This window comes from Nycticebus coucang, unplaced genomic scaffold (genome assembly GCF_027406575.1).
Source record: "Nycticebus coucang isolate mNycCou1 unplaced genomic scaffold, mNycCou1.pri scaffold_84, whole genome shotgun sequence".
NCBI lineage: Eukaryota > Metazoa > Chordata > Mammalia > Primates > Lorisidae > Nycticebus > Nycticebus coucang.
The window spans coordinates 231,198-303,286 of NW_026515596.1; the positions used below are offsets into that span (position 1 = coordinate 231,198).

Here is a 72,089-nt window from a genome sequence, read left to right on the forward strand (position 1 = left end):
TTGACTTTAGTTGCTTTAAATCCACATGTATCTGAAAATAATATTGCAACTCCTCTTTTCTTCTGAATTCCATTTGCCTGAAAAATTGTCTTCCAACCCTTGACTCGGAGCTTTAATTTGTCTTTTGAAGCCAGGTGTGTTTCTTGCAGGCAGAAAATGGATGGCTTGTGTTTTTTAATCCAGTCAGTCAATCTATGTCTCTTCAGTGGGGAATTCAAGCCATTAACATTTATTGAGATAATTGATAAGTGTGGTAGTATTCTATTCATCTTATTTGGTGAGAGTCCATTGTTTACTTTTATCTTTTGCATCAGTGTGGAGGTTAGGTTCTGTCCTTTGATTTCTGAGTTCTTACTTTGCTGCTGATCCATTGTGGTGGTCAGTGTGCAGAACAGGTTGAAGTATTTCCTGTAGAGATGGTCTTGTTGTGGCGAATTTTCTCAATGTTTGTATATCTGTAAATGATTTGATTTCTCCATCAATTTTGAAGCTTAGCTTTGCAGGGTACAGTATTCTGGGCTGGAAATTGTTCTGTTTAAGTAGATTAAAGGTAGATGACCATTGTCTTCTTGCTTGGAATGTTTCATTAAAGAAGTCTGCGGTCACTCTGATGGATTTGCCCCCGTAGGTCAACTGGCGCTTACTCCTGGCAGCTTGCAGAATCTTTTCTTTTGTCTTGACTTTGGACAGGTTCATCACAATGTGTCTTGGAGAAGCTCGGTTAGAGTTGAGGCGACCTGGGGTCCGATAGCCCTCTGAAAGCAGTGTGTCAGAATCTTTGGTGATGTTTGGGAAATTTTCTTTTATATTATTCTCTAGTATGGCTTCCATTCCTCTGGGGCATTCTTCTTCCCCTTCTGGAATTCCTATAACTCGTATGTTGGAACGCTTCATAAAGTCCCATAATTCTGACTGTGAACGTTCTGCTTTCTCTTCTTTTCTGCCTCTTTTACTATCTGAGTTATCTCAAAAACTTTGTCTTCTACCTCTGAAATTCTTTCTTCTGCATGGTCTAACCTGTTGCTGATACTTTCCAGTGCATCTTTAAGTTCCCTAATTGACTGTTTCAGTTCCTTCAGCTCTGCGCTATCCTTTTTATATTCTTCATATCATTCGTCTCTTATTTGATTCTGTTTTTGGATTTCCTTTTGGTTATTTTCCACTTTATTAGCAATTTCCTTCATTGTTTCCATCATTTCTTTCATTGTTTTCAAAATTTGTATTCTAAATTCCCTTTCTGTCATTCCTAACATTTCTGTGTAGGTGGAATCCTCTGCAGTAGCTACCTCATGGTCCCTTGGCAGGGTTGTTCTTGAGTGGTTCTTCATGTTGCCTGGAGTTTTCTGCTGATTCTTCCTCATGAGTGATTTCTTTTATTTGTTTCCTTGCCCTAATTTTCCTTTCACTTCCTCTTGCTCTTTAAGTTCTCGTGCCTGTGGACTAAGGGTTACAGGACCAGAAGGGTGAGAAGGTTGAAGAGCAAAAAAGGGATGAAAGAAAGGAGGACCGAGTGATAAGAAAAAAAAGAAAGATAGAGAAAGGAGAGGGGGTGGGTATAAGGAATATTGACAAAAAGAAAAGAGGCACAGAAAGAGGGAGACAGGGCAATATAAGTGTACAGTAGGATACTTTGACACAACCTTAAAAAAACCCACCTTCTGATGGTGCCCAGTTGGGTGGTTCCCTTGGGGTCAGCAGCTCTTTGCTAACCTGATCAGAAACAGTACCCCACCTCCATCAAGTAGAGAGGAAAGACAAAAATGCTATAAATCAAACCAAAACAAGCAAACAGAAAACTTTATGGGGATAAAATTGGGTGGAAAACCAAATGATAGCGGTAGAAACACTAGCAAAAATGAAGTTCTAGTTATTAAGAAAGGCAGCAATGGGAAATTATAATTAAACTAGAAAAATTGAGAAAGAAAAAGGGATCTGTATGGAAAAGATTGAAATTAAAAAACAAAAGCACATCAACGTCAAAATAAACAAACAAAAAAAAACAACCAAACAAAAAAAAAGAAAAAAATACACAACCAAAAACAAAGCAGTTTGTATATGTTATTGAATATTGTCTGGGCAACACGTGGTCTTCTGGGGTGTGAGATGTTAATCACAGTTCTGATACGACTGGAGGCTGCTAGTTTCTCAAACCCTAGCAGGTAGACACCCTGAATCTCTCTTCAGCCCACTTAAAAGGCACTTTGAACTTGTAAACTTGCTGAGCAGAAGCTTTCCCTGCTTTCTTGCTGGAATCACTGCTGAAGTGGCTATCCACTTACCCAGTGTGCCAAAACCGGTCTCACTCTGCCCCTGAGGGTTAGGGCTGCAAGGCGGCTCAGGCCCCACCCTTAGGCTACTTGGTTGCTGGGTTATCAGCTCCCACCCTTTCTAGGTCTGCGATCCTGAGGGCGGAGCTTGCCGGGGCAGATCACTGACAATGGTTCCGTGTGACCCACCGCCAAACGCTATTAGCTCCGTCTGGCTCAGCGGCTCAGACTGGGGCCCCAGACAACGGCCAAAGTTCTCCGCACTCCCGCTCAGGCTCTCCCCAAGGCAGTTCAGCTGAGTGCCAAGTCCAAAGACACCAAAACAGTTCACAGGTAAGGCCTTTCTGGTTTGCAGTCTCGCTGCTACTGAACTTACAGTTGTGGGTGGGTTTAGAGGGATTGAACACACGCTACCACTTGCCGGTTTTCCACTGTTTTAGTCCTCCTCTTGGGGTCCAGAAGTCTCTCGCTGACTCCCTGTATCCTCATAGGAGTGATGATAGGCAGTTCCCACCAGCCAGAGATGCCTGGAGTCCTATCTCCCCAGACTCACAGTGCACAGATGCAAGGAAGCTGTTACTCGGCTGCCATCTTGCTCCGCCTCCGTCCGCACAATAATTCTTAATTTTGATAAGGTTCTTTCATTTTCTTTCTTTTGTTGCATGTGTTTTTTGTGTCTTATAAACAAAATCATTCCCAAAACCATGTCATGATGATTTCTCCCAATGTTTCCTCCTAAGAGATTTTAGTTTTAGCTCTTTTAAAAAAAATAGGACGGGTAGAAGAAAAGAAATATCCAAAATCAAATCAGAGATCAATGAAATTGAAAACAAAAGCATCATTCAGAAAATTAATGAAACAAGGAATTGGTTTTTTGAAAAAATAAATAACATAGATAAAACTTTGGCCAGACTAACTAGAAATAGAAAAGTAAAATCTCTAGTAACCTCAATCAGAAATGATAAAGGGGAAATAAATGATCCCACAGAGATACAAGAGATCATCTCTGAATACTACCAGAAACTCTATGCCCAGAAATTTGACAATGTGAAAGAAGTGAATCAATATTCGGAATCACGCCCTCTCCCTAGACTTAGCCAGGAAGAAATAGAGCTCCTGAACAGACCAATTTCAAGCACTGAGATCAAAGAAACAATAAAAAAGCTTCCAACCAAAAAATGCCCTGGTCCAGATGGCGTCACACCAGAATTCTATCAAACCTTCAAGGAAGAGCTTATTCCTGTACTGCAGAAATTATTCCAAAAAATTGAGGAGGAAGGAATCTTCCCCAAACACGTTCTATGAAGCAAACATCACCCTGATACCAAAACCAGGAAAAGACCCAACTAAAAAGGAAAATTTCAGACCACTTTCACTCATAAATATAGATGCAAAAATTCTCAACAAAAACCTAGCCAATAGATTACAGCTTATTATCAAAAAAGTCATACATCATGATCAAGTAGGTTTCATCCCAGGGATGCAAGGCTGGTTTAACATATGCAAGTCCATAAATGTTATCCACCATATTAACAGAGGCAAAAATAAAGACCATATGATCCTCTCAAAAGATGCAGAAAAAGTGTTTGATAAAATCCAGCATCCTTTTCTAACTAGAACACTGAAGATTATAGGCATAGGTGGAACATTTCTGAAACTGACTGAAGCTATCTATGACAAACCCACAGCTAATATTTTACTGAATGGAGTAAAACTGAAAGCTTTTCATGGATTGCTTTTCTCCAAAGCCATTCTCTTCCTCCAGTACAAGTAGAAGACGGAAAGAAAACTAGAACACCTTTAAAATACTGTCAGCAATTTTTAAGAATACAACACATTCTTGTTAACTGAGGTCTCCTTGCTGGACAGTAGCTCCCCTGAATTTAATGTTCCCATCTAACTAAAATGTTGTACCTTTGGACCAAAAATCCCCCTAACCTCACTACCACTCTTACCCTGGTAACTACCATTCTGCTCTCAAAAGAAATTGAGTTTAATCCTTGTAGCTATCTGTCTGGATCTAGTCCTACAGTGCCTTTATCTTAGCACATCCCAGACTCTGGGGGCCAAAGAGGGCATGTACCTGTCCCCTTGTTCATGGAGATGAAGTGCCTTTTTTTTCTTTGCTTCCCCATAGGATGTTCTTTTTTTCCTCAATGCCAAGGGACCCCTGACGGCTGGCATCTTCTGGGTCCCTGGTGACAGTGACTCCTGCAAAGACATTATTGAAAAACTGGATGCAGGAGTTGAAATTGATCTTGGGCGTGAAAATCCCTATGTCTTAGCATGTGTGCTAAAGGTAGGAAAAATCCTCTGTTTGTCACCCCCCGTGTAGCTCTGAAGCAGCATATTTCTTTTCTTTGTTACCTTATGAAAATTATTCTTGTCTGTAAAGACCTATAGCAAACTGAAAATCAAATATGTATGAAAAAAAATTTATCATAAAGGAATCTTAGACCTTAAAAGCCACCACCAATGATACGACATATCAAATATGCTTTTTAAATTATCATCTCACAATAACCCATCTTTACTTCTGCTACTCCTACCCCATGTACAAAACACAATCTTATTCAAATCTAAAATAATCCAAACCCACTCACAGATGTTGCAAAAACCAACACCTTGCTTATGATGATGTCTCCACTATCGCACTCTCTTCCAGGTGAAGGTAAAGATTTCAAAGGGTGAAACTTTTTTTTTTTTTTTTGTAGAGACAGAGTCTCACTCTACCGCCCTGGGGTAGAGTGCCATGGCATCACACGGCTCGCAGCAACCTCTAACTCTTGGGCTTACCCGATTCTCAGCCTCCCCAGCAGCTGGGACTACAGGCGCCCGCCACAACGCCCGGCTATTTTTTTGTTGCAGTTTGGCCGGGGCTGGGTTTGAACCCGCCACCCTCGGCATATGGGGCCGGCGCCCTGCTCACTGAGCCACAGGCGCCGCCCTTGGGTGAAACTTTTGAAAACAGATACAGAATTGTACCTTAATACAGAAATATTCTTCTACCAACACAAGCCAAAAATTGCTGAGGTCACTGACAATTTCTTTCATGTACATAGTTATCATGCAAATATCTTCTTCATACTTTCTCCCCTGTTTCTTTTTCCCTTGAATGCTGAGTCAGAATGTTTTGAACATTTGAGTTTTCTTTTAATTTTATGACATTTCGTATTCTATACAGTTCTTTTGCTTCAATCATGATTAGTGAAAACTTTATAACCTCATAATTAGAGTTGGGACTTAATCATTCTGCCCCACAATCTCAGAAGTGCCATATATTTATTTTTTGGTTTATTTTTAATTTATTTTTATTTTTTATTGTTAAATCATAGCTGTGTACATTAATGTGATCATGGGACACCATATACATGTTTTCATGTATATGACATGTTTTCATGACACTGGTTACATAGTCTTCCTGGCATTTTCTTAGTTATTGTGTTAAAACATTTATATTCTTCATTTACTAAGTTTCAGATGTACCCTTGTAATAGGTGTAATCCCACCAATCACCCTCCGTCCACAAATCCTCCCCTTCCCATCCCTCTCTCTTCCCCTTCCCTATATTCTTAGTCTATAACTGGGTTATAGCTTTCATATGAAAGCCATAAATTAGTTTCATAGTAGGGCTAAGTACATTGGATACTTTTTCTTCCATTCTTGAGATACTTTATTAAGAAGAATATGTTCCAGCTCCATCCATGTTAACATGAAAAAGTTAAAGTCTCCATCTTTCTTTAAGGCTGCATAATATTCCATGGTGTACATATATCACAATTTATTAATCCATTCGTGGATCGATGGGCACTTGGGCTTTTTCCATGACTTAGCAATTATGAATTGGGCTGCAATAAACCTTCTGGTATAGATATCTTTGTTATGATGTGATTTTTGGTCTTCTGGGTATATGCCTGGTAGAGGAATTATAGGATTGAATGGCAGATCTATTTTTAGATTTCTAAGTGTTCTCCAAATATCTTTCCACAAGGAATGTATTAATTTGCACTCCCACCAGGAATGCAGAAGTGTTCCCTTTCTCCACATCCATGCCCACATCTCTGGTCTTGGGATTTTGTGATATGGGATAATCTTACTGGAGTTAGATGATATCTCAAAGTAGTTTTGATTTGCATTTTTCTGATGATTAAGGATGATAAGCATTTTTTCTTATGTCTGTAGGCTGTGTGCCTGTCTTCTTCAGAGAAGTTTCTCTTCAAGTCCCTTGCCAGGCCTGTGATGGGATCACTTGTTCTTTTCTTGCTTATACGTTTGAGTTCTCTGTGGATTCTGGTTATTAAACCTTTGTAGAAAACATAACAAGCAAATATCTTCTCCTATTCTGAGGGCTGTCTGCTTGCTTTACTTACTGTGTTCTTGGCTGTGCAGAAGCTTTTTAGTTTGATCAGGTCCCAGTAGTGTATTTCTGTATCTTCTTCAAATGCCTGGGGTGTCCTCCTCATAAAATACTCACCCAGACAGATTTCTTCAAACGTTTTCCCTGCACTCTCTCTTCTAGTATTTTTATAGTTTCATGTCTTAAGTTTTAATATTTAATCCAGTGAGAGTCTGTCTTAGTTAATGGTGAAAGGTGTGGGTCCACTTTCAGTCTTCTACAGGTTGCCAGCTAGTTCACCCAGCACCATTTGTTAAACAGGGAATCTTTTCCCCACTAAATTTTTTTAATTGGATTTTCAAAGATCAAATAATGCTAAGTAGCTGGGTTCATCTCTTGGTTCTCTATTCTGTTCCATACATTTACCTCTCTGTTTTTGTGCCAGTTCCATGCTGTTTTGATCACTATCGATTTATAGTATAGTCTGAGGTTCGGTAGCATGAGTCCTCATGCTTTGTTTTTATTTCTGATTAACGTCTTGGCTATTCGAGGTTTTTTTCTGATTCCATATAAAATTAAGTATTATTTTTTTCAAGGTCTTTAAAGTATGATAATGTAGCTTTAATAGGGATTGCATTAAAATTGTATATTGCTTTGGGTAGTATGGACATTTTAACAATGTTGATTCTTCCCAGCCAGGAGCCTGGTATGTTTTTCAATTTGTTAACATTTTCGGCTATATATTTTCTTAGAGTTTCATAGTTCTCTTTATAGAGATCTTTCACGTCCTTTGTTAGATAAACTCCCAAATATTTCATCTTCTTTGGCACTACTGTGAATGGAATAGGGAACTTAACTGTTTTTGCATCTTGACTATTGTTGGTATATATAAAGGCTACTGATTTATGAATGTTAATTTTGTAATCTGAGACACTCCTGTATTCCTTGATTATGTCTAAGAGTTTTGTAGTAGAATCCTGGTGTTTTCCATATAGACAATCATATCATCTGCAAAGAGAGAACGTTTGATCTCTTCTGACCCTATATGGATACCCTTGATTGCCTTTTCTTCCTTAATTGCAATGGTTAAACTTCCATTACAATGTTAAAGAGCAATGGAGACAATGGGTAGCCTTGTCTGGTTCCTGATCTGAGTGGAAATGATTTCAATTTAACACCATTCAATACGATATTGGCTGTGTGCATGCTGTAGATGGCCTCTATCAGTTTAAGAAATGTCCCTGCTATATTAATTTTCATTTATTTATGTATTTATTTATTTATTTATTTATTTATTTTTATTAAACTATAGCTGTGTACATTAGTGTGATCCTGGGGCACCATACACTTGGTTCATAGATCGTTTGACACATTTTCATCACATTAGTTAACATAGCTTTTGTAGCATTTTCTTAGTTATTTTGCTAAGAAAATGGATCTTTACATTCCACATTTACTAGGATTTACATATACCCCTGTAAGATGCACCGCAGGTGTAATCCCATTAATGCCCCTCCTTCCCCCTCCCTCCACCCTCCCTCCCCTCCCTTTCCCCTTTCTAATTTTCTTAAGTGTTCTGATCATGAAGGAATGCTGGATATTATCTAAAGGTTTTCTGCATCAATTGAGAGAATTATATGTTCTTTGTTTTTTAATTTGTTTAATGTGCTGAATTATACTTATAGTTTTACGTATATTGAACCATCCTTGAGACCCTGGGAGAAAAGCAAATTGATCATGATGTATAATTTGTTAGATGTGTTGCTGGATTCTGTTAGTTAGGATCTTATTGAATATTTTTGCATCTATATTTATTAGTGATATTGGTCTATAATTTTCTTTTCTTGTTGGGTCTTCTTCTGGCTTGGGGATCAGGGTGATGTTTGCTTCATAGAACGTGTTGGGTAGTCTTCATTCTTTTTCTATATTTTGGAACAGGATGAGTAATATAGATACTACTTCCTCTTTAAAGGTTTGGTAGAATTTTGATGTGAAGCCATCTGGTCCCGGGCTTTTCATTTTAGGGAGATGTTGTATGGTTGATAGTATTTCAGAACTTGATATAGGGCTGTTCAACATTTCCACTTCATTCTGGCTAAATTGTGCAAGGTGAGGTGCTTCCAAGTATTTTTCAATTTGCTTCAGATTTTCATATTTCTGAGAATAAAGTTTCTTGTAATATTCATTAAGGATTTTTTGAATTTCTGAGGAGTCTATGGTTATTTCCTCTTAGTCATTTCTGATTAATGAAATTAGAGATTTTACTCTTTTCTTCCTGATTTGGTTAGTCAAAGGTTTATCTGTTTATTGACATTTTCAAAAAAACAACTTTTTGATTTATTGATCTGTTGTATAATTCTTTTTTTTTTCAATTTCATTTAATTCTGCTCTAATTTTGGTTATTTCTTTTCTTCTACTGGGTCTTGGGTTGGAATGTTCTTCCTTTTCCAGTTACTTGAGATGTCTCATTAAGTTGTTAACTTCCTCTCTTTTCATTCTCTTGGGGAAAGCTCGCAGTGCTATAAATTTCCCTCTTAGGACTGCCTTTGCAGCATTCCAGAGGTTCTGATAATTTGTGTCTTCATTGTCGTTTGTTTTAAAAATTTCAGGTTATCCTTCTTAATCTCATCTATGACTCAGCTATCGTTCAGCATAAGGTTATTTAACTTCCATGTTTTTGTATGAATATGCAGATTCCTGCTGTTACTGAGTTCAACTGTTATTCCATGGTGGTCTGAGAAGATGCAAAGAATAATTTCTATTCCTTTAAATTTACTGAGGTTAGACTTGTGACCTAAGATGTGATCGATTTTGGAGTATGTCCCGTGGGCTGATGAGAAGTATGTGTATTCAGTTTTGTTGTGATGAAATATTCTGTAGATGTCTGCTAAATCCAAATGTTGGTTAGGTTTAATTTTAAAATTTCTTTGCTCAGCTTCTTATTGGAGGATCTATCCAACAATGTCAAAAGAGTGTTGAAATCTCCGACATTATGGAGCTGGAGGAAATCAAGTTGCTCTTGTCTGTTAGCGTTTCACTTATAAGTTGAGGCGCATTTTGGTTGGGTGCTTAAATATTAATAATTGAAATCTCATCATATTGAGTATTACCCTTAACAAATATGAAGTGACCATTCTTATCCTTTCTTACATTTGTTGGGTTAAAGCCTATTGTATCTGCTAATAGAATTGCAACACCTGCTTTTTTCTGATTACCATTTGCCTGAAATATGGACGACCATCATTTCACACTGAGTCTATATTTATCTTTGAAGTTAAGATGTGATTCTTGTATGCAGCAAATATCTGGCCTGAGTTTTTGTATCCAGTCAGCCAACCTTTGCCTCTTTAGAGGACAGTTTAAGCCATTCACATTAATGGAGAATATTGATAAGTCTGGTAAAATTTTGGGTATTGAGTTTTTCAAAAGTCCAGTAGACATTTTTAATCCTTTCATCACTGTGGAAGTTGGAGTTTGATCAAAAGTTTCTGAATGAGTTTACTTTTGTGGTACAGGATTTGGCTTATCATTATGGATGATAGTTCTGGGAATATCCTGAAGAGTTGCTTTGGTTATGGCAAATTTCTTCAACATGTGAATGTCATTAAAGTATTTATTTTAACCATCATAAATGAAACCCAGTTTACCTGGATATCGGATTTGGCATTGAAAGTTTGTTTGTTTTAGAAGATTAAAAGTCGATCATGTATTTATTTTTTGAAAACCTAGACATAAAATCAGCTTTTAGCACAGCTTCTGTCCCTGGCAATAGCTTCTACAAGACTTTCTTAGGCCTTCATCTCCCAAAGGATTGGATTCAACCAGAGCCAGTGGTAGAGACCAGCCCTCAGCCTGAATCTCAGGGAAACATGATGACAATGAATCTTGCCTACCTCTAGTTCAGCAGAGTGGCCCTCTTGTTAGACAATCTTACTTCATGACTTTATGATCAATCACATTTCTTCATACATGGGCCATGTCTCTTCTTCAACAAATCCTGATTTAGACATTTTCAAATAAATATCACTCAAAAAAATGGAGAACTTGATTTATTGTCATGTATTCAGTTTTGCAAAGGGTTTGTACTAATTCTTCCATCCTGGAATATAATACAGACATACATGGTCCTTTAAGCGAATTATATATGCCAAGGATATGTATATTGTGCATGTACATTGGCATAATAAATGTTCTTCATGAAATTAGGTTTTCTTCCATCTCTTTTTTTAAGAAAATCAGGCTGTCTCAAACTATCTTCTCAGCATACTGTTTTTCATAAAAATACACTTCTTAAAATGTACGAAATTGCTGAGTCTATTGCAAAGAACAATGGTATTTTAAGTGCTAAATTGTGATTCGAATGACAAGAATATTATTTTTTTTAAAAGGGCAAAAAAAAAAGAATCATAATGATTGAAGAATCTGGTTAAATGGATTTTGGGTAATTGAAGTTTTATTGTACAACTGCGTTTTACACCCATTTTCTCTAAGTGGTTGTGAAAAGGGACATATTTTTCACCACAACTTTGTAAACTTCTGTTTTCTTATTTTTAAGTCTGTTTTGAAATGGCACTTAAGTATTCTTTTAATATTTCACTCATGTTTTTTTTTCGTTAAGTCATTTGTACACAAATCATAAATACAATTTTGTCATGATGGGATTCAATGTCTTGATTATCTGTAGAAATTGGAGTGCTTACATGCGACTAATTAACATAGTCTTCTGGTTTTACTGAAATAGAAGTATAAGTCTTCCCAGTGTGATTGGACAAAAATTGCTTGAGATTTGCTAACTTGGATACATCTGACTTTTCAGGAGACATTTCTCTTTAGTTGTGAAATCTCAGCTCAAATGAATTGTGAAATTCTTCTGAGGCCTAGGTTCTGCTTTGAAAGACAAGAGATGTTTAGTCATGTGCTGGGGGTTCATGACTGCAATTCAGAACCTCTCCTAAGTTGTTATTCCAACTGTGGCAGAGTTAGTTAAGATGGTTCCAAGTTATTTTCATTCAAGGATAGTTGTAAGATTTAATGTTGTTCTTCAAGAGCAATCATGAGTATGTTTTCTATGGAGGTTTTTAAAAGAATTGCTCTATTTCGAAATCACAAATTTTCCTCTTCTCTATCTGACTTTTAAAATGGGTGCAATAGTTCAAATTAGTTTGGAATTAGAAAACTCAATAGCCTAACCCCCAAATGGTTAGGTTTTGTGACAATAAGCCTGAATGACAATCATCCAGGCACATGTCTAGTGGAAGATACGATAGAACAGGCAATGCCTTGGAATCGATCTATTTTTTTTCTTATTACTTCTCTGACAAGAATAAAAGTATAATAATAGAGTGACATGAGGACATTGATGTTTTTTGAAATACCTTAGATTCTCACTTGACGTTGAGTGGCCTTCTCTTGTCCTTTAATGGCACCTTTAATAGCAGGTGTCAATTAAAAGGAGTGGGCTTGTCTTTATAGGCAGTGAAAGGAATCAGAACTCCTTTTAATATGTCTGAATTTCTAATCAGTCATCATTGCCATTCCGGCAACAACCCTGTTGCCTGCATAAGAATGAAGGCTTACAGGAAATGTGATAGGCTGACAAAATACATGTACTAACAAGTCAACAGGATGGAAATTTTGGAGGCAACAGGGGATAATAATATTATAAAAACTACACAATTCCTTTCTCTTGACTGATGGGAACCAAGAGTACCACAATGGGGCAAATGCTGAGTGAGAATCCTGGAAGGAAAGACACTCTGAGTAATAACTCTGAATAGTGGGAGAATGGAACAGACAAGTCTCCAGGGTCTTTATGTAGTTCAACAGTGTCATCACTTCCTGCAATAGAGACCTCCCTAGACTAGGAAAAAGAGAGGGCCTCATGTCAAGAGCTACTGCTATGATGGAAGAGTCTTCCCCAGATGATGGAAAAAAGAGGGACCCAAAGTCTGGTGAGGATGAGGCATCAACGAGCTAGGGAGATGTAGAAGAATTAGAACTAGCTGGGAAAAATACACTGGGTGGGGACAGAAGTATGAACAAGGTCGCCACAAAGAGATAAAACAAGTAGTCAGAGCCACACACCATTTGGAGGAGTACTCTGGAGGGGCAGCACTACCAAGCCAAATAGCAATAATACGGATGAAGAGACCAGTGATTGCCAGGTCAAAGGCACACCAAGTGGTGAGCGTTGTAGGACACATAAGAGCAAGTAGGTAAAGAAGGAGATCTCAGAAGGAGCAAAGTCTTGAAGGATCCCTTGAATGAAAAGATCTGCAATCCACTCACAAATGTCTCCAAGACTGTTTGTTTCAGGCTGAGACCAATTTTCCCATGAACCCTGAACAAATGACATAAAATAACAAGACAGACAAGGGCCTGACATGAACTATGTCTATTAGTCCACACTTACTCTCACATTTCTATACGCTCAGAACCAATACACACACTCGTACACCACTCAACAGACTCAGAGGTTGATCAGACCCCCCACTTCCACCCAAATTGTGGGAACCCCAGATGGATCTTACCTTGTCTTAGACGTCTGCCTGTATAGGTGCCTGTTCCTGCATGCCAGTTCCTCCCTGTGTTTGACTCCCTGAAGACTCATCAAGGGGACCTGGAGGATTAGCAGAAACCACCAGGTGCATCTGAACTCTCCCTCCCAAGGTGGTCTCATCCATCTCCACCAGTCATCTTGACTAGATTCTCTGAGGCTGTTTTCTAAACTTGTTAGAGAAAAGGCTCAAAAGCACCTGTGAATGAATAGGGGGGCATCCCACATTAAAAGCTCATCACTCAAGTTCACAAAGGGTCCTAAGGTGTTCCTTGGAGAACTCTGTCTGTGGAAAAATATCCTTCAAATGTTTGAAAAGACAGCTTAGGGCTGAGTCTGGTTTTGGTGATGAAAACACTATGTTGTAAAAAAGCAAAAGTACAAACTAAAATATATTAACTAAATGCATAAGACATAAATGGAACAGGAATGAACTAAAATATGTAATTTTGTGTAACTGTGGTTAGGGGTCCCCATCAGCATCCCACTGTTGTGTGGGAGCCCCCAATGGGCCAATAGCTCAGTAACCCAGGGTTCCTGCTTCTGACAGGCCCAAAGCCCAGGAGTATGAGGTTACTGTCTCACAGGTTTACAGGACCAACCTCAGGCATCATTCTTGAGGATAGAAATCAAAGTCCCTTTTCACCTGCCCTCTGAACCCCAATTACCCCGTGGACTGAGGCCACAGCAACGATGTCTCAGCAGCAGAAATGTCTTGCTGTCTCTGGCTGTGCTAAAACTCACCATTGGTTTTTCTTCCAGCATTTTCAGGAGTGGGATGCTCTACTGACACATGCTTCTGACAGTCTCTGACTGGCCAATAGCCCAGCAACCTGGGGTTCCTGTCCACAGCTCCATCCCCTTTGGCTTTCCCTCAGAGGTTCCTAAAGGCCCTACACAACTCACAACAAACAAATACAACAAACAGTTATATATTATCACAGTGGTCTACAAGAACAAATAAGCACAACAAGAAATGTACACAACAAGTTGTTACACTCATGTTTGCAGACACTAGGCAGATATAGGTGTTTAAATTTCTTCCCTCCGGAGGTGGACTTTGGCAGAATTTATGAGTGATTGTCAGCTTTTCTCCTGAGGGCACTGGGTACTATAGGGTCCCTGGAAAGTTTCCAGGGGGCTTCTAACGAAAGCTCACCCTGGAGGCCGCCTGAGTAGCGGCAGTGTCAGTGTCTGGAGAACCTCCCTGGAATCTCTATAATGTTATGTCCAGGAGTCCCCTCAAAGACCACACCACCAGACAAGTCAAATTAAAGAGGAGAACTTTTATTGAAGAGCTGGCTGGCAACTGCCCCAGTGTCTTAAAATGAAGTTTCTGAGTGCAACCCTGAATTGAGCGAGGCTCTGAATTTTAGAAGGCAAAACTTTTCTAGGGGGTCAAGCATGCATAATTCCAGAAGCGAAAGCAACAGAGAGTGAGGTGTGTTAGTCAGTTTATTAGGCTATGATCACAAGAGCACTTAGTAATTTATTTTCACAAAAAAATACAATCTACAATCTCCTAAGGTAATGTAGGGAGGGGGACTCGCAGGTGAGGGTCAGAAACAACATGATCATAAAAAGGGATAATCACCAGTGTAGTTAGTAACTTACATCACTAACAATTTTAGAGGAGTGCATTCATAGTTATACAATGGAGGGACACAGAAGAGGAACCGGTTTTGAAGGTAATGGAACATAACAGAAAAAGAGTAAACAGTAAAGTGAAGTCAAACTTGCTCTTTTAACATTCCCATATCATATACTGATGGCATGAAGACCACCTTAACACCAGAACATAGGATGTCGTACAAGTCTGCTAAAATGTGTACACAGAGGAGGTTCCACCCAAATATAGAGTCCTTTAGCTTTCCCACATTATTCTGACTTTAGTTATTCCTACGGGTTTATTTGGGAAAAAAAAATCAAAGCATTCATTTCTTTGTTGAAAAGTCAGTGGTGAATTGGCACAGAATTCTGTGTAGTTCGTGGAAGGGAGGACTTCACTAAACTTTGAAACAAGTTATATTCTTTCTGGCTTCTCTGGCATATACTTGATATGAGAATAATGCCTTAACACATTGTTTTTCCTCTGTGTAAGGATTTTTCTAAAAAACATTCCGGAAAGCATTTTTGCAAAAAGTCTCTACCACGAGTGGCTGTCCGTAATGGAGAAAAGCAGCGACAGACAGAAAATTGAAAAAATTAAAAGGTAATTATTTTAACATTTATGTCTCAAAAATTAATTTTATACCTTACATTTTATAATTTGTCTACTAAAACTCAAAGTTATATTCATGGGAAGCAGGTTAGAAGTTGGCTTCTATTAGCTTGTCACTGTCATTGTTTTCTCACTAATCCAATAAGCATGAAATGCTTGAACATTGTGCCCCTTCTGTGTACCTGACTTTTAATGAATAAAAAGAGCTATTATTCATTAATTCACTAGCTGTTATGTGGGTCACTATGAAATTTTTGAGAGACACAAAAATGAAGAAATGTAAAATCTCTACAGACACAATCAAATGGAACCCTGCCAGAAACCCCAATAAGACTTGCAAATTGAAACTTGCATGGAAGAGTCAGAAAGGGGAGTCAACTGTGGTTTTTGGAAGTGAATTAATGCAGCATAACACAGGCTACAATTTATGATCTTAATTTTGGTAAATATCAAAGTAATTAAACATCTCTATTAATTCTTGAACTGAAGTCATAGAGAGAAAATGACTTATTTCCTCTTCTCAAGAAATTCAGTTTGGGAAAGATAGATAAACCAAGAAATTACTGTCAGTGCAGTATAATCTGTCCTATAAAAGAGATATTTAGAGAACACTGTGGGAACAAAGCAGAGAATCACTCAGCTCAGCTTCTTGAGTCATGTCAGTAAAAAAGGGAGATGTATAGTGTCAGTATGATCACAAAAAGTAAATTGTTTCTTCTCGTGCCAAGGGAAATTTTGGGACCAATTCGATAGTCCTTTCTTGGATATATCCAACATGATAAGAGAATAGAAAAGAAATGTTTATTTACTCTGACTAAAGAGTGTGTGTTCTGTGAAAATTCAGGACACTCATTATCATTTACGTGCATGTTATTGTTTAGTATAGATATTTTTCCTTGAACATCTTTTAAATATGAATTATATGCATACTTTTGGGGATTGTTGGAACATAGTACAGATATTGAAGATACCAGGAACTAAGCCATGTGGCATAATCATAACTCCACTTCCATTAGGGTTTGGTGTAAGCCATTTAGATAGCATCAAAATCTACATATTTGTTTGGTCATTGTTCACAATATCATTTATCTATATTTATAATACACATATCATTCATATATGTATTTATCCTGTGTACCATTAAAAGATAAATATTTTTTAAAAGGCTATGTTGGCTCAGACCCTGTAGCTCAGAGGCCAGAATGATGGCCACATACACCGGGACTGGCAAGTTCAAACCTGGCCTGTCCCAAACAACAATAACAACAACAACAACAAAAATAGCCCAGCATTGTGTTGAGTGCCTGAGGAGCTTTTTGGGAGCCTGAGGCAAGAGAATTGCTTAAGATCAAGGCTGTGCAGTTGCTGTGAGCTGTGATGCCACAGCACTCTACTAAGGGAGACATAGTGAGACTCTGTCTCAAAATAAATAAATAAATACATACATACACAAATAAAATAAAGTGAGATAAAATAAAATATTATGTCTCTCATGAAAATATGAAATAAATGCATATCAATGCTTCTGGTTAAATTAATAATAAGGAAATCAGTAAGATAGTGTAGCCATCTTTATAGATTGCACATTATGAAACCTTACGTATTTGAACCAAATTGAGCCAGAAATACTGAAATAAATTTACAAAATGATGCAAATATCCCGCTTTCTACCAGAGCAAGGGTTCAGAGAAATCTGTTGACTCTGTACCAGACAGAGTTTTCAATTCTTTGGCCATGTTTTATGTACACTGCTAACAGTTATCTTCAACTGACAGAGATGTAAACAGTGCTGGTTGTGAAAAGGCTTAAGGATCCCATAGTATCCCCAAAGCGTTAACTAGATGCCTTATTTTATATACAATACACCCAGTAATCTTTTGGTCCATTTGAAAGTCCTGCATAATTCCTCCTCAGAGGGATTATACTTCTTTTCAGACTATTATGCTGAAGAAAGTCTTTTCTGTGATTTGTACAACAGGAGTCAGACCAGCTTGTTTTCCTCAGGTTGCAGATTCTTTTATTTAAAAAGCAACAACCATGAATATCAGCTTGTCCATGTTTTCTGAGTAGGAGTAATACAATATTTTGGTAAATAATCAGGTAAACACAACTGTAGCCCAGAATGAAAGAGGGAAGAGGAGAGTGAGGAGAAGGAAGGGAAGAGGACGTGTGGAGGGTGGGTAATTGGTGGAACTTCACCTAGGGTGTATATTGCAAGGGTACATGTCAATCAATTAAGAGTAGAGTATAAATGTCTTAACACTATCATTAAGAAAGTGAGGTGAAGGTTATGTTAACCAGTTTAATGTAAGCATTCTAAATTGTACACAAAATCAGCACATTGTACCCCATAAATGCATTAATGTACCCAGTTATGATTTAATAAAAAAAAATTGTTAAGAGATAAAAAGAGAGAGAAAAAGAAAAGAAAAAAAGAATCTCTTAGCAATTACCAAATGAGAATAGTAGAAAAGAAAGTAATGAAAACTTGACACATATTTAAAAAGTGATAGAAAGGAGGTAAGATTTGGCTCGGCATCCTGTTGCACAGTGGTTATGGCGCCAGACACATGCACTGAAAGATCCAGGTTTGAACACGGCTTGGGCCAGCTAAACAATGGCGAAACACCTGCCCCCAAAAAAGAAAAAATGGCTGGGCATTGTGGCAGGTGGCTGTAGTCCCAGCTGCTTAAAGGGCTGGACAAAGAGAGTAGCTTGAGCCCAAGAGTTTGAGGTTGCTGTGACAACTGACAACTGATACTGCAACACTCTACCCAGGGTGACATAGTGAGGCTCTTTCTCAAAAAAAAAAAAAAAAGGGAATGAGGCAATATTTGGAACAAAATCAACCACAGAAGATGGTGGAGCAGACAATGAACTCTCAGAATGGACCGGGTGGTCTTTACAGCTGGGATTTGGTTCTTCACCTAGAGACAGCATTTCTGTGTTGCCAGTTAAAAATAAAGGAGTAATTTAAAATTAATTACTGTTTAATTTCATCAGAAAGGTTTTGGTGGGTTGTGGTTGAGAGTAATCTAAATGTTGCAAGATTTACCTAAGCTTCAACATATTGAGCTAGTTTCAGGAAAGTATTTCATGAAGGGTATTCGTTTTTAAATGATACTTATCTGAATTCTACTAAGGTTTCATTGTGTTGTGAAGACAGTGTATAAATATGCCCCCCCAAAAAAAAATCTCCAGCGTTTCTTTTCTCATTGATTCCCTGCAGTTCTCACTTCATTGGGTTCCACATTAACTGAAACTTGGGTATCTGAGCTGGGTTCCTATTTGCCTTGTACCTCATGCAAAGTTAGTGTTGCCTGCCTTTACAAGATTGAAATAAATTGCCTTGCTTACCGAGTGCATTTTTCTGTATTTAGGCTATTAGACCAGCTACCAAGAGCAAACGTTGTTCTCATACGGTACGTGTTCCTGGTGTTAAGTAGTATCGCTGAACTCTCCGCGGCAAATGAAATGGATGCTTTACACTTAGGGGTGTGTATGGCTCCAAGTATTATATGGCATCCTTCTGCAAGCAGAGAAGAAATGACCTCTGCAGAAAAGGTAATGAAGTTTTTGTATTATACTTGCTGGGGAACTGAATCACCATTAGTAAAGGAAATGGAAGGTATTTATTCTGAAAGACAATGTCTTATAGAAGTTAAATAGAATACACTTTCTTAAATTTCAGTTTACTATATAAAATGCAATTTATCAACATGTTATATGAAAATAAATGCTTCTTTTTATACGTTAATCAGCTTGTGGAATTTGTGATTAAAAACTGCCGCAACATCTTTGGAGGACACGTCACTGCCCTGTTTGGAGAGTCATCCGGAATATAAAATACTCAGGATAAACCCTCAGGTACTGTCAATAATTGGGTTGCTTTTTGTGAAAAATTGACTCATGTCTCTGAAGATGCTGGCACAGTTGTTTTCTTCAAAGCCATGCAAGCTGAAGGAAAGCAAGCCTGGTATGTGGCTCAACAGAGCCCTGGGTTTCCCATCATTTCTTAGAAGGCTTGCTAACAGGTCAGGGTATTTAACAGGATGGTAGGGTTAAATAAGGTGTGTGATAAGTTCCTAGCTTTTATAAGTTATCAGAGGCAGCATGGTACAGTAGAGTTCTGTGACATCACAGCTCACAGCAATCTCCCACTCCTGGGCTTAGGTGATTCTCTTGTCTCAGCCTTCCAAGTAGCTTGGACTACAGATGCCCACCACAATGCCCAGCTAAGGAAGTCTAATATATGTAGTATATATTGTTGAAACTGGAATAGAAATCTCAGAAGTAGTAGAGGCTGGACTGATGTTCTTATTTTTCTTTTTTCCGCTCCCTGATTCTTGAGACACTTCTAGAATTTTACTGTGCTATGAGATCATTTGACAACAACTTGCATTATTAGCAGATAGGCAGATGTTAAAATCAAAGACAAAAGAAACCTCCAGGTTACGAATTCCTATATCACTAGCTATGTTATGTTATCTTTGGCCAATTGTTCTATGCCACTGAGCATCAATATCTTAATCTAAAAAATGTGGCTGAAAGTTTCTTTATGATTACTGTAAATATGAAATGAGGTAATGGATATTATAGAAACTTGAGCAAAAGAAACTGATAGACTTAGTCAATGGATTTCCCAAGAGTAAGCTATGTTTAACATCCAGCAACCCATGTTAGAAGGTATATTCTTATGCAGAACTAGGTATATGGAATTATGTTTTTACTTTTATTTTGTTATTACCACTTAGTCTAATGACATTTTCATTGTTTGGGAAAATTTAGCATAGAGAAAGACCATCAGGACCTAAGATAAATCTAGTACACCTCAACAGGCATTTCCCATTTTAACACCTGTGGTAATATTGTAATAGTTTCTTTATTGGCAGTAGGAATTGAAATACATTACCTGAAATGACAATAAAACTAAGCATTATAGTTCATTTCTAAGGAAATATGGGTTTATTCGTGCTAAGTACGAGTGTTAATCCTGTTTGATTTTTTGACAGATACATCTAGCTTTCCAGAGAGCAATACTTCCTCATGTGAGAGCTTGAAGAAAAAAGCGACTGTGCTGCTGGCCCACAGTGTGATGAATCAAAGAAAATCGTCCAATTAAATTGAAGCATTGACTCACTTATAATGTTTCTGGACTCTGGCCTTGATGCCCTTGAATTCTAAATGAGCTTCAGAGCCTCCTGTATGACTTTTAGTTTAGGTGGACCAGCCTCCTAAAGACAAGCCAATGGATGTAATAATGTGCAGAGATATTCCACCACAGAATCCTGCCAAGATTCTGTCTGGCACTTGTCCACAGCTGCAGCATATGTTAAAAAAAAAAATAGAAAATGCTGTAAGCTGTCCTGTATAAGCTCCACCTGATCTACAAGGCTAATTCTATCACATTAACAGCTGTGGCTCACCTGTAGCCCTAGCTACTTGGGAGCTGATTTCCCAGCAGAAACTTTGTAGGACAGATGAAGAGTTCCTATCTTGAATGCACTTCAACAAATTTCTGACAGTGTAGCATTCTTTAACCTGCAAACTACAGTTCGTATTTGATGGAGGAATCAAATCTTCTCCTGACATGCAAAAAAAAGTGAAGCTGAATAGCTCTATCTTGAGAAAATACATCTAACTTCCATGAAGAAATAAAGACAGAGGATAAAAAGTTGGAAAAGTTTGAAACTAAGCATGAAAGTGCACAATCAAAGTCAGGCCATTCAACACAATGAGGAGGAGGAAGAGGAGGATGAGGAAGAGGAGGACGAGGAAGAGGAGGAAGCAGAGGAGGAGAAGGAGGAGTCCAAACCAAGAGTGAAAATGATACTGCTAATGTTTTTAATCTCAGATTGATTATTCAGTATGAATTACTAAAAAGTTAATAAATCGTTCACCAAGTTGATTATTGGGGAGGATTAAAAAGTTTAGATAAAAGAATGCAATGAAAATGATCTGAATTTCTAGCCAAAAAGTCATGGCTGTTCCATCATGAAAAAGCACCAGTTCACGCAGCACTGTCTGTGAGGGAGTTAAGAGCAAGCAACATCATTTTCACTCTTGGTTTGGACTCCTCCTTCTCCTTCTCCTCTTCCTCCTCCTCTTCTTCCTCCTCTTCTTCTTCCTCCTCCTCCTCTTCCTCCTCCTCCTCTTCACCCTCCTCTTCCTTCTTCTCCTCCACCTCTTCCTTTCCCTCATCTTTTTCCTCCTCCTCGTCTTCTTCATCCTCCTTTTCCTCCTCTTCCTCTTCCTCCTTCTCCTCCTCCTCTTCTTCCTCCTCTTCCTACTCCTCTTCCTCCTCGTGTTCCTCCTCTTCCTCCTCCTCTCCCTCTTCCTATTCCTCCTCTTTGTTTTCCTCTTCCTCTGCCTCTTATTCTTCCTCATATTCCTCCCCTTTCTCTTCTTCCTCCACTTCCTGCTCATTCACTGGGTAAAAATTTAGAAAACAATATTATTTTATACTATTGTAAATCCTAAGAACCTGGAAGTTGTAGTTCTCATTGCAGATACCAGTGACTTTAAAGCAGCAAAAGTAAAATTAGACATATTATAATTGTTCTGAAAACCATGTTTGCAAACAATCCAGGTTTGGGGTTGTTTTATCACTGCTTAAAAAAAAAATGAAATACCAATACAAGCCTGAAACTAAGCATCAAAGTGCACAACGGAAGTCAGGCAATTCTCCACAAGAAGAGGAGGATGCAGAGGAGAACAAGGAGGATGACAATAAGGAGGAGGAGGAGCTGAAATGAGCAGGAAAGAGTGGAAGAAAGAAGAGCAGGAGTGGAATTGGAGGAGGTAGATTAGGAGGAGGAAAAAAAGAAAGAAGAGAAGGAAGAAGAGGAGGAAGAGAAGGTGAAGGAGGAGAAAGAGGAGGAGGAGGAAAAGGAGGAGAAGGAGGAGGAAAAAGATACGGAGGAGGAAGAGGAGGAGGAGAAGAAGGAAGAGGAAGATGTAGAGAAGGAGGAGCAGGAAGAGGAGGAGGAGGAAGAAGAATAGGAGGAGGAAGAAGAGGAGGAGGAAGAGGAGAAGGAGAAGGAGGAGTCCAAACCAAGAGTGAAAATGATGTTGCTTGCTCTTAACTTCCTCACAGACAGTGCTGTGTGAACTGGTGCTTTTTCATGATGGAAGAGCCATGACTTTTTGGCTAAAAATTCAGACCTTTTTCATTGCATTCTTTTATCTAAACTTTTTAATCCTCCCCAATAATCAACTTGGTGAACGATTTATTAACTTTTTAGTAATTCATACTGAATAATCAATCTGAGATTAAAAACATTAGCAGTATCATTTTCACTCTTGGTTTGGACTCCTCCTTCTCCTCCTCTTCTTCCTCCTCTTCCTGCTCCTCCTCTTCCTCCTCGTGTTCCTCCTCTTCCTCCTCCTCTCCCTCTTCCTATTCCTCCTCTTCCTTTTCCTCTTCCTCTGCCTCTTGCTCTTCCACATCTTCCTCCTTTTTCTCTTCTTCCTCCACTTCCTGCTCATTCACTGGGTAAAAGTTTGGAAAACAATATTATTTTATACTATTGAAAATCCTAAGAACCTGGAAGTTGTAGTTCTCATGGCAGATACCAATGACTTTAAAGCAGCAAAAGTAAAATTAGACAAAAATACATATTATAATTGTTCTGAAAAATATGTTTGCAAACAATCCAGGATTGGGGTTGTTTTATCACTGCTGAAAAATAAAATGAAATACCAATACAAGCCTGAAAATAAGCATCAAAGTGCACAATGGAAGTCAGGCAATTCTCCACAAGAAGAGGAGGATGCAGAGGAGAACAAGGAGGATTAACATAAGGAGGAGGAGGAGCTGAAATGAGCAGAAAAGAGTGGAAGAAAGAAGAGCAGGAGTGGAATTGGAGGAGGTAGATTAGGAGGAGGAAGAAGAGAAAGAAGAGAAGGAGCAAGAGGAGGAGGAAGAGGAGGAGAAGGAAGAGGAGGAGGAGAAAGAGAAGAAGAGGAAGAGGAGGTGGAGGAAAAAGATGAGGAGGAGGAAGAAGAGGAGGAGGAAGAGTAGGATGAAGAGGAAGAGGAGGAAGAGGAATACGAGGAAGAGGAGGAGGAAGAGGAGAAAGAGAAGGAGGAGTCCAAACCAAGAGTGAAAATGATATTGCTAAAGTTTTTGATCTCAGAGTAATTATTCAGTATGAATTTGTTAAAAAAATAAACAAATGGTTTACCAAGTTGAGTTTGGGAAGTATTAAAAAGGCTAGATAAAAAAAAAAATCAACAGAAAAGGTCTGAATTTGTAGCCAAAAAGTCATAGCTCTTCCATGATGACAAGGCACCAGATCACATAGCACTGTCTGTGAGGGAGTTAATAGTGAGCAACATCATTTTCACTCTTGGTTTGGCCTCCACCTCCTCCTCCTGCTCCTCCTGCTCCTCCTCCTCTTCCTCTTCTTCATCTTTCTCCCCCTCTTCCTCCTGATCTTCATCATCCTCCCTACTTGTCTCATCTGTCCATTATGACTTATTCCTTTCTGTGAAGGTAATGAAAACATTGAAAGGAAAACATTTTGATGATATTCAGGACATCAACAGTAATATGAGATTAACTCTAATGGCCATTCCAGAAAAAGATACTAGACATCACCAAAGGACTAATAACCAGAATATATAGGCAAGTCAAGAAAATCAATAACATTAAATAATTTTATTAACTGAGCAAGAGATAAGAATAGAAACTTGTCTCACTAAAAAAGATTAATGGAAAAACTAATTGTGAATATATGCTCTTTGTCATTAATTATCAGAGAAATATAAATCCAAACCATTAATATTTCAGATTGCACCTGTCCCCAGTGAGAATACCCCAATCATAAGGTCTCAAAGCAGCAGATGCTGGCATGGGTGCAGAAAGAAAGCAATACTCATGCACTTGTGATGGAACTGCAACTACTATGGCCCATATAAAAAGTAGTATGAAGAGGCCTAAAAGAGCTAAGTATGGGCCTACTATTTTATATGAATCCCATTACTAGAAATTTTCCCAAGATAATAAAGGCACATTTTATTAAGATACCAGCCTTTGAATTTTTATAGCAGCACAATACACAATCATGAAGATGTGGAAATAACCCAAGTGACCTTCAACACATGGATTCATAAATTCTGGAATATTTATATGTATCATGGAATGCTATTCTACTAACAAAAGGTGGATATTTTGTATCTTTTGCAACACATGGATGTAATTGGAAGCCAGTCTCCTCAGTGAAGTGTCACAAGAATCAACAACAAACATCACATGTACTTAGTCCTAAAGTGGCACCATTAGATTAATACATGCTCCTATGAGAGAAAAACTCAATGGGATTCAAGGAAGAAGTCTGGTAAATTCCCACTCACCATGTGCATTCCACCCCTGTTTGAAGGACACATTTGCAACTCAGACTTTAACCTTACTTATGCGAACCATGTAACTTAACTGTGCTCCCATATTAATATGAACTTAAAAAAAGCATAGTTAATCAAAAAATTAAGAGTACGACTATGTCTGTTGATGAATAAAACAATGTGAAATGTTCAGTGTAAGTGAGTGGCCATCTCTACACCATTTCTCAATCACAAGCCTTCCCAACTTCATTCTGGAAGCATGAAGCAGTCCATTCATGCAGCCACAGGACAGAAAATCCTGATTCAAGAACTTTGGGTAACTTCAAAGACGTCACGAATAAAAGATGCAATGGAAAAGAAAATGGTCGCTCTTGATATCCTACTTCTCAGGATTAGTAGCATCTGTCTGGCCTACTTATTAAATGTGTTAGTTTGTGTTTAAAACACAAATATGCTCAAAGAGAATATATCCAAAATAAAAGTGGTCTAACTTCAGAAGACTTTGAATGTCTTTAAACATTGGTCTTTCTACAGAAGACTTTAGAAAACATTTCTTTCTTCAGTTAAGTAATTGGTAGATTCTGAAATAGAAACTTTTTACTACTAGTGTTTTGATAAGGATCTGACTTCTGCTCTTGAAAAAGTAGGTTATCACTTTTTCAAACACAGCCCATTGAGTCTTCAGGAAAAAGCATGGTAATGTGACTTTGGGGTTAAGACTCTTGTGTCTTGAATCTCTTGAGTTTCAAGTTTGTACAGTCTCAAAGCTATGAGGACTCTCTTGGTGGTGACTCAATTTATTTTTCAGGGCACCCTACACACAGCCTGGAGATGAGGTTCTTTGTTTTGCTTTTGGTCTGCATTTGTCCTTTGGGAGGATGCTTCTCATCCTACCAGCTATTATCTCCTCACTCAGCTTCACCCTACACCACATGCTTCTTCTTGTGCTGCTCATTTCATTTTGACATGTTTTTCCTTTCTGTAGGATTGGAAGGTGACACACTGTTTTTTATCCAGGCTGAGTGTCAAAGCTCTTTTTCCACCATTTCCTGGATTGTATTGAGTGTTTTCTATACCCATAGATGGGCTACAACTGCTTTGTTACCACATGATACTCTCTACACTACATCATTATCAAGAACCACAGAATGAGCACCATATTAGACAAGGGAGATCATATTTAGTTTCATTCAGGGCATCTTTCTCACCACTGTCACCTTCCCATTGCCCATCTGTGGCCTCATTGAAGTGGAATACCTTGTGTGAAATCCCAGTATCTGGAAACTGGCTTGTGAAGACACCCCAGCCTTAAAGATGGCGGAGTTCATCAATGTGAACCTCATGTCACCAGGCTGTTTTCTTCTCATTCTCCTTTAGAGACCCATCATCCACTTGCTCCATCTTGCAAATATTCTCTACTATGGGCTAATGCTGTGTTTTCTTCACTCACACTTCCCACTTCACTGACATTCTACTCCTCTATGTGTAAGTGGTCTTCACTTACCTGAGGTCAACCCTAAAGCCCTTGCTGGATACAACTACTCACATTATGAATAATGTCGTATGTCCCATGTTGAATTCCTTAGTATATAGCCTCAATCGTAAGAATTTGAGGATGGTATAATGGAGGATGGCATGACATTAACTGGGCTTCATTCCTGTGCAGTAGTAGAGTTAAGTGGCTCACACTTTTTCACATGTTTTGGAGGTTAGAAGCATTTTTATTCGCACAAGTATTTTTGATCTTGAGAAGACAGCAGTTATTAATATTTCCATTTGACTATGTGAAGACTAAGACTTGAAGAGTTAAAGTAACTTGTGCAAGTACACTTTAGGAGTGTATGGCAGAAAGGAAACTCTAGGGCTGTTTTTCTGACTGCAGACCCTGTGCTCTCTTGAGTATTTGTTACTGCTCAAGATGGAGCTATGGAACTCTTCTCTGAAGATGGAGCTATGGATCTCTTCTCAGTAGGAAAACAACCAAAAACTTCTGTGTCTCAATCTTTATTTTCTTTATCCTCATCCATCCTCTGTTCTGCCCAGCCCACCCTGGCACTTCATCTTGGCTGCACTACTACATCTCCAAATGCCTTCATTGGAAAAACATTCATCTTATTGTTCTTATAGGTGTTCAAGAACATCTTGAGGAATGCATCTTCATGGTTCCAGATGGCATCCTTTTACTTCCATTCCATGAAGTCGTATAAAGATAAAGACCTTTCTGGCTAAGAAAGGAGGCAGATCTCTTGAAGGCAAAGCAGAATTACCAGTGTGCTGAATCACTGCCAATCCCTGGCCATTGAATTTAGATCTGAAAGAGGCCCTGGCTCTGAACAGGCACCTTGCGAATCAGAAGAGAAGGTAAGTTAAGGAATCCATGGAGTTGTGATGGTGCTGTTATCAAATGTTTTAGAACCAGGATTTGGCTCTGTCTTGCTTAACACAACATGGAGGATGTACTGGGTCCAAGCTATAATTGTTTTGTGTTCTTGGCTTCTCTGTTCACTGAAACAGTGATACCAAGACACACCTGAAAGTGACTTTTTTCCTTACTAGGTTCCTTTGTTAATATGGGGATAGATATGATTAGATTAATATGGGGATAGATATGATTAGGTTATGTAGTTGATTTTTACAGGGTTAAAATCTGAATTGTAAGTGTGTATACCTAGGAAGTATGCAATATACCCATGCAGTGTACCTGTTGCATGGAAATTTACATATGTCGTATCCCCGTCTCACTGACTTGAGTTTCAATGACTTTTTCCTCTAATGTGTGCATTTAGGTGCTTATTTACTAGTCCAAATTTAGTGCTTATTAAATGTGATTTTAGTTTTTGCATTGTTGTGATACTTATGAGAATGGACTCCAATTTTATCTAGCTTTTTATAAAAGATACAAAACCCCATTTTTTTTTTCCACAGTTATTGGCCAGGGCTGGGTTTGAATCCACCACCTCTGGCACATGGGGCCAGCGCCCTACCCCTTTGAGCCACAGACACTGCACACAAACCCCATATATATATATATAATTTTTTTTTTTTTTTTTTGCTGTTTTTGGGAGGGACTGGGCTTGAACCCGCCACCTCCGGCATATTTGGCTGGAGCCCTACTCCTTTGAGCTACTGGTGCCGCCCTAAACCCCATAATTTTTGAAGCAGAGTTGTATTCTGTGGTTTACACAGACCATAATCTATTAATACATTCATGAGTTGGAGGTCATTTCCGTTGTTTCCACATCTTTGTAATTGCAGATTGTGCTGCTATAAACATTGAATTGTAAATATCTTTATGATAAAATGTCTTTTTGTTTCTTTTGTGTAAATACCAATTAGTGGAATGACAGAATCTAATGGTAGGACTACTTTTTGTGCTTGGAGGAATCTCCATACTACTTTCCCAAGATGTTGTAAGTAGTTTTCACTCTCACCAGCAGTCCCTGAGTGTTCCTTTCTCTCAACATCTGTGCACCATTTGATGTCTTAGAAATTTATGACATCATCCATTCTTAGTGGGCATAGTGATATCTCCATATTGTATTCATTTTCATTTCCTTGATGATTAGGAACAATGAGCATTTTTCAGGTGCTTATAGTCCAGTAGACTATTCCCATAAAGGTTGTGTTCATGTCCCTTGCACAGTTTCTAAAGAAGTTGTTCAATCTTTTCTTATTGATTTGCTTGGGTTCTTATAAGTTCTGGTTATTGTTTCTTTGTTGAATGTGTACCGTGCACATGTCTTTTCCCATCCTATAGGTTGTCTCTTTGCTATTTTATATCATTTAGGTCTGCAGAAACTTTTTCATTTGATCCAATCTCATTTGTTTAATTTTGTTTTTGCTGTGATTTCCAGAATTGTATTCTTTACAAAGCATTTTCTAAACTGAAAAGATTAATAGCTTTTCCCACACTTTAATCTGGTGTCTTTATAGTTGTGTGTCTTCTGTTTAAATCTTTTATCTATTGTGAACGGTAAGAGGCGCAGCTTCTGTTTCAGCTTTTTTACATGTGACTAACCAGCATTCCCAGCACCATTTATTTAATAGGCATTCACTTCCACAATCTATGGTTTTGTGTGTTTCATCAATATGGAAACATAAGGCTGGTTTCATGTCTTGACTCTCTGTTCTATTCCATAGATCTATGACTTTAATGTTACAACAGTATCTTGCTGTTTCATTATTATAGACTTGTTGTAAAATCTAATGTCTGGTAAAGTGGAGTCTCCAGATTTGTTCTTCTTTGGGAGAATTGCATTGGCCATTTCATTTTTTTTTTGTTTGCTTGTTTGTTTGTTTTCCTAATTCCAAAAGAAACATAAAACTATTTTTTTCAAGATCTAGAAAATACGATGTTCATATTATAATAGGGATTTCATTGAATCTTTAGATTACTTCAGGTAGTATCTGCATTTGAACAGCATCAGTTCTTTCCTCTGTTCACATCATCTGCAATTTTTTTCTCAGTGTTTAATAGTTCTATCTGGAGAGATTCTTCCTATCCTTTGTGAAATATATTTTAAGGTCCTTTATTTATTTTTGATGCTATTGCGAAGCAAATTGTGTCCTTGATTTTATTCTCAGTTTGAGTATTGTTAGCATATATGATGGCACCCATTGGAGTACATTGTTTTTATATCCTGGGATATTGTATCTATCTTGAAATCCCATTAGACACTTGGCTGGATCTTTGTAATTTTCTAGGTACAAGATCATATCATCAGCTTTTGGCAAAGAGTGAGAATTCCTCCACGTCCATACCCAATTATAGATTCATTTGCTTTTTTTTAGGAACAGGAATTTGATTTATCACATCAATAAACAAATCCTAAAATCACAATACTGAATATTCAGATTTTTTTTTCCTTTTTTTATTTATTAAATCATAGCTTGCACATTAATGCGATCATGGGGCACCATACACTGGTTATACAGACCATTTAACACATTTTCATCACACTGGTTAACATAGCCTTCCTGGCATTTTCTTAAGTTATTGTGTTAAGAGATTTATATTCTACATTTACTAAGTTGTGGTATATGTACACCATGGAATATTATGGAGCCTTAAAGAAAGATGGAGACTTTACCTCCTTCATGTTTACATGGATGTAGCTGGAACATATTCATCTTAGTAAAGTATCTCAAGAATGGAAGAAAAAGTATCCAATGTACTCAGCTCTACTATAAAACTAATTTATGGCTTTCATATGAAAGCTATAACCCAGTTATAACCTAAGAATACGGGAAAGGGGGAGAGGGAGGGAAGGGAGATGGAGGGTGGGCAGAGGGCGGATGATTGGTGGGATTACACCTGCGGTGCATCTTATATTTGATTTTTTTTATCTGATTATTCTGTGTTGGACTTCCAGAACCATGTAGAATTGTAGAGGTGATAAAGGACATACTCATCAGATTTTGATTTAAGGGGAAATATTTTCAGTTTTTCTCAACTCAAAATCTTGTTGGGTGTGGATTTGTCATAGAACACCTCTATCAATTTAAGGAATGTCACATCTATGATAATTTCATTGAATTTGTTATTTAAGAAGGTGCTGACATTTGGCTGATGCTTTTTCTGTATCCATGGACTGGATCCTATAGTCTTTGTTATTACTTCTTTTTGATGTACTATAAAAGTGGTAAGTTACACACCTCTGGGAAGAAATCCTCTTGTCATCAACTTTTTTATTTTATTTATTTATTTTTTGTTGTACAGCAGGATTTTGTGTGTTGAGTTTTATAGAGTACTTTTGCATCTATAGCCAGTAAAAATGTTGGGAGTTATGAGTTATTTCTCTGGCCTTTCCTGGATTTGGTAACAGTGTGATATTAACTTCATAAAAGGACATGGGGGGGGGTTCCTTCTCTCTCAATTTTGTGGAATAGATTGTGCAATATTGGTACCACTTCTTTGAAGGTTTAATAGATTTCTGATCTGAAGCTATATGGTTAAAGCCTTTGTTGTTGCCACCTTTCTTTACTTTTGTTTACATTTCAGTAATTGATCCATTGGTCTATTTAGGAGATCTATTTCTTTCTGATTGGGTCTAGAGAACTACTGTGCTTCCAGAAATTTGTCCATTTCCTCCAGAATTCTCACATTTCTGGGCATAGAGATTTTTGTAGGATTTAGTCAACAAGTGTTATATATTCATGATATCTGTTATTTCCCCTTTTTAATTTCTGGTTGACTTTATTAGACATCATACTTCTTTATTTAAGATTAATCAGGGACAAGGGTAATGAATTTTGTTTCTTTCCAGAGTAACGTCTTTTAGCTTTGTTAATTTTTGATTTTTTTTTTTTGCCTTGATTTCATTTAGTTCTATGATCTCCTTTTGGTTCCTTCTTCTGCTGTTTAGTAATAGAATGCTCTTCCTTTTGCATTTACTTGGGATAGAAGCCATTGTGTTGTTGATTTGTGTTCTTTCTGATTTCTGGATGTAGCTGTTTATGGCAATGAATTTCCCTTTCCTGACCACTTTTGCTGTATCCCAAATGTTTTGTGGCTTGTGGCCTCATTATCCCTGTTTTTGTGAAATACATGTGTTTTAATCTTTATCTTTTTCTTGGGCCAGCTATTGGTTAGCATTCATGACTATGCGAGGAAATGAATGATTTTGTTCCACCTCCATTCTTCATTAATTTCACTAAGGTCTGTAAGTTCCACTTTACCATTTGTGTAATTCAATGAAGCCAGTTTACAACCTAGGATATGATCAATCTTGGAGAATCATGCATGAGTTGCTAAGGATGTGTCTTCAGTGGTATTCAGGTGAACTGTTATGTAATTGTCTATTAAACCCATTTGTTCTAGGGATGGGTTTCAGTTCAATGTTTCTCTGTTTAATTTCTGCTTGGATCTCTCCAGTTTTGTCAGTGGGGTGTTGAAATCTCGAGCAATTGTGGTCTTGCTTTTTGTCATTTTCTTTAGATCCAGCAGATTTGGCCTTTTAAATCAGGCAGTGCCTCAGTAGAGTGTATTATTATTTAGCACTGACATGTCTTCTTGATAAACTGTTCCATTCCTCAGTATGTGATGACCCTTCATTTATTCATGTTTGTTACTTCAAGTCAATAGTATCTGTGATGAGAAGTGGTATTCTCACATTCTTTTATTTTCCATGTGGAGAAATGTTTGCTTTCCAATCCTGACGCTGCATCCTGTTGTGTCCTTGTTAGTTCAGTTTCTTGAAGAGTGCATATTCATGTTTTCTCTTCCTTCTCTTTTCTTTTTCTTTCTTTCTTTCTTTTTTTTTTTTTAATCCTGTCATCCAGCCTGTGTTTCTTTGGTGGGGAGTGCAAGCCATTCAGACTTAATTAGAGAATAGATAAGTAGGGCGCATTTCTGTTTGTCATAATGTATGAGACTCTGAAATGTCACTCAGGGAATTGTAGTTGCTAGGATTTCTAGGGAGTTTGACATTGTCGTGGGTTTCTTGTATTTTCCTGTACTTAAGACAGGACTTAGTCTTTTCTGCAGGGCAGGCAGGGGTAACATGTCCTTAAAGGTAGCATGGCAGGAATAGATTTGATTTCTCCACTGAATACGAAACTTAGTCTTGTAGGATAGAAAGTCTTAGCCTGGTGGTTGTGGTGTTTGAGCAGATTCAAGAGAGGAGCCTGGTCTTTTCTGCCTTGAAGTTTTCCACTAAAAATTTAGCTGTTAATCTGATAATTTACCCCTGTAGGTAAGATGATGCTTATGTCTGTCATCTTTTGAAACTTTTTATTTCATGCTGACTTTTGCCAGGTAAACTTCAGTTAGTCTAGGAGATGTCCTATTCGAATTATTCATACTGGAGTTCAATAGTCATCTACTAAGTGTATGGCTATTTCTGTGGTAATGGTTGGGTAATTTCCAGCTGTAATATCTTTAGATAGACCCTCCATGCTCTTAGGACTCTTCTTTGCCTTCAGGGACACCTAATATTCATATGTCTGGATGCTTTGCATAGTTATATCTCTCTAAGAGATTGCTTGCATTTGTTTTTTTCTTTAGAGCATTGTTAAATAACTGTGTTAGCTAAAGAGCCTTATCTTTAAGCTCTGAGGTTTTTTCTTCTCTAATGTTTGTTCTATTTTTGAAATGCTCCCCACTGTGTTTTCCATATTCCTTAATGTCTCTTCCTGTACTTCCTGCTCTGTCATAACCTTCCTAATTTTGTCTGGATCCTCTGTGACATGTCTTCAATTTTGCTAATTTTTTTAGTTTTCTTTTTTGTTTTTCTTTCTTTTCCTATTATTTTTGTACTTCTTTAAGCATGTTTTCAATTTTCTCTTCAATTCCATTCATTTCAATTCCCATCCATAGTCTGAATGCCATTTGTGTAACTTCAACTATTTATTTATAGTTGTTGTCTTTTGCATTAGCTTCATTGTGAGCTGTTGACTTTTCATCCTTCTTTTTTCTTCAGGTGGGTTCTCTTGTTACTCTGTCTCTCTCTCTCATCTCGCTTTACACTGCAGTATAATGCTAAATTGACTTTTCTCTATGATGTACCTGTCAGGGTGGCTGTCTAATCTCAAATCTTGATGTTCTTTTCGCTAAAGAATGACCAGAAATAGCAAAGTGTCAGTTCCAGCTTATGACACACTATTATTCTGGATCTTAGGGTGGTTCATAAAAAAAATAAAAATAAAAAGTGGCACCTGTCTCTCAAAGGAGTAGGGTGCCACCTCATTTACCAGAGATGGCGGGTTCCAACCCAACCTCCGCCAAAAATTCAAAAAAAAAGAAAAGCAGAAAATCACAAGTAGGGCTTGTATGATGGAATAACCACAGAGAGGAAGCAAATACAAGGAAGAAGTTTTTACTGTATAATGGATTGTGTCTGTCTCTGCAAGTAGAGAGAGACAGATTACTTCTTTCTGAAGATTCTGTTTCTTTAAGGACTTCCCTGTCCACTACCATAGTTACTACAATGTATGCCTGTATTTTTCACTTATTCTTTCTTTTTCTTGTGCCAGAATGTGTTATCAAAACAATACCTATTATGAATTTTAAGGGTAAGTTTTGTTTTCCTTTCAACACCTCCAGAAAACAAAGCCATGATGCAGTCATCAAACGTGGAGACCTATGATATGGATACTGAAAGTGAATCTAAGAAGATAGCCCATGACATCAGATGAGGAGGATTATGATCATGTGTGTTTATACCCAGAAGACCAAAAAGCACATCATAACAAAGATATTTGTACCAGAATGTTTATTGCAGCTCAATTCATAATTGCTAAGTCATGGAAGAAGTCCTCAGTTTTTCTTTTTACTGAAGTACACCCTTTAAAAGCTTGCTATGACATGATTTGTGTGTGGTAAAAATACCAAACTTTATTTTTAAAAAAATATTTTTATTTTGTTTTCACACTTGACTAATACTTCTAGGACAGCAATTGTTTTCCTTCATCAACATTGAAGATCTTGTTCCACTGTCTTTTGGCATCTCTTGTTGCTGATGAGAAGACCACTGCAGGACTAAATTATAGGAAATCTTTTTTCTTTGTTTGCCTTTGACATTTTCTCTGTTGTTGATATTCTGATGGTTTACCATTAATGCGATCATGGGGCATGATCATAGTGCTAATTTATTTTATTTACATCTTCTTCTTTAGTTCTAGTAAATTCTCCACCATCACCTCTTCACATTTGCCTCTTCTTATTCTTTCTCTTCTCTCCTTCTAAAACTTTTATTAGATGTTAATTTCTTAACTTGGTGTTCTGCACAAACTAATACTGTGAAGTCACAGTGAGGAACTGATTTATTTCATTTTATTTTAATTAATTTAAACTTAAATAGCCTCACATGGCTTAGAAATTAAAGTTTAGAAAGAACAGCTCTAAATAAATTTTAAAGTATGTGTGTGTTATATGTGCATGTTATAACACAGCAAGAAAGTCTTCACCAGAGGCACCCTCAGACTTGAACTCCCTAGTCTCCAGAATTAGACAAATAAATTTCTATCGTCTCAGGTAATCTCAGTTATTCTTTTAAATTTCTCTTAAATTTCTCAGGTCTCTATAGTCTCAGGTATTCTTTTACAGCAGCACAAAATGGACTAAGACAATAGGTATGCAAATGTGTATACATACATATATGTGTATATACACACACGCACACACACATATACATGAATGTGTGTAGGCACATACACACGTGTACATACAAATAAGTCATAGAGGACAAAATAAGTTCTTCCACAAATTTTATCTGAAAGAAACAGTAAATCTTATTTCATGTTTGTAACAATGCCTTAACATTCAAAAATTTACTAAAATTGGAGCTTAATAATATGCTGTTGTTAGTACATATTACCCAAGTAACTATATTGGCAAACCATGGAGCTGTTTCTGCCATGAGAAAAACTTATTCACCTATTTCTCAGACATCTTTGTCATTGCTATTTTTGACTGTGTAGAAGTTTGGAAAATTTCACACTTAGGGCTTCTACTGGTTCAATCAACTCTAGTCATAGAAAAATAATCCAAATCTCTGCCTGTACTTCATTTAGAAAGTTTCTATTGGATTTAGAGAATTTCTAATAATTGTCACACATAAAATTTTTAAATTTACTGACTTTGGTCCTTTAACTTTCACAAATGTTCCATGTGGTTCCAAATTAGAAGTACCAAGGACAGTAATAATTCCATCTAGACCATAAGGCCTTGCACTAAGGAGCATTTTGTGGATTCTAAACTTACGTGAGTGCCCTCCTTGAGTTCTCACAAGATTACATGAGAGGAAAAGAAGAAAGGAAGAGGTGGTTTTCCTAGAGTTTTTTTTTTTTTTTCCTTCTACAGCCAACATTAAGAAAACTAACATTTTGGTCTACAAAGGAAATGGGAAACAAGATTTTTTAAAAAAGAACAAATTTACTAACACAGCTATTTGCTATGGGATAGAATTCCAGAGAAGTAAGTCCATCTTGGGAACTTGGTTAAAAATATTTTATTACTAGAGTAGAAAATTTTCCCATTGTAAAACAGTTCAGCCTCCTTGATGCCTTATGATTTTGGTGCAAAGAAGGTTCCTAGTGGAGACTCCAAGAGATTGTTCACACTGTGACTTCCTAGAAAGAGGAGACCCAGGAAGGGACCAAAAAGAAAGGGAAAATGAAAAAAAATCGTTTCTTTTCCAAAAAAATATCTATTAAATTAAAATAAATACATTGTTAGTTAATATTACAAAAAGAATTTCTTCAAGTCTTCTGGGAAACTTATGGATATATTTTATCTCAACCATACTTCCTAAAATTAAAAATAAAGCCCCAGCATCCTGACCTCATTTGCCAAAGTGTTGATACAAAAGAACACACATTAGTCCTTAGACTGCTCCTTGTCCAAGGCTAATTGGTTATTTAACTTTGATGAAAAGCAGAGACGTAAGGGGAAGTGAGAACTATCAGTTAGGCTCCTAGCTATTTACCTTTATGGATAGATAATGTTTTTTATCTTGTCATTCAGAGGTATGTTTTTGAGCAGCTCGGAAATAATTTGTCTCAAGTTGGGAAATGTTTGTTAAAAAAAAGAAACTAGACCATCAGAAAAAAATAACAGACTTATTATTTAAGGGATGGATGAAATTCCAGCTTTGGGGAATAGCGTATCTGATTTTATTTTACAGTATGGATGGATACACTCCTTTCAGGTTTACATGAGAATTTATTTTTGTAGTAAGCTATGTATAATCCAAAAAGTAAAATAACATTTGTATGTATCATTGTTAGTATCCTCATCTCCAGGTATGAATGCACTCCCAATACACATAGCCATAGGCGAGTCCCAGTCTTACTTCAAATGTTTAGGTAATGAGGCAAATCTATCTGTAATTTATATCTCTTCTGATATAAATAAGTGGGCAACTGTACTATATTTTCTGAAGAATACCCCAGACAGACTGGAATGACTCTCATCAAAAATTAAAGGCATCTGAGCTACACTCAAAACAGCACTTTAGAACTCTCCATCTATGTTATTCTGAATCCATAAGGTGTTCACAAACTGCTGTGTCTTCAATTTTTAAGCGATTGTTTTTGTCTTCTTGTTTAGTGTACTTTAAGAAAACCATCCCTCTAGGTAGGAGATATTTTAAAATATCAAATGTTCGAATACCGTCCTCCTGTTTTCCTCTTCGCTAACCCGAGTTCCTTCGTTGTCAATGCTCTATATCTTAACCAGAAAACCATTCGGCTCATTCTGTTTTTAGCTGTGAGGAAACTCAGATAAGGTTAAATTTTATCACCAATTTAGGTACAAATCTGACTCTCTTCAATGTTCCATTTTTATCCTAAAATTAGGACAGCATCTCTGTTCAGGTAATCCTAAATCTAAGTGATGAATTTTGCCTCTAATTCACATGTTCTCCATATGAACTACCCTTGTGACAAGGAATAGCATAGAATCAAAAATCCAAAAGATGGACCTATATCATACATATCAAGATCAAACTCATATACAAAACATTAATCCTATGTGTTCTCCATGTGTCAGAATTTTACAGTGGTGCCTTTCAGTATTCAAATACATTATAGTATTATATCCCATATAAAGACAGATTTCAAAATGTAGATAGAAAACACAAGTCGGCCGCCTAAAAAAGTTAGATTCTGATTCTCTAACACTGAAAACTCTATTTAATTTCCATTGTATTAATATTGTATGTATTTTACCACAACAAAACAGACAAGTCATCATTTTAAGGGCACTATAATGAAGTAGCGAAAATCCCCTGCTTTAAAGCCAGATTGTGTCATCCACTAGTAAGTACCTTTACGTTACTTAACATCTTTGTCCTTGAATTCCCTCATCTGCCAACTGAGATAATAACAGCACCATTTTTATAGATCACTACGAGAATTAAATGGATTAAAAGAGGTAAACCACTTACAACAGCTGTTGGTGCAATGTAAATTTTCAAAAACATCATTAATATCATAGTTGTTATTTTACAACTCCCTTTCCCTAGTGGCTTCTCACTAACTTTCGGAGTTAGAAGGCTTGAAGGAAGCCTTCCTTCCATCCTTCCTTCCTTCCCTCTGTCCCCACCTTTGCCCCCTCCTTCCTCTTCCACTTTTTCCCCCTTTCCCTGCCTCCCTCTCTCTTTTTCTTCCCTCTTTGGGATTTGTTGAGGGGAGAGGATTTATATGCAAGAAGTTTGGATAATTTAGTGCCTCTTTTATTAATTTGAGGTTTTCTGGTCACTAAAGACTGCAAACAAATATAAAAATAAACACTAACTATAGTGTATATTTCCATAAGATCTAGATACTAAGCAAATCTCCAAGTAAAACTGTCACTTAAAACCTAAATGTTAACAACAGGTATCATAAAAAATATTGATAAGATAACTCCAGCCCATTTTCCATATCTGCACCAGTACAGCCAGCATGTTATCCTCTGGGCGTCCTCTCACTTGATTATTTTTAACAAGAAAGTCAATAAACAGATAGCCCAAATGACTATGTGGCTAAGTGGTTTACCAATAAAACATGGTTTACTCAGACAGTCTGCCACTTACTCTTCATTGGGAAAGGCACACTCAGCATACATATAATTATCTTGAATTTCAGTTCAAATGTTCCATAACTCTTGGCATAGAATTTTTTTAAAAAAGGATTTTAAATAGATAACTGGGTTTTCAAATCAGAGTTTACATCATACATTAATTACTAATAAGAGATTACAGAATTGGGTGCAGTGTCAATCGTGTTGCCAGCTGTAGAAAGACCACATACATGGAAAAATGATAAAGGTTAGTTGCTGGATTTTTTCAAATACAACACACCATCAATTGTAAGATACTAAGAAAAAAAGCAATTGTTGCCAATTATAACTGTAGGATGCCATCAAATGTAAAACACAACCCTACTTCTAGTTCGATTCCATAATATAAAAAAGAAAATCTGTATATTAGAATCAATAAAGTATAATATCATAATTAGCTATTAAAAATATTTACTGAGGACCTTTTATTGTCTATAATATTTTTAGTTCAATGTTAGGAACTGTTAGGTATATAAAAATATGACACACACAGTCCCTGACCTTGGGGGATTTAAAATCCAATTAGAAAAAGAAAACAAGTATGTTTAAACAATAACAATAAGAGTTAACTGATAGGAAAGTTATCTAGAATGTATCGGAAAAGCATATAAGTACAGCTGAAGTTTAATATCTAAGAAATAATCCTCCCCCCTCCTTAAAAAGTAAACAATTTAATTTCTGAGGTTAATAAGAAAAGGCAATTGTGGTCTATTTACTTTCAAATGCCACAGGTTTTTATATTATTTTGTTTTTCTTTATTACTTAAAACTAAGGTTAAATATTAGCAATCCCCTTCAAGTATTGCTGAGAACTTACTAATTATAAATACTAACTCCTGCATCTAACTCTTAACACAGTAAATACTGAACAGGAATAAAGGTGAGAAATCGCATGACTTTAGTTAAGAACATTTCAAGTATATATTGCTTCAGTGTCCATGATCAATCCTCACTTTTCCTGTATTCTCTCACAAACCAATTAGGAAAGAGATCAATAAAAGCACCTTGCCCAGGTAGGAAGCAGCTTAACACTCAACATTGACCTGGATTATAATCACAGACTTAAACCTATTTGTCAAGAATGATAAAAAATACAAACTTTGTCATCAAAATTTTATTGGGAAATACAACTGAGGGGGCATAAACTTCTTTGTAGTCAGTAAAAATTACTTCTGTCCAAACTATATTTTTCTGACCAACTGCTAAGAAAACACTAAAGTTAAAACTTAAAATACCTATGTCATTGCTTGGAAAAAAAGTTTCATATCCCCAAAACAGATCAGAAGCCATCAAATATCATTTTTTAACAGATTTAAATAAAAACCTACATCCTTTTGGGAGGAGAGTTCAGAGTTCTATATTGTTGACATAGATTTACTTTGTTTTATCTTTCAAATAATCCATTATTATTTTAAGTTAAGAAGTTACATGTGGCAATAATTTAAATTATCTTTTCAAGTACCAAAATGAGTAAAAGAAAGCATGTTAAACTAAGGCAATGACAACACCGAACATCATACAATTGAGGGGACATTTTCCCTAATATTTGTATCTGTGTATGAGACACTGTACCAACTATGGGAGATTCAAAAACTAATAAGAATCTGTCCACATAAAATGTAACCTAACTGAAAAGGCAAGAGATTGACTTAAGTACTTGGAAAATATAATCACCACCATAATAAAGTAACAAGCAAAATGTGACAATACACATCACTTTTGTTGTTGATACCATGGCAAGTTGGTTTATTTATTTATTTATTGATTGAGACAGAGTCTCACTTTGTCTTCCTGGGGACAGTACTGTGGTGTCATAGCTCACAGCAACCTCAAACTCTTGGGCTCAAGCGATTCTCTTGCCTCAGCCTCCAGGTATGAAATAATAGGCAAGATTTTAACAATTAGAATTGACACACACACACAGCATTCTAGCCCGAGGGAAATGCTTGGAGAAAGATAGAAAGTCACAGAATGTGTAGGGAACTGTGGGAGGAACTGACAGTTTGTGCTTTATCAGGAGGTGTACGCTCTGGGGCATCAGAGAGAAGATGACAGATGGTGGTACTGGTAAGAGCCTTCTAATCCATGCGAAAGGTCTGGTCTTCAAAAGGGAGTTTTAGGCTTAGCTAAATTATGAGAAATCAGGGTTGCACCTTCAGAAGATTAACTGGACAACAAAAATGTAGGATGGACCAGATGAAAAATAGTTTGGAAGCAAGCAGGTCATTTGGAAAGCTACTGCAGTCATCTTAGCAAGAAGTATGGGAATGAAAAGGTTCAGACATAAAAAACTTTCTGAGGGAGAAAAATGATGGGATTGAGTGTCAACCAGCTATGTGGGATGAATGTGATGCTGGCAGCCTGGGTAACCCAGAGGACAGGCAGAGAGAGCAGATAATCAGTAATGCAGTGGCTGTAAAACCCTTGGCACTGAACTGTGTGTTATCAAAGGGGAAGAAAAGGCATGGTAAATTTTGGAGTACACAAGATTTATAGGATTTTGTTGTCTGAGCAGGAGATTGGGAGAGAAAACCACTCCAAATGCCTTCCAGCTTTTTTTACTTGGCTTCCCATAGAATAGTTGCTTCTCAACTGTCTTAGATTTCCTACCACTGGCCTACCCATCCATCGAACAAACAGTAAGAGCTTACTGTGTGCCAGGGACAGATGAGGCAAATCAGAGAACAAAACAGAACAAATTCTCTTTCAAGGAACTTGCATTTTAGTGGGAAGAAACAAATGATTAGCAATGCACATAATTAAATAAATGAAGAATACCATGTGTTGGAAGAAAAAGATAGGAAGAAAAGCTGAGTAAGAAGGACAAGGAGTGTTGACTCTGGGGCAGGGGTGGGATATAGTCTGTATTGAGAGATGTCACAACTCACAGCCTTGCAGCCAGGGTGCAGAGTTTATCTAGGGCTGCTCTTGAGGGCACAGCTTACTACATCTCCCACATTCCTCCTAATGAAGCACAGGAGACGGTCGTTAGTTGCTACAGAGCATCTAACTTCTGGCCACCGTGAACCTCCTGACTGATTGATCACATTTCCTAACGGGCATTTGTGGCCAGCAAGGTCAAAGCTAAACTTGTGGTCTTCTTTCACCACGTAGCTGAAACTTGTAGCATTCTCTGTACCTTTTTTCCTCTTATTTTCTGAACATTCATTTTCTAATTGCCCCGATTTCCTCAATTATTTGTATCTTTTAAAATTGACAAGTAATAATTATTGATAAATTCATAGAGTACAATGGGATTTTTTGACCTGTGTTTACACTGCAGAATGATTAAGTCAACCAAATTAACATATCCTTCACTTCACATACTCATACTTTTTTTTTTGTGATGAGAACATTTAAAACCTTCTCTTTTGGCATTTTGAAATATATAATACAGTGTCATTAACTATAGTTACCAATGCTATGTGATAGATCTCCAAACTTATTTGTCCTCATTAAAACTTGGTACCCTTTGAACAACTTCTCTTTATTCTCCACCACTCCCACCCAACCACTTACGTTTATCTTATCTTGTTTTTGTCAGCTAAAATCCAGTTCAGAACATTGGAGGTACAAATAAATATGCAAAAACAAGTTGCATGAAAAAAAACGTTTTGATGTCTTTTGACGCTAGTAGTTAAGCAGTCACCCTATGTGTAATGCCGTGAGAGGTTGGAAGTCCCTTCCGTGTGTGGTCACATACACCTAGGTACTTACATGAAATTCACACAGCCTGTGCCTGCAGGGGGAGCAATCCAGACAAAGCTGAGGTTGGTTGTGGGCAGGTGACTGACGTGCGAGGCCACCACGCTGCACATGAACTGGTTACCAAACTGGTAGTCCGACATGATCCCTGAGAGACAGATGGGAAAGGAAACTGTTACAAAGACAGCAAAGCAAAGGCCTTTCTATCAGGGAATCACAATATTTTCTGGACATTTTTCTTTTATGGCAAGATTCTTTATGTTACCTGGCTTCCTCATCAGTTATGCAATTTTTTTTCACTTTTTATCGCTGGAGGTAAATTCATTATTTCAAAAATTACTGAGGAGTGACCTACTAAGATCACTGCCATAGTGTTTGTGTTGCTTTGATTTTATTGATGGATCTTTGCCCATCACCAAAGACCACCAGGACCAAGCTGCAGTTAAATAAGGTTAGGCTTCCTGGAGCAGTCTCAACAAGGGAGACCAAACACTACAGGGAGCTGGGAGGCATCGCAGTAAGAAGGCACTGGGAGGGGCTGGTTAAAACAGGAGAGCAGGGCAGTCAGGTTTGCCCAGGAACTTCCCGATTTTTAGAGTAGAAAGCTCTGCATTCTGGGAAATCCCCTAGTCTTGTTTGGGAGATTTCAGAAAAAGGTGGTTTTGCGTTTGGATTGAGGCCTTATCACAAAGTGGAGGCAATTTTACCCCTGAGCATCTTAATTTTTATCCAGAAGGCATCAGGAATGAAGTGAGGCTAAATCTTCAATTGGAAAAAAAGCAACAGTAATCATGTTGGCCCGGAGAGGGGGACGCTAGTTGTTTTTCTGGTTTACACCAGGACCTTGTGTTTGTCTGTGTTTAGGCATGATTACAGAATGGTCCTGTTTGTGACACATATCATCACAGTCATAAAGTGGCCTTGTAAAAGTGGTCAGTCATCAAATGGCTAACATTGCCATGTAGTCAAGTTGCTTATGTTCAATGTGAGAACACCATGGCTCAGCTGCGACCAGGTCAGTTCCCAGGTGGGCTATCAAGAGATGCTTTTTTTTTTCTTTTCTAACAAGGTGACCCTCTTAGGTTTACCTCACATACAAAATATGAAAAAGTAACTCAACAACTCAGTTAAAAAATGGGCAAAACACCTGAACAAGACTCCTGACAAAAAAAAAGATCAGCAGATGGCAAATAAACATATGAAAAGATGCTTAGCACCTATGTCCTTAGGAAACTGCAAATTAAGACAAGAAGAAGATTATCTCTTCAATCGGTTAATGACCAAAATCCAAAGCACTGTCAACACCAAATACTAGTAAGGATGAACAGAAGTAGAAACTTTTATTCATTGCTGGTGGGAATTCAAAATGGTACATCCTCTTTAGAAGACTAGCAGTTTTTACAAAAGTAAACATATACTAACCACATAACCCAGCAACTGCACTCCTTGGTATTTACCCAAAGGAATTGAAAACTGTGTCCACACAAAAACCTGTACACAGATACTCAGAACAGCTTTATTCATAATTGCCAAAACCTGTAAGTAACCAAGACGTCCTTCAGCAGATGAATGGTCAACTGTGGTACATCTAGACACTGGAATATTATTCAGCACTAAAAAGAAATGAACTATCAAGCCATGAAAAGATACCAAGGAAACTTAAATATGCACATTATTTAATGAAAGAACCCAATCTGAAAGCCTGCCTCTGACAGGATTCCAACTACGTGACATTCTGCAAAAGGCAAACCCGTGAGGACAGCATGGAGATGACACTTGCCATGTCCGGGGGCTGCAGAGGATAAACAGGCAGAGCGCGGAGGATTTTAGAGCAGTGGAACTGTCTGTGTAACACTGCATGTCATACGAACTTTTTGAACTGAAAGAATGTACAGATTAAGAATGAACCGTAATATAAACTCTGATCTCTGGTGATAATGATACGTCATTATGGGTTTATCAGTTGTAACAAATGTACCTCTGTGTGGCAGGATGTTAAGAATAGGGGACATTCCTCATGAGTGAGAACACGAGTGTGTGGGAACTCTCTGTACTTTTCATTCGATTTCACTGGGAAGCTCAAAATTCTCTAAAAATTAAAATTAATAAAAACATTGCCAGGAATGGGAATTAAATTTAAAAATTCTCTCATTTGCTGGCTTTGTAACCTTGGACGAATGACTTCTTCCTGAGATGCAGTTTTCTTGCCCCCTCCATCCTGAAGTTGTGAGAATCAAATGATGCAATATTTAGGACACCACCCAGCACCAAAGCAGCGGCTCTCAGTAAATCCTGATTTTCTTCCTGCCTACCAGAGTGATCTTTCTAAAATATGATTTCTATTTATACTGTTCCCCTACAAAGAAATTCTCAATGACCCCATACTGTCTGTAGTTTCACTGTCCAATATGGTAGCCACTAGCCAATGTGGTTCTTCACATTTATATACTATGAGATATAAATTAAAAGTTTAGCTCTTCAGTTGCATCAGCCACATCGCACATGCCTGATAGCCACATATGGCTCATGGGCATTTCCCCTGTCACAGAAAGCTCGACTGGACAGCCTGGATGATTAAGACCCCGTGTGTTTTCCTCTCATCTTCATCTCCAACCTCACCTTCAGAACTTCTTGTGCTCATATCTTCCCTATCCAGCTTGCACTTTACACACCAAAAATACCAAATAAACCCTTTTCCACCTTTGCACATCTGTGCCCTCGATCTAAAATGCTTCAACCACCTGATAGATCCGACATCAAGATTTAGCTCATTTTCTGCCTTGCCAAGCCTCTCCTGTCTACTTCCAAGCAAACCAAGGCAGTTCATCCTATAGATTCCAGCTGAACCATTTCCTTCCCTCCAACGTAGCTCTTAGCCCATTTGGAATATTTTGTCTCCTTATCTTTCTCTATATCTTACTCTTAAAAGACAAATCAGCCCTATCAATACACATTTCTCTACCACTTCACACAGTATGCAAAAATACTTACTTGTGTTGTTATATTTAGTCCTTTGATCTCATGCTTAAAAAGGTCTTTGTGAGTTTGTGACTACCCTGGGTAAAATAGCAAGACCATGTCTCTCCAAATTTTTTTTTAAAAACATTAGCTGGGTATAGTGGCAGGTGCCCTTAGTCCTAGCTACTAGAGAGAGTGAGGCAGGAGTTTGAGGCTGCAGATGAGCTATGATCAAGCCACTGTACTCCACCCTGGGTGACAGAGACACTGTCAAAAAAAAAAAAAAGTCTTTTCAATATCCAAGATTAAAAAAAATTCTCCTCTACTTTCTCTCTACTATTTTGTTTTTACATTGACATCTTTAATGCTTCTAAATTTTATTTTGTTGTGTGGTACAAGGTAAGTATTTGAGTTTCCTTTTATTTCTAAAGTTCTAAGTGCCCACCACGGCTTCCTGTGGGATGTTAGGATCACTCCTTATAAGTTTCTCTGCTTGATCTCACCCCTGTTCTTCCAAAATGATTTCTCTGGAAGGCATATATGATCATGTCAATTCCCTGCTAAATCTCCTTGAATGGGACCCATCATATTCCAGGGGAATGAAAGCTCCTTAGCCTCAGTTATGAAGTCTGGCACAATTGGATCCCTCCGCACTCTTCCCGCACTCCCTCACTACCGCTGTGAACCAGCTCTGCGGTCACTCTCCAGCACAGGTGGTTGAGCCACCTTCACCCACACCTCTACACATGTGCTCTCCTTTAGACTCGCGGGCCCTGGACTTCTGCTGTCCTCCCACCCATCCTTCCTCTCTGCAAGGGTAATTCACACCTGCTGTCAAGGCAAGGAAGGCTCAATGTAGCCTGTGTTTAACACCAAACATTAAGAGAATTCACTTACTTTTTCTGGGCCTAATGATACAAAGACACATCAGACATGGCCTGGCCCTTGGGGACCCCCCTCTCCCCTCACCACCACTTCCCCATGTCTGGATAGGTGCCCTCCCTACAAATCATTATAGCAGTTCATACATCCTTCCATCACAGCCCTTGGTCATCTCACCAAGTAGTCTATGAGGGAGTCTGTCTTTAATCTCCATATCCTAAGCACCTGTCACAATGTCTGACACATCACAGATACTCAAGAAATAACACCTACGTTGCAATTAGGGTTGTAGAACCACGGCCTGCAGCTGGCTATGAATGCTTTTCTATGGTATCAGATATCACAAAAATTATAGACCTTTTCTTTTGCTCATCAGCTTACTTTAGTGTTTGTGCATTTAATGTGTGCCCCAAGACAACTCTTAGATCAGCATTCATGGCGAGCCTTGGGCCTCACAGCTGGATGCCCCTGTGTGAAACAGACTCTTCTACAATAGGAAGTTGTTCAGCAAAAACCATAACTCGTTTAAGCAATTGAAAAATGGGTCTACATTTTGACATATCCAAATGGTGATCTTTTTCTCATTCATGAGAAAATTCATCAAGCCATAGAAACCACAAAGTTAGGGAGGATACGAGACTCGCAGGGAAATCACAGAGAGGCCAAGGAGACTCAGTAGCCACGACTCAGGAACTGCCACTTTCCTCCAGTCAGGCATAAAGCAGGGATCCAGCGCGCAGAAAATGACAAGTCTGCAGAAGTCTGCCTGGCCAAAAGGGAAAACAAAGTTCCAGCCAGAGTCTTGTGGGAAGGGAAATGAATCAAACAAAACAATGCTTCACTATTACACAGCTTTGGTAACAGGATTCACAGGCAAATAACTGTCCATTCCTCAAAACTTCTCTTAGAAAGTGAGTCAGTGTCTGGGCCGCGTGTTACTAGACAGAATTTTATATAGTAAGCACCTCGTGCCCCAGTCTGGGTGAACATGCCACAGAACAACTTTCCTGCAATCCGCCAGGCCAGCATCGCCGACTCCAACGCGGCTACAGAGAAGCTCCAGAGGAGGTATAGTCAGTGTCTAGTACCCAGAGATTCTGAGTCAACTAGTCTAAAGCTTGGGTATTGGGATTTTTAAAATCTCTCCAAGAAATTCTAATGTAGAGCCAAGAACTTGCATTGAGAAGATGCACTAGTATATGTTCTCTAGAATTCAGAGCTTAGAGTAATGGTCCTCACATCACTGAAGCATCTAAATACAATTTCAAGCTATTCAACAATCGTTTTATGCAACGGCTTTGGTAGTAACACAAAATATCCTATTCTCTAACCCACTGCTCCTAAAACCAACCTAAACCTGCCTCCTCTGGACCTTTTCATGTACTTTCAGACACTAGGAGTATACAGGGCTCTTTGCTTTTTTAACACTTTTATAAGCACTGGCATATTATACTGCCACCACATTGTCACTGGCTTTTCTTGGAGAACATTTAAAAGTCAGTCAGAATTGCAGCTCTTAGAAATCTATTTATTTAAATATCAATCGGCAGGAAAAAAAAAAAAAACCTACTAACTCTATTTTGCATCAAACATTGTGTTAGGCCCTATGGAAGTACATTAAAAAAATATAGGACATCTGCCCTGAAATAATTTGAGCTGAAAAGAGAAAACGAAAATAAACTTAACATTCTAAATGAAGCAGTTAGAAAATAATAAGTGCTAAGTGAGTGGTATTGATGAAAAATACAAAATAGGAGTGAAAAAGTGATTAATATGGTCAGTTATTTATTTTTTGTGTGTGTGTGTGGTTTTTGGCTGGGGCTAGGTTTGAACCTGCCACCTTCGGCATATGGGACCGGTGCCCTACTCCTTGAGCCACAGGCACCGCCAATATGGTCAGTTATTAATAATGACAAATAATTAACTGCATTGTGCCAATGCCAATTTCTTGGTTTTGGTAAAGCGTTAAAGTTATGTACATTGTGAGAAGAATACAGGAGCTCTCAATACAAGTTTTGTAACTTCTGTGAGTCTATATATATTTTAAAGTAAAAAGATTAAAAATAAAAATGTCAACCAATGCTTACTGAACACTTACTATGACCTGGCATTATTTTAAGTGCTTCACTAATATTAACTCACTTAAGGCTCTTAACAACCCCATGGGGTAGGGGTGGGTATGCTCTCCACTTTACTGATTAGGACACTGAGAAAATGGTCACAAAAACACTTGCTTGTGGTTATACAGCAAGTGGGCAGAGTAGGCTGTATTGCTACACAGTCAGAAATGGCTCTACCAACGTCTGAACCTGGAACTGAACCTGGAAGGAAAAGCTAAGATTTCCCACATTTGTTTTTATTTACATAAAGCAGCAGAGTATAATCCAGAGATGGTCCCCTCAGCTCGGCCACTCTCCTGTGACCTCTGTCACGATGCTCCCCTCCAGCTTCACCCTGACATCTATAAGGTGGTGAGAACCCCTCAGCTCTGTTGCTCTCTGAGTACAATGTAAATGCAGACAAGAAAGAAGGGAGGACCTTCCACGAACACGGCCGTGAGAACCAGGGCTGCACATATTAAATGAAAACCGGAGAAAAGGGAAGCAAGCCTCAGCTCCTAGTGTTCTCTGGGACTCAACTGCCGGCATCGCCACGGTGATCTTATCAATGCCTTTCGTGTTGGAAGACACAGACACTAATTCAGACATGTGATTTGGAAACCTGGCCTTGGGATAACTAAAATTTGACTTTGATAATGAATTTAAATTGATGTTGTTGCTTTCTCTGATGCATGCTGGGTAAGAAGATACATAGCGAGTTTTAATATTACACGAAAAGCAAAAACAATATAATTAAAAAGATTTAATGACACTGTGTTTCTTAAGGAGATAATGTACATATAAAATATATATGTGGATAATGTAGTCATGATATTTTATTTTCGTTGTTGTGGTTATGTGTAAACTGTCATGTAACAAATTGTCTATGGAACTTTCTTCCCAAAAAGGATATAAATTTCCAAGAGCACTGAGTAAAAACATCAAATGTAGCTCTCCTGATACAGCTTTAAAGCAAAGGAAGTAGAGTTTATCTTTCAAACTCTGAAGTTCTTCAACACTGGTAACTACTTTGATTTTAGCAAGACTCAAAAGCATCTATGTCATAAAAACATTTTCCTTTTGAATACTGTATACAAACATAAATTTATTTTGTTTTAAAAATATTTTGAAAATGGGCGGTGCCTGTGGCTCAGTGAGGACGGCGTTGGCCGCATCTACTGAGGGTGGCGGGTTCCAACCCGGCTCCGGCCAAACTGCAACAAAAAATAGCCAGGTGTTGTGGCGGGCGCCTGTAGTCCCAGCTACTCAGGAGGCTGAGGCAAGAGAATCGCCTAAGCCCAAGAGCTAGAGGTTGCTGTGAGCTGTGATGCCAAGGGCAATAAAGTAAGACTCTGTCTCAAAAAAAAAAATAATAAATAAATATTTTGAAAAATAAAATATTCATAACCTTGTTGTAATTTCTATATTAACCATCAATATAACTATTTAAAGCCACTATTCCTTTGACAAAGTATGAGAGTTTAAAAGTCCATTGTCATACACACCGTTGGATATCTAGGTTACAAATAGCCAATATATGTCCTCTTTATCAAAGTTGTGTTGAAGGACAGGTGTAAATAGCCGTGCTTCCTTTATCCACATTCTGCTTCAGCAAGATTCAACTTCCAGTGTCTTTAATTATTCTAAAGTTGCCTCCACACTCCCTTTTAAGACAGTGACACACATTTCTGTGCCTTCCGGGATGTCATTTTCCTTGACAAGTCTTCAGTTATTTTAATTTTGTGACTAAACCTTGTGTGAACCCCATTTCCCCCCAGGAATGCCTTTCTATGCTTTTAATGTGCGTACTTTGGGTCTTCAGAACTGTAACTAGAAGTCCTATCATCCCCTATCTCTAAAACAAAATCTTCATACTCTCGTACAAAGGTATGCTATTCACTTCCAAGAAGCACACTGAAGATTTTTATAACCAAAAATAACCAACCCAGTGAGAAAATTATCATTCGTCTTGGGTTTATTTTATATTTTGGAGATTAAAAACATGGTCGTTCGAACATGTTTACTTTGTAATTTGCCATAGTTAGTGTTAAAGTGGGCAGAAACATGTCCTCATTTATTTTTCATGTGTTTCAAGAACAAATACATCTATAGATGGGATATCGCCAAAGGGCAAGTACGTTAAAATCAGAGATTTTTGTTATGAGAAAAATATCACCTCCATATGTAAAAATGTTAGCCCATATATAAACTGATGACATCTTAAATATTATTTTATTATTTCAAACACTTTCAGAAAGCTTGGTAGAAGGTATTGTCAGGAAATTAAGTAAAACTATTACTTTATGCCTACCTAAGAAGGATAAAATCACAATGGCACACATATTGAATTCTTATTTCCTTTCATTTTCATCATTTGTTCCTTAGTATAAAAGAGATATATCTAAAGTTAGTGTTATATTATAAATGAAAAAGAGAAAATGATTTATAAGAGTTCCTTTTTGTCTTTCTTTCGTCTGTTCACTTTGCCATTCTATAATCTGTTAACTCAAACATGAATAACTGTCTACTTGCAGAATTTGACTTGTCTATTATTTGCCTTCTTTGCCGGGTCACTGTACTCAAACATTTCAACAAAGCCAAACATGATTTCTTCTGCTGAAAAGTAATCATAGAATTTCCTGAAAACACTCTTATTGCAGCTTATCTGTGAAGTACCAGCCTGATGAAAATGGGTATGAAAAGAACAGCTCTCAAGTAGTGCCACACAATATTGAATAGGACGTGTGCACACACTCACACATAAACACTGTGTGTGTTTAGTCTTTAAAGCATTGGTTTGAAGGCATTAGGTTTCAGACTTAAGTCTAAGAAGCCAAAAAGTACCAACCTTTAAAAAATCATTCTGGAATTACATGTCTATGGACATAAGTTAGAAATGTATGAGGACCTACACTACATCCGCACCTCTCACTAGTTCTATAAATAGAGCCTGTTCTCAGTCTCCCTGACTGATGACGATGACAGTCCTTGCTGCTGTCTCCTCCATTCCTCTCCTGGTGCCACCACTCACTGAATGCCTTCTCTGTACTGGCATCAGAGAGGCGGTAGAGTGGGAAGGTGGGGAGTACAGACCCTGGAGGAAGCCTGCCTCTTCAGACCCTTCCTCTCCTACCAAGGAGCTGTGGAATCTTGGGCAGTTTACTCAATCACTCTGTTGTTGTTTCCTGGAAAATTTGAGGATGATGCTAATAGTGTAGCTGTGAAGATCAACACATAGTGCTATCAATGTTAGCTATTATTACCATCCTCATTTAGAGATAAAGGAACCAAGACTCAGGAAATTTAAGTGACTTGCCACGGGCATCACAGCTAGTAAACGGCATTTGGACCAGGCTCATCTGTCTACCTTACACTGTCTGTTGCCTCCCCCTACATCCTTAAATCTCAGTATCTCCATTGTGGGACAGACACCTGTCCTGATCCAATAGAAATCCTGTCCAAATCCAGGGCTGGAGTGCAAACCATCTGAGCATGAGCAGAAAGAGAGCCAGCCCTTCCTTTAAGGCACAGCATGGGTCCTCTGTCTTTTTCTCCAAATGCCTCAATTTTCATTAGTTATTGGATACTCTTTGTCCTTTTGGTAGACACACCTCTGAGTCAGATACAGATGTGAGACATCCTTGAGTCAAATGGCAAAGGGCTGTTTCTCTAAATGGCAAAGGGCAAAGTCATCCAGTTACAGTTGGGTCTGCGTGGCCCTTGTGTTTGACAGAGCAGCATCCTTTCCAAAGGATGGAGGCAAAGTCTTTCTTGCCTGTCTAACTGAAGCTTTCTGAGCTGCTGATCTAAAGCTCATCTCTGCTGCCTTCTCTCTTAACACTTGCTTTCCCCGGCCTTTCCTCAAACTCATTGCACCATGCTGGCTACCTGTCCAGAACTGCATTCTGCCTCACCACCTGGCAACTGCTCCTGTGACCTTCTCTGGTGTGTGTTGAATTCACATCTTAACTTTCAGTTTAGGAGTCAGATTTTACACATTTGCAGGGCAAACTCAAACGGAGGGGGGACTTTACCCATGTAGGGGACTAAAAAGTCTCAGCAAGGATTCCATTAAAACAAAACAACTAGAGACTTGTTGGAATAACTTTAGGCCCTAACAGTAACATCCAACATTCTCAAACTTATCTCTTCTCCTGACTCCTCACTGTTAAAGAAATGCCCAGTAGACCCCCTGAGAAGTTTACTGCAATACCAAAATTATGATCAACTATCCTGGTTCAGACCACTGCTTACTCTAACATATTTGTGTTTTAGAGGAAGGGTCTCACTCTGTCACCCTGGCTGGCATACAGTGGTATGATCATAGTTCAAACTCCCAGGCTCAAGTAATCCTCTTGTCTCAGCCTTCCGAGTAACTAGGAGTACAGGTGCAGGTCACCACATCCAGCTAGTTTTTAAAAAAAGAAATATTTTTTTGGCAGAGACTGGGTCTCCCTGTGTTACGCAGGTTAATCTTGAACTCCTGGCCTCAAGTAATCCTCCTGCCTTGGCTTACCAAAGTACTTGGATTACAGGCATGAGACACTGTGTGTGGCTGCCTGTCTCAGTGTAAGAGATAAACAGAGATACATCCTGGACAAAATAACAGCCAATGTTTGCTGAATTTTATTGACACAAGCAAAGTTTTGAGTGTTTCACAAAGATAAACTCATTTGTTGATTAAAACCCCTGAGAAGTATTATTTTTATTCAAATGTTACAGATGCTTCATGAGGTTAAGTAAGTTGCCCAAGTCACTTGGGATCCAGCCCTGTCACTTTTTACTGGTGTGATCCTTAACAAATTACTTAATCTCTCCAAGTCTTAGGATTATTATTGTGTAATATATATGGATAATAAGATCTACTAAATAGAATTCTGTAAATTATTAAGTAAAATAATTCATGTCATGAAGATTAAATGTTTAATTGCATGTAAGGTAACTACGATCGTGTTCATTATATGTTGTGATTTTATTTGCAGAATTAAAGAATGTATCTCAGTCCTCGTCTGCTTCTACTCCACTCAAACAAAACTCCCAGACCAAAAGCAATGATAAAGAGGTATGGTAACTCTTCTCTTGTCTAACTCCAAAAAGCCCATCCATGTAAAAACAGGATCTGATTATCTTAACTGCACCTGCATATTGGCTGACCTAAAAGAATTATCCCTAGAAAGGTTATCACTAAATCACCTGCGGAGATCCTTTTAACGATCAGAGCTCCTGCTAAAGAATGAATGTGAACGGGTTAGAACAATATTTATAATCTCAGATGAAGCAATGCTATCTTGTCTAGGAGCCCTTACTGACCACTTTCCCACTGCAGTCAACCAGGTAACATCCCTGATGTTACCTAAGATTTTCTCCACAGGCCTCCTCCTGCCTACGTTTCCCACCACGGCCTTACTCTGGGCTTTCACTATCTCCATCATCTCCACACTAACAGTCCCTAATTGGTCCCTGTGAGTTCAGTTTCGCCTCTTCAGGAAAATTCCCAATAGCTATCTTTCTAAAATATAAATGTGGTGATAGCATTGATTTAAATCTTTCAGTGGTAACCCATACTTACAGAACTAGGTCCGAGTTCTTCAACGTGACATACTGTCCTGTAACTCCCTCTCTCTGGGCTCATTTGTCATGACTCTTCTTCGAACTTTACATTATAGTTCATCACACCCACACTGTACATGGTTGCATGTACATGTATCTGTTTTTGTTCTTGTTTTCGGCCTAGACCAGGGGTCAGCAAAATATGACCTATAGGTCAAATCTGGACGATGACTCATATTTTACAACCCTTGAGCAAAGGATACTTTTATATTCTGAAAAGTTGTAAGACTCAAAGAGTATGTGACACAGACCTTCCATATATAACCTGAAAAGCCTGAAATATTTACTACCTGGCCATTTACAGAAAAAAAGTATTGCCCCGCTGCCTTGGCTAAATCCTTTTTATCACTTTATATACATGTGAGATCATCAATCATCCCTTCCATGGAACTTTCCTACTTAACTTCTTCCTGTACCCAAGATGAATGTTAGAAATATCTCCATCTTTTCATAGTACCCAGTGAATAGTTCTATCATTAAACTTACCCACTGCATTTCAGGGAGTGGTCCTCCCATTTAGACTGTTAGTTATTTATTATGAATTTTTCTATTCACATAATCTATCATAGGCACATAATAAATATTTATGGCATAATTTTTAAAAGGTGTTACAGTTTACAGCATATGCTGTCAAGCAAGTTAAATGACAGAAGCTCTCCGTGGTACTGAAGAGCTCTTGCTTCAGCTCAAACTCCTTCCTGTGGGACGCCCAGAACCTTGTGTTTCACATTCCTCAGTTACATTCACCAATCTCTGTCCAGACTTTTTCTGCCACTCTTCAGTCAACTTCCTGTATAATCCTAAGTAACTCTTGCCCCATCCCCTTTCTGCTCCAATTGACAGTATCTATCTTTTGATCAAGGTGCTTATTGCTCACGAAATGGGCATATGCTCCCACACATTTTCTGGTCACTTTGCAGTTCAAGTGGGCCATGAGTCAAACAGGAAAGAGCAGAAATAAAGTACACCCTTTCCTTCTGAGGCACAGAATAGAGCACATGAGGGCTCCACATTCCTTTATTCGTCTCCCTTGATGGAAGGAGAGGCCACATGCTGAGCTGGCACAGCCACGATGTAGAAATAGCCCGTAACTGCTGAGTTCCCGTATACAGGACAACTACTCTGAAGAGTGACCTGACTCCAGGAAGACCAGTGAGTCAAGCTGATATTTAGTATTTAACTTTTTACCACACCAAAGCTGGACTTACCTGATTAATACACCCTTTTACTACAGCACTTACCACAGTTCATTTACTTCTATGTCCTTTACTACATTATAAGTTTCTTAGGAGAACTGATTTGGTCTCATTGATTCTGAAGAGTATCACTCAATATTTGTTTGCCAAACAAATGAATAGATCTCTAAGTTGGCTTTTCTCTTTTCCATGGTATTTATTACTCTCAAAAGGAACAAACTTTATTTTACAACAGTCAAAAAAAAAAAAATGGTGATGAGCATAAGCTGTTCATTAGCAGTCGGGAACAAAGACTCAAGAGCTAAACAGCCTGAGTGCATACACCAGTTCTGCCATATAGCAGCTATGTCCTTGGTAAATTATGTGCTCCATGCCACAGTTTCCCCACATATGACAGGAACAGCCACTTCCTTGGGTCATACAGCTACTGGACACAGTGTTTAGAAAAAGGCCTATCACATAGTAAGTATGATAAGCCATATATATACACATACTTATGTAAATGTATACATTTATATAGTACTTAAATGTTGGCTATTACCACATCACTGAAACTTCTCTTTAGGAACCCTAAATTTCCTTTTTTTTTTTTTTATTGTTGGGGATTCATTGAGGGTACAATAAGCCAGGTTACACTGATTGCAATTGTTAGGTAAAGTCCCTCTTGCAATCATGTCTTGCCCCCATAAAGTGTGACACACACCAAGGCCCCACCCACCTCCCTCCTTCCCTCTTTCTGTTTCCCCCCCCAATAACCATAATTGTCATTAATTGTCCTCATATCAAAATTGAGTACATAGGATTCATGCTTCTCCATTCTTGTGATGCTTTACTAAGAACAATGTTTTCCATGTCCATCCAGGTTAATACGAAGGATGTAAAGTCTCCATTTTTTTTAATGGCTGAATAGTATTCCATGGCATACATATACCACAGCTTGTTAATCCATTCCTGGGTTGGTGGGCATTTAGGCTGTTTCCACATTTTGGCGATTGTAAATTGAGCTGCAATAAACAGTCTAGTACAAGTGTCCTTATGATAAAAGGATTTCTTTCTTCTGGGTAGATGCCCAGTAATGGGATTGCAGGATCAAATGGGAGGTTTAGCTTGAATGCTTTGAGTTTTCTCCATACTTCCTTCCAGAAAGGTTGTACTAGTTTGCAGTCCCACCAGCAGTGTAAAAGTGTTCCCTTCTCTCCACATCCACGCCAGCATCTGCAGTTTTGAGATTTTGTGATGTGGGCCATTCTCACTGGGGTTAGATGATATCTCAGGGTTGTTTTGATTTGCATTTCTCTAATATATAGAGAAGATGAACATTTATTCATGTGTTTGTTAGCCATTCGTCTGTCGTCTTTAGAGAAAGTTCTATTCATGTCTCTTGCCCAATGATATAAGGGATTGTTGGCTTTTTTCCTGTGGATTGAGTTCTATATAGATCCTAGTTATCAAGCTTTTGTCTGATTGCAAATATGCAAATATCCTTTCCCATTGTGTAGGTTGTCTCTTTGCTTTGCTTATTGTCTCCTCAGCAGTACAGAAGCTTTTCAGTTTAATGAAGTCCCATTTGTTTATTTTTGTTGTTGTTGCAATTGCCATGGCAGTCTTCTTCATGAAGTTTTTCCCCAGGCCAATATCTTCCAGTGTTTTTCCTATGCTTTCTTGGAGGATTTTTATTGTTTCATGCCTTAAGTTTAAGTCCTTTATCCATCTTGAATCAATTTTTGTGAGTGGGGAAAGGTGTGGGTCCAGTTTCAGTCTTTTACATGTAGACATCCAGTTCTCCCAACGCCATTTATTGAATAGGGAGTCTTTCCCCCAAGGTATGTTCTTGTTTGGTTTATCGAAGATTAGGTGGTTGTAAGATGTTAGTTTCATTTCTTGGTTTTCAATTTGATTCCAAGTGTCTATGTCTCTGTTTTTGTGCCAGTACCATGCTGTCTTGACCACTATGGCTTTGTAGTACAGACTAAAATGTGGTATGCTGATGCCCCCAGCTTTATTTTTGTTACAGAGAACTGCCTTAGCTATACGGGTTTTTTTCTGGTTCCATACAAAACGCAGAATCATTTTTTCCAAATCTTGAAAGTACGATGTTGGTATTTTGATAGGAATGGCATTGAATAGGTAGATTGCTTTGGGAAGTATAGACATTTTAACAATGTTGATTCTTCCCATCCATGAGCATGGTATGTTCTTCCATTTGTTAATATCCTCTGCTATTTCCTTTCTGAGAATTTCATAGTTTTCTTTATAGAGGTCCTTCACCTCCTTCGTTAGGTATATTCCTAGGTATTTCATTTTCTTTGAAACTATGGTGAAGGGAGTTGTGTCCTTAATTAGCTTCTCATCTTGACTGTTAATGGTGTACACAAAGGCTACTGACTTGTGGACATTGATTTGATATCCTGAAACATTACTGTATTTTTTGATGACTTCTAGGAGTCTTGTGGTTGAGTCTTTGGCGTTCTCTAAGTATAAGATCATGTCGTCAGCAAAGAGGGAGAGTTTGACCTCCTCTGCTCATTTATCCATCTTGAATCAATTTTGGATTCCCTTTATTTGGATTCCCTTTATTTCCTTGTCTTGTCTAATTGTATTGGCTACAACTTCCAGCAGTACGTTGAATAGTAAAGGTGACAGAGGACAACCTTGTCTGGTTCCAGTTCTAAGAGGAAATCTTTCAGTTTTACTCCATTCAGTAAAATATTGGCTGTGGGTTTGTCATAGATAGCTTCAATCAGTTTTAGAAATGTGCCACCTATGCCTATACTCTTCAGTGTTCTAATTAGAAAAGGATGCTGGATTTTATCAAATGCTTTTTCTGCATCTATTGAGAGGATCATGTGATCTTCATTTTTGCCTCTGTTAATATGATGGATAACGTTTATAGACTTGCGTATGTGAAACCAGCCTTGCATCCCTGGGATGAAACCTACTTGATCATGATGAATGACTTTTTTGATGATAAGCTGTAATCTGTTGGCTAGGATTTTGTTGAGAATTTTTGTGTCTATGTTCATGAGTGAGATTGGTCTGAAATTCTCCTTTTTGTTTGGGTCTTTTCCTGGTTTTGGTATCAGGGTGATGTTTGCTTCATATAATGTGTTGGGGAAGATTCCTTCTTCCTCAGTTTTTTGGAATAATTTCTGCAGTACAGGAATAAACTCTTCCTTGAAGGTTTGATAGAATTCTGGTGTGAAGCCATCTGGACCAGGGCATTTTTTGGTTGAAGATTTTTTATTGTTTCTTTGATCTCAGTGCTTGAAATTGGTCTGTTCAGGAGCTCTATTTCTTCCTGGCTGAGTCTAGGGAGAGGGTGTGATTCCAAATATCGATCCATTTCTTTCACATTGTCAAATTTCTGGGCATAGAGTTTCTGGTAGTATTCAGAGATGATCTCTTGTATCTCTGTGGGATCAGTTGTTATTTCCCCTTTATCATTTCTGATTGAGGTTACTAGAGATTTTACTTTTCTATTCCTCGTTAGTCTGGCCAATGGTTTATCTATTTTATTTATTTTTTCAAAAAACCAATTCCTTGTTTCATTAATTTTCTGAATGATTCTTTTGTTTTCAATTTCATTGATCTCTGATTTGATTTTGGATATTTCTTTTCTTCTACTGAGTTTAGGTTTAGATTGTTCTTCTTTTTCCAATTCCATAAGATCTCTTGTGAGATTGTTGATGTGCTCTCTTTCTGTTTTTCGAATGTAGGCATCTAAAGCGATGAATTTTCCTCTCAAAACTGCTTTTGCAGTATCCCACAGGTTTTGGTAGCTTGTGTCTTCATTGTTGTTATGCTCAAGAAAGTTAATGATTTCCTGTTTTATTTCTTCCTTCACCCATCTGTTATTCAACAGAAGATTGTTTAGTTTCCATGCCTTTGTGTGGGGTCGAGCATTTTTGTTAGAGTTGAGTTCCACCTTTAGTGCCTTATGGTCTGAGAAGATACAAGGTAAAATTTCAATTATTTTGATTATGTTGATAATTGTTTTGTGTCCCAGGATATGATCAATTTTGGAGAATGTTCCATGGGGTGATGAGAAGAATGTATATTCTTTATCTTTGGGATGGAGTGTTCTATATGCGTCTATCAAGCACGGTTGTTCTAGGGTCTCATTTAAGTCTCTTATATCCTTATTTAATTTCTGTTTAGAGGATCTGTCCAGCTCTGTAAGAGGAGTGTTAAGGTCCCCTGTTATTATGGTATTATCAGATATCATATTGCTCAGACTGAGTAAGTTCTGTTTCAAGAATCTGGGAGCATTTAAATTGGGTGCATAGATATTTAGAATTGAAATGTCTCCTTATTGTATTTTTCCCTTGACCAATATAAAGTGACCATCTTTGTCCTTTTTGAGTTTAGTTGCTTTAAATCCACATGTATCTGAAAATAAGATTGCAACTCCTCTTTTCTTCTGAATTCCATTTGCCTGAAAAATTGTCTTCCAACCCTTGACTCGGAGCTTTAATTTGTCTTTTGAAGCCAGGTGTGTTTCTTGCAGACAACAAATGGATGGCTTGTGTTTTTTAATCCAGTCAGCCAATCTGTCTCTTCAGTGGGGAATTCAAGCCATTAACATTTATTGAGATAATTGATAAGTGTGGTAGTATTCTATTCATCTTATTTTGTGAGAGTCCATTGCTTAGTTTTATCTTTTGCATCAGTGGGGAGGTTTGGTTCTGTCCTTTAATTTCTGAGTTCTTACTTTGCTGCTGATCCATTGTGGTGGTCCGTGTGCAGAACAGGTTGAAGTATTTCCTGTAGAGCTGGTCTTGTTGTGGCCAATTTCCTCAATGTTTGTATATCCGTAAATGTTTTGATTTCTCCGTCAATTTTGAAGCTTAGCTTAGCAGGGTACAGAATTCTGGGCTGGAAATTGTTCTGTTTAAGTAGATTAAAGGTAGATGACCATTGTCTTCTTGCTCGGAAAGTTTCATTAGAGAAGTCTGCGGTCACTCTGATGGATTTGCCCCTGTAGGTCAACTGGCGCTTACTCCTGGTAGCTTGCAGAATCTTTTCTTTTGTCTTGACTTTGGACAGGTTCATCACAATGTGTCTTGGAGAAGCTTGGTTAGAGTTGAGGCGACCTGGGGTCCGATATCCCTCTGAAAGCAGTGTGTCAGAATCTTTGGTGATGTTTGAGAAATTTTCTTTTATAATATTCTCTAGTATGGCTTCCATTCCTCTGGGACATTCTTCTTCCCCTTCTGGAATTCCTATAACTCGTATGTTGGAACGCTTCATAAAGTCCCATAATTCTGACAGTGAACGTTCTGCTTTCTCTCTCTTCTTTTCTGCCTGTTTTACTATCTGAGTTATCTCAAAAACTTTGTCTTCTACCTCTGAAATTCTTTCTTCTGCATGGTCTAACCTGTTGCTGATACTTTCCATTGCATCTTTAAGTTCCCTGATTGACTGTTTCATTTCCTTCAGCTGTGCTATATCCTTTTTATATTCTTCATATCGTTCATCTCTTATGTGATTCTGTTTTTGGATTTCCTTTTGGTTATTTTCCACTTTATTAGCAGTTTCCTTCATTGTTTCCATCATTTCTTTCATTGTTTTCAACATTTGTATTCTAAATTCCCTTTCTGTCATTCCTAACATTTCTGTATAGGTGGAATCCTCTGCATTAGCTACCTCATGGTCCCTTGGCGGGGTTGTTCTATACTGGTTCTTCATGTTGCCTGGAGTTTTCTGCTGATTCTTCCTCATGGGTGATTTCTTTTATCTGTTTCCTTGCCCTAATTTTCTTTTCACTTCCTCTTGCTGTTTAAGTTCTCGTACATTTTAGAACCTGCGTTTCAACTCCACCACACAAAACAAATTCCTCCTGCACCGGAATGTCTTCTTTGAGTTTTGAGTTCATTTCTGTCCGCCTAGAAGGCCGCCGGCTTTCCATCGCATGTACAGTTCTTAAAACAATGTTTTTTTTTTCTTATCTTGTTTCTTTTGATCCTCCCAGTCAAAGAGTGTTGGAAGTGAGAAGAGAAAAGGTGACAGACCAGGAACCCTAAATTTCTATCCATGTCCTTAATGACTGACAAAATCAATGCATGTTTTCTAGTACTTCATTCAGGAACTTATCTTTGTTTTCTTATAGAATTAATGTTAAAGAATATTACATCACATGTAACACCAAAAAGTTACAGCTTAAACATGTATCATATTACAATTATCACAAGCACTTTATTTACATCATGTTAGCAGATTAGGTACACTGGGAAGTATTATTACTTAATGAATTCTGATGTTGAAGTATATTTCATCCTGTTTTCAGTTCCTCTAACTCCAAATGGTACCTAGATAAGATAAACAGTATGTTTTTAAAAAGACAAATGTGTATTACTACTTCCGCTTAGTTTTTATTAAAATTCACCCTCTACTGAGGCAATAATGTGAATAATTTGGATCAGAAAACTAAGTGTTTCATAACCGTCGAGGCTAAATGGTTACAAATGTAGTCTCAGGAATTCTGAACACCCCTTCATATTCAAAATAGATTAGAGAAAAGACAAAGTACAGGTCTTTTTTATTAAAGACTGTGCCTTTTTCTGTTGCTCAGGCTACTGTAAAGTTGGCATCAACACAGCTCACTGCAAACTCAAACTCCTGGGCTCAAGTGATCCTCCTGCCTCAGGCCCCTTAGTAGCTGGGACTACAGGCACATGCCACCAGGCCTGGCTAATTTTTCTATTTTTTTGTAGAACCAAGGTCTCACTCTTGCACAAGCTGATCTCAACCCCCTAGCCTCAAGCAATCCTCCAGTCTTGGCCTCCCACAGTGCTAGGATTACAGGAGTGAGCCACCTGCCCAGCCAAGATCTTATTTGTTATATGAAGTTAGGCAGAGCATATTGTTCTGACTAAAAACAATGCTACTGGGATTATATTCAAAAGAATATATAATCACTCCAAAGATTACCAAAAAAAAAAAAAAAAAAAAGATTTTTGAAATAAAAGGCAGGTGATTCCTAAAAGGTAAATTTAATTATGTTTCTCCCCTATACCTTTCATTCATTTATAATAAATCATGGCTGACTATACAAACCCTTTAAAGCTTCTTTATCAAAGGAGAAACAAATTTACTTTTAAATTTGGAATTATTTTTGCCTATAGTTTCTAACTAAAAATCCTGTCACCCAGACATTTTTTAAAAATAATTTATTTGTATACTTCTGTTTATAGTTGGGAATAAAATAGCAGAATATTTATATTTTAACATTAAATTTATATGTCCCACAATATAGAAAGTACATTAAGACAGAAGTATGTTATGCAATTCATGAAAGTTAAGTAAACATACAAATCTAGAATTATACATTCACGGTAAAAAAAAAAATATTTTACTAATACGGAAACCCAGTACAAAAAGCTTGGCTACTGGATACACAGTTACAGCTAGATAGGGAAGGAGCTGTTCTGTCGCACTATAGGAAGAATGTGTTTAATGGTAATTTAGTGTATATTTTCAAAAAGTTAGAAGATTCTGAATGTTCACAACACAAAGAACTGATACATCTTTGAGGCAACTGATATGCTAATTACTCTGATTTGATCATTGCACATTGTGTACATGTATCAAAATATCACTTTGTATCCCACAAATCTGCACCATTATTATGTGTCAACCCAAAATATAAGAAAAAAATCACTACGTTTGAAAGTCAATGCTTATGTAGATTCACCAAGCAGTTTGCTACTATTATTGATTCATCCATCATATTCCTTGCTAAAGCACACACCTTAGAGGTTGGTTTAGTCTGGGTCTGAAATGCCCTTAGTCACTCATTCTGTCATAATAGTTTTCTTAGGTAAAGCTCTCTATGCTGATGCTTATTCTCCCTGGCACTTCATAAGTCACTACTGAATTACATTCTAGGCTTTATTTCTGACCAAAAGTGGTTTGCTGATCTAGCTATCATCTCTTTGTAGATAGTTCTTTTTTATTTTCCCTGATTGCTTCTTAAACAAAGTATTTTTATTGATGTATAATATGCATATCCTCACAGGTCCGGTGACTGGAAGTCCAGAAACGAGGGGTGAAAAGGGCTAGCTCCTTCTGAAGGCCCTAAGGGGGGAACTGCTCCAGGCTGCTCTCCTGGCTTCTAGGAGGTCCCCCATTGCACCACTCATCCTCACAGGGCACTCTCCCTGTGTCTCTGCAGCCAGCATGAAGACATGATAGCAGACAGGCTGAGGGAGAAGCCCACCTGCTCACATGGCCTCCCCTTCACTCACTCTAACTTAATCTGCAATGACCCTGTTTTCAAATAAGGTCTTATTCTGAGGAACTGGGGGGTAGGAGTTCACTAAACTTTTTTGGGGGAGGGACACAATTCAACCACAACATGCCTCAAGGGAATAAAGAGGAATACAAGCAGCTGCAGCCTTCTTACTCGAAAAAAATGCTTCAATACTGACAGTGTGGATGCCGTTCTGCCAGGCAGAGGTAGGTGGAGGGGCTGGTCTTTATTAGATGCTATCAAATGAGAACATTTCATTTCCTAAGTATTGTTTGAATTCTAAAATACAAGCCACATAAAATGGGTTAGGAGTAGATAGAAGGATGGACAGCAGGAGGAAGGGGGAAATTGACACCAAAAAGAAATTATGTTGACAAAAAATGTCTAGAGGAAATTCTGCTTTTGCAACTAGAAACTGTATGCATGAGTCAGCATGACCTTTTAAAATTAATATGTTCCTTTAAAGAGAGGCAACCCATTGTTTCCCATACTTTAATATTGAAAATCACTAGCTAATGTAAATTCTAAAAGAACACATAAACATTTATGGTATGATGATCATTAACTCTGTTACTTAAAGATTTCCAAATAGGAGGAAGTTATGGTATCTATCAAGTTATTAGGAAAAACTATCCTAGTAGTTATTTTCTAGCTCAATTAGCTACACTTCCCATTCCTCAGAAGATGTTATTGTCTGCTGATACTGAATTCTTACAAGCCAAGCAGAATTTAGTCTTACATTATATTTCCTTATAAAGATGTCATAGAAAGTGACATCAAGATCTTTTTCTAAAGACTGACTGCACAGCTAAGAGAGACTATTATTTAAGCTATCATTGAATGTAGATTTTTATGAATTTTTTTAAGAAATAAGGAGAGCTCCACTAAAAGATTGTGATTGTAAGTACCTTCCATGAAAGGCTGTGGTTGCAAAAAGCTCCCCTATACTGTCCAGTTTGGGGAGAAAGTTAAATTGGCCTCTTTTAGTCAGGTTGTCTTTTTCCTCCCCGTATGACACACAGGGGGTATAACACGACCTCACCTGGGCATACAGGGGTTTGTGAACACAATTCCAATTACAAGAAACAGGATTTGCACACGTCAGGGCCCGCCCAGAGAGCAGCAAATTCACCTTCTAATTTGCAGTGTTGCCCCGGAGGCTGAGCGAGATTCTGCCCACATATGGCAAGTGCGGGGATGCTTGCGCTCAGTGCACCGTGGGAGGTACGGCGCTCCCAGTCAGGGCAGCTGAGCAGATGATTTACAGCTGACGTCTAAGCACTCCTTCGAGGACTGCCAAGCACTGCACTAAACACCACCTATCAGGCAAATCCAGTTGTGGTAAACAGGCTTGGCATGAACAACAGAAATAAAATATGCTAATCAGTGGTTCTACTCCAGGAAAACAAGTCACCAGGGAAGGAAAAAAAGCCACATCCTTAAAGAATCACAAAGGTTTCTGGTTAATCTTTTACATTTACCTCTAGCTATGCCATCCCTCATATTTTTACCCCATTTACAATATAATAATGTTTTATACAACTGCCCTCTTTAGCCTTCTTTTTAGAAAAATCTTCAAATACCCTTCCATGCCACCTGAAGTTTAAAATTTAAAAACATATAGATTACATCCAGCATTTAAAAATACATCGATTACATCCAGCTTGTTTTCAGTATCCTCCATGGGATGCAGTGCAGTGTCATAGTTACGCACAACAGGGATGGCGCTTGGTAGCCAGGACTGAAATCCTACCTCTGCCACTGAATAGTGTGGCCTTGACCAAGTTACACGCTACACTCTCTAGGTTTCTACTATCTCACCCATGAAATGGGATTATAATGGTATTATATGTTACTATTTTTTCTTTGAGACGGAATCTCACTATGTCGCCCTGGGTAGAGTGCAGTGGCATCACAGCTCATAGCAACCTCCATCTCCCAAGTGATTCTCTTGCCTCAGCCTCCCAAGTAGCTGGTACTACAGGCACCTGCCACAACATCCGCTATTTTTTTGTTGTAGGTGTCGTTGTTTGGGAGGCCCAGGCTAGGTTTGAACCCGCCAGCTCCGGTGTATGTGGCTGCACCCTAGCCATTGAGCTACAGATACAGAGCCTATATGTTACTATTGTTGGGGGAGTTAACCAATATAAGCAAAACCCTCAGAATAGTACCTGGCACGTAGTAAGTGCTCAGTAAATGCTAGCAGTTGTAAGACAATATACTTACTGTCTGTCCACCTTTGACCTCACAGTTGTATTCCTGATAAATACAACATTATAAAATCTGATTAATAAAGCCAAATACTTTGATAGCTTGTAATAGGGCACAAGAGTTAGAAATACTCAGAAAAAAGATAATTTTCATGGAAGAAGTTGGAAGTTTTTTTTTTCAGGTGTAAGTATATAGTTACAAATCATAAACATCACTGAAAAAATACGTGCTTAAACTTCGCTTATTCACATGAGCCTCTCCGACCTGTACAGCCCTGTTTACTAGTCATTACTCCACCATTGCTATACTTCCTTATTTTACTGCCTTGATTACTCACACTTGAATATAAAGACACACCCACAAGGTACTGATGGTGCTCCATACTTTGTATTCCTTATTACAAACACTGACAACATGCTACAAATTTTATTTATTGATACTAATTAACTGATCCTATTATATCCAGCTAGACCTGTAGAAAAATAATCCCCATATAGTTTATTACACATAATGATGACTGGCCCACAGGCTGCCAGAAGACAGAAAAAGTAGAAGGCTCCAGGTGAAAAGAACTCAGTTCTATATTTTCAATTCTTCATGACTGGGGGCAATCATTGGAGAAGGTAATATTTGTTCCATTTATTTTCTTATTTTTGAGAAGGTAATATTCGTTCCATTTATTTTCTTATTTTTGAGACAGAGCCTCACTCTGTCCCCCTGGGTAGAGTGCCGTGGCATCATCAGAGTTCACAGAAACCTCAAACTCTTGGGCTCAAGTGAGCCTTTTGCCTCGGCCTCCCGAGTAGCTTGAATTACAGACACCCACCACAAGAAAACCTGCCTAGATTTTCTATTTTCAGGAGAGACAGAGTCTCACTTTACTCAGGCTGGTCTTGAACTCCTGAGCTCAAGGGATCCACCCGCCTCAGGCTTCCAGAGTGCTGGGATTACAGGAATGAGCCACAGCCCCCGGCTACTTGTTCCTTTTAGCTTTAAAACTGAAGGGGTAAGAGTAAACTAGTCAGGTGAGTGGGGGAAAAAAGTAGAGAAGATAACAGCAATTACCAGTTAGCTTTAATGGGAAAACAGCACATGCGTTGTGCACTTTTCAATTGTGTGCATAACCCAGGCATCAATATGACACAAATAATTACCACTTCAGTTTCACCATAACAATGCTGGGTGCATTGGTATCCTTAAAGATTTCCTATTTAATCTCACACATATTAAATAAAACGTAAGTAACATATTAATTGGATTTTTAACTATATGCCACAGGTGCGTCCAATATCATTTCATTCCCCATGGTGAAATAATTTTATACAAAACCTAAAGATAGATGCCTGTTTTTGTAGCAAATCTTCAGCAAGTTTTGAAAAATGTGAATAAATGGAGCACAGAACATAGTGACAGGGGTTTGGGTATTTCTCTGATTTGCCATTAATGAGAAAGACTACACAGAGAAGATACACCACTTCGATTCTTTTTAAATATGCACAATGACAACAATTAACATTCCTCAATCCTCGTGAACCAAATGTCAATTCTATGTATTAAGCCCTATCCTCTAAAGGCATTAGGACAATTACTTGTTTTATTGGCTTTAACCATGCGGGTCTAGCCATGACAAACTCAATCAGGCATACGTTATTCATTATATAATAACTATAAATGGAAAAATATAATATTCCCCAGCTGTTTCTATCAATAGCAGTTGGTAATTAATGATGACAGAACTAAAAAAAAAAAAAAAAAACTCCAAAATAACTTTATACTCAACTCTCAAAACACTTAATATTCATCATATCATGAATTCTGAGGCAAACACATAACACTTCTTTCCTCTATTCCCTAAGGGATCAAGGTATTAAGTTTTTATTTTAATTACAATGTGTAGCAAGCCAATTATGATATGGAGTAAGGCAGTAAACGGGATCGCGTTGCTTTATGGGTCCTTTGATGCTACTGAAACACTGACTGTTGAGATGCAGGAAAACAGATAATGAGGAAGAACTTGTTGAAGAACTTTCTCAAATGAGGAAAGAGTTTCACAAGGATAAAAATAATAACAAAAACAGTAAGACACACCATTTATTGATGTTTACTATATAACACAAAATTAAAAAAAAAAAATTCCTCCCTCCAGACCTGTGGAATAGCAGCAGTAGAAATGGCAGAACTGGCTTATTCTGGCTAGAGAAGGCTGACTGTACCCATCCCCTCCCGACTCCGACTTTGATGCACTACATTGGTAGCCTACAAGCGGCCATGCTGAGAGTATTTACACCACAGAAATTGGAAGATGGTACACATACAAACCAGGACTTATTTTTCCCCTGGAGAGCTGATTAAACATTCACCAGGACATTACTAGAAACAGGTGTGATTATTCTCATGTTATAGGGAAGGCAACTAACATTTAGCAAGATTAAGTGATTTGAGCAAGGTGACAAAATTCAAGCCTGAGATTTGCTTCAGAACAATCCAGTAGAGAAAGGAAAATGGGTGGGGATGCAGCAAAAACAAAATTGGCTCTGAGCTGCTGACCACTGAAATGAGGTGATGGACACAGAAGGGCTTGTTGCTATCATCTCACAATTCACATGATTACATTTTTCATAACAACATCAAAACACACAAACATACAATACTGACACTTGGATAAACAAATAAATTCCATATAGTAATGCAGAATAAAAATCCATTTGAGGGAATGGAGGTTAGGAATATGTTTTGGTGTTAAAAGTTGACAACTGCTGCTTTACAGTAGAATTTATTTACAGAAAGAAAACCAAACTGGAAACAACTCAAAGGCAATCAATAGAGGGCGGATGGGTAAATGTTGTGCACACCAAGAAGCACTATGCTATAAAATAATAACTATTTCTACACATTAATATTGCTTGGTTTCCTACAAATACTAAAGAACAAGTACTAAATTAAATTGAACAGCTCTGAGATACTAGGTAAAGCAAATAGTAAAAAAAGGCTGAAGGGCAATACATGGAAGGTATCCAAACCAATTCAAAGTTTCTTTCCATCACGCACTCATATTTCTTTTTTTTTCTCTTTTTAAATAGCTTTATTGAAACATAATTTACATGTCATAAAATTTGTCCATTTTAAGCACACAGTTCTTAATAATTTTACAGAGTCAGGCAACCATCACCACAACCCAAATTTAGAATATTGCATGACCCCTAAAAATTCACTCATGACCATCTTCCTTAGGATTTCTAAACAAGTTCTTTTCAGACATGAAAATGTAGAAATTACCAATCCTCAGTATCTGTTTCTTGAGTCAAGCTGTCCTTGTGCGCATTTCTTAAGCAGACTTAAGATCTATTTGGATAATTCCAGGATGTAGCACCCAACGTTTCACATTAACAATTAAAATTCCTTATAGAGATGTTTAATTCATACAGAAGACCATATTTGGGGATTCACTTAAGATAGCTTGATATTTCCTGGGAAATGTAGCAATCATAATTCCAAAACAAACACGATGCCAACTTCCTCCAAGTAATCAATAGCATAACTTTTATATGAAAGTTTTGTATCCCCCAAGGATAATTATGTATTTAGCACTGTAAAAGGTAATATCATGAATACATATGTGAAATGCGAAGTTCCTAATAACAAAGATCTTATATACTAATTGAGGCGATGTACAAATACCAAAGCACAAGACAGAAAGGCTAACTTAACTTATAAGTGCTAAAGTAATGTAAGGGAAGATATTCTCTTCTCCTCCTGCTTAAAATGAGGAAGGCCTTCTTAAACAATAGCATATTTTTCTCTGATGTGTACATTTATGATTGAAGGTGAGAATAGATTTCTAGAAGGTGGTTTCAAATATGCCTTCAATTGTCTAGGAATTCTTTCATCTCAGGAAACTACAAACATTATCCAAATTAAAAACACAATTGTCTCAAGTCCCTGGTATGCAGACAGACTATTGGGGTTCACATTAAAAAAAGAATGCAACAAATTACAAACCACTGCCTTGTTTCCCGTCCAGGGATGGGAGGGAAGGAGTCAGACTTCAAAAACCCTGGAGGGTGTCAGAGCCAAAGCCAAAAAATAACAACGTTTGGACATAGGTTATGCTTCAGCTGTCTCAGCCACAGGCTTTCTTTGTTGTCGTTTGTTTGTTGGTTTAGTGAGCAGCACCCTGCCTGACTCTATCTCAGGTAACATACAGTTGCTGTAGTTAATACTGACCATGTAGAATCACGGAAACTCCTACTCACCACCAGGAAAAACTGGTTTATGTTCCACATACAGAAAGTGGTCAATGGTGTCAAAAACTTCTAAGAGACCAGTAAAAAGGAAAAATTAAAAATAGATCATTAGATTGGCTAAGAGAATGTCACCACTGACTTTTATGAAAATAAAGTCAATAGTCTGAGGGGAGGAGGAAGCTTTGTAATTGTGTTTTAAGTAGTGAATTAGTAAGGAAGTGAAATTTGTTAAGTGCAATGTTTTCACATGAAATCTGGAAGTAAAGCAAAGGTGGGAGATAGGATGATAGTTTGTAGGTGCGGTAAGATAAAGCACTGGGTTTATTTTTTGGTTTTAGACTTCTGAGCATGTTTGTAAGCTAAGAAAAAGCAGAGAAGAGGAAAAGATCAAAAATAAAAATATAGAGGTATGCAAAGATGAAGTCTAGACTTTACCAGAGGAGGACTCAGGAATTAATTCAGTGGCCGCCCATCAATGACAGCCCACCCCAGCCATAGTGTAATCTCTTGGATGAAGTCAACATGTAGGAAATTCAAAAAGCAATTTTACTGGAGTAAAACAAGCATAAGTTTTCTGACTGAAGAATGAAAAAGTTGAGATTATTTGGGTAGTACAGAAAGGCTGACCTTTCAGTACATAGATGTGAAAACTGGTGAATTTGAAATATTGCAGCATTATCTGAGTATTTGTGTGTGATTACAGTGGATACATGTTCAGAGTCTTCAGGTGTATAAAAGGCAGTGACAGCTGGGAATACATTTTTAATTTTGGTATTGGCCATTCTATTGTGGTACTGGTCTCTACCATTTATGCCTCATTAGACAATCCACCCATTCATCCATCCATCCATCCTCTCAATCTCTCTCTCTGTCTATCTGCTCACTACCCCACCTCTCTGTTCCCTTCACTCTAATGCCTATTTCTCTTACTTTTCCCCATTCCTCTTTAATCTTTCCACCTTTAAAAATTCTCTAACTTCTGGGAGGCCTGAGCTCAGGAGTTCGAGAATAGCATGAGCTAGAATGAGACCTCATCTCTAAAAATAGCCGGGTGTTGAGACAGGCGCCTGTGGTCCCAGCTACTCAGAAGACTGAGGTAAGAGAATCATTGCTTGAGCCCAAGAGTTTGAAGTTGCTGTAGGCTCTGACACCATGACACTCTAGAAGGTGACGAAGTGAAAGTATGTCTCAAAAAGAAAGTCTCTAACTTATGGCACATTTTCATCTCCTGGGCATGACACATGTTGGGTGCTCAATACCTTACTACTGAAATAAAGAATTTAAACTTCACTCCAGAGACTCTTCATCTACGGTCAAACACAGGTGAACTAAAGTGACAAGAGTGGGGACAAAAAAAATTTCAATTTAATTTATAAAAAAAGGGGGACAAAAAAATTTCAATTTAATTTATAAAAAAAAGGGGGACAAAAAAATTTCAATGTAATTTATAAAAAAAGTCAACCATTTGTGATGATTCCTTAAAAAGAGTCCACGGGGGAAAGGATCAGTCTGCAAGGCAGAAGCGGGCAGGAGTACTGAAACAGAAAAGCAAGGAGGACCAGCAATCTAAGCCTGGCACACACAGCAGCAGCCAGGATGCTCTCTTCCAGCAGTCAGGGTACAGGAGCAGATGGTTTAAGGGATGGCGAAAACTCTCTATTTGTTCCAAAATAGGCAGGAAAGTAGAGAATGGGCATGGCTTTTCTCCCAATAAAGAAATATAGTGATTTACTTAGGGAGAGTCACATATAGAATGAACATTTATTCAAATTCATATCAGCAGTTACTGGAGGTCAGAATCTGTAACAGGCTGGGCATCTGGAGAGCGAGACAGGTCAAACACTAAGACGGAACAAAGAAAAGAATTAGGAACACAGTCACCTGCTATTCAAATGATAAAGGCCAGCAAAAGAGACTGAAAAGTATGAGTCTGAGAGAGATGGCACAAAGCATCAAGGAACAATTATCATTATCTACCCGAAAGAGAATTTTGACACATACACCTAAAGAAAAAAACACAGAATGTTAGAGCTGTGGAAGGGGCCCCTGGCTTAATCTCTTCTTGTTATTGGTGAGAAAACTGGGTCCCGGAAAGGTGAAGTGATTTGTCCAAAGTCATAAAAGTCATCAGTGGGAGACAGGAGAGACTGAAACTCAGGTCCCCAAAGCTCAGGCTATTTTAAGATCCGGCATCCTTAGAATGAGAGCAGTTCATTAAACGGCCTCCTTCATCTCATCTTTATGGGACACTAACTTTAGGGATCTAGAGGAAGACCCAGAGGACTCCAGCTGCACTGTGGAATACAGAGGTGGCATCAACTGTGCCAGTGGGATTAGACTGAACAGACCATTCAACAGTGACATCCTATATTTGCACAGTAATTTTTTCAAGGTGCTTCCCTGTACATTTTTTCACCTGAATCTCCTCTGACGTTGGTGAAGTGGACATTACTAGCACCTTCTACAGATAAGAAAGTTTCACTCCAAGACCATATGCTGGAATCACATCTTATATTTCACACAGTGTAAAACTATTTGTAATTAGTACTTTTCTTTTAAAATTCATTTGAGTTTCTCAGCATTGGAAGAAAGCACTGTTTTGTGGAATGAGCACCAAATGAAGGTAACTGGCTTGCAGGCAGGTGACATGTTGTACAAAACATATG

The 72,089-nt window shown here is 38.0% G+C and overlaps 2 long non-coding RNA genes across 2 annotated transcripts; both read left to right on the forward strand.

Moving 5' to 3' along the window:
• The first annotated feature begins 9,365 nt into the window (after positions 1-9,365).
• LOC128579603 (uncharacterized) lies at positions 9,366-18,822 on the forward strand. Its single transcript, XR_008378216.1, has 3 exons — positions 9,366-9,443; positions 15,261-15,371; positions 18,761-18,822. It is a non-coding gene; the product is annotated as an uncharacterized LOC128579603 (long non-coding RNA).
• A 19-nt stretch (positions 18,823-18,841) lies between these two features.
• On the forward strand, positions 18,842-20,511 carry LOC128579604 (uncharacterized). The gene is made up of 3 exons (XR_008378217.1): positions 18,842-18,944; positions 19,142-19,247; positions 20,393-20,511. It is a non-coding gene; the product is annotated as an uncharacterized LOC128579604 (long non-coding RNA).
• Positions 20,512-72,089: the final 51,578 nt, after the last annotated feature.